General features: G+C 41.2%; 2 protein-coding genes across 4 annotated transcripts in view; one reads left to right on the top strand and one right to left on the bottom strand.

The window, feature by feature from the left end:
* Positions 1-926: 926 nt before the first annotated feature.
* LOC120559502 (MORN repeat-containing protein 4-like) lies at positions 927-30,422 on the bottom strand. Of its 3 annotated transcripts, none has more exons than XM_039801224.1 (6): positions 30,265-30,422; positions 26,257-26,331; positions 13,228-13,342; positions 9,816-9,925; positions 7,087-7,279; positions 927-1,262 (listed from the first exon to the last, which is right to left on the bottom strand). In XM_039801224.1, exons 2-5 carry the CDS (start codon positions 26,321-26,323, stop codon positions 7,140-7,142), a joined length of 432 nt encoding a protein of 143 aa, XP_039657158.1. In that variant the 5' UTR covers positions 26,324-26,331; positions 30,265-30,422; the 3' UTR covers positions 927-1,262; positions 7,087-7,139. The 3 variants fall into 3 exon arrangements, with proteins under 3 accessions (XP_039657158.1, XP_039657165.1, XP_039657170.1); XM_039801231.1 differs by having other exon boundaries at positions 26,257-26,328; XM_039801236.1 differs by lacking the exon at positions 927-1,262 and adding an exon at positions 4,210-4,749.
* Positions 30,423-33,955: 3,533 nt separating this feature from the next.
* lcor (ligand dependent nuclear receptor corepressor) overlaps positions 33,956-60,948 on the top strand; it is an 80,918-nt gene continuing 53,925 nt past the window's right edge. The window contains exon 1 of the mRNA XM_039800886.1: positions 33,956-34,128. Coding sequence (XP_039656820.1) covers positions 34,032-34,128 — 97 coding nt within the window. The 5' untranslated portion in view covers positions 33,956-34,031. The remainder of the gene's footprint in view (positions 34,129-60,948) is intronic.

Genomic DNA, 60,948 nt, shown 5'->3' with positions numbered 1-60,948 from the left:
TGTTGTCAGACACTTAGTTATTATTAATCTGAGCCTGTCAGCGGCAAAACGAGCACTTTTTGTGAAGGTAAATACAAGCTGGACAACTGCCCTATTAACTTACATTGTAGCTTGTTTTGCCGCTGCCGACTGCAGCGATCTCGCTTAATACTTAATACCGATGTCAGAGATTGTTGTTCCCATCAGTCACTTAGACACAAAAACATAGGAACATAGGGTCCAGGTTGAAAGAAACTGTAGTTAACCTTTAAGTAACGTCTTATTTTAACCCAAACCTTGACCTTTTTCTAATCATAACTACGTTTTTGTGCCGAAATGTAACCAAACTGCGACGGTTCACAGTGTTAAAGGTGCACTATGAGTTCCTGCATGACATCACTTCGGTAGACGTTACAAGTAAATACAAAACTAAACAGAGCAAGCTCGCCCCTCCCCCCATGTTTCCGTAACTGTCATGACTAACTGACTAACTGTCACTAATCCCCCACCCCCCTCCCCCAACCATCTTGTCGGTGATTGGCTGGAACGTGGTTTGTTGTATTTTGGTGCACAGCCTGTGCCCCTAGTGTTTGTTTGATGTTTATGACCCCTGTTTTGTCTCCCGAGACCGGGCTTTTTCACGGTGTGTTCAGGGGGCAGGCAGCTAGCGGATCAAGGAGAAGGTGCCTACAATTTGAGACAAAAATTAAATTGTGCTGAAACCATGCAGGAACTCATAGTGCACCTTTAACCACGTGTTTAAAACCACGACAGCGCTGGTTTATTAAACGCTCCTGTGGGTTGTATTAGGGTATAGGGACAAACAACCTATATATCGTCAAACGCTTCGGAGGACTTGTTGTCATCAGGCTATAAGTGTGATAACATTCTGATCAACCACTGTCCTCAATCCCGCCCCCCCCCCCACACTGCCTTTCTTACTTCATCTAGCAGAGAAAAGACAAATAGCTTTAAAAAAAAAAAAAAAAAAACACAAAAAGAACATTGACACTTAAGAAGAAAAAATTGTTAAAACAGTCAGGCAGTATTCAAAGTATCCAAAGCACAGTAGAAGGTTTTTTTGTTCAGGCACTTGTTAAACTCCCTCTGTGTCGTTCATGACTTTTGTTTCCGTTCACGTGTTAAACAACAATTACAGAGACATGGAATGCTCTTTCCTCATTTTCTCATTATAGTGGTGATTACGGTAATGGGTTTGGTTCCGTTTAGTGCCAGACATCAGGCCGGCACGGGCTGAAGTGTGAGTGTGTGAGAGGTGAACACTGTGGAACAAATGGAAATAACAACACTGATTACATCTCCCGCTCTTCATGTGTGTGTAGAATAGGTAAACATTTTCTCTTGGCCTCTTAAAAAAACACGGGAGAAAACACATGTAATGTTACATTCAACTTAAGATTGTTAAAGAAAGAAGAACAACAACAACAACAACAGAGTCCTGGTGTAAAATGGACAGTCATATAGCCTCACTGAAGATGAAAAATCAAGCCATGTTTTTGTTCAGATAACCTGTTTAAAAGGCATCAAGTCTCCTCCGATTGTTTGAAATCACTTCTAAAACAGAATAGTCACAGAAAGTTTCATTGTTGTTTTTAAATAGTTGTGTTTGATGATCAAAATAGGCTGGAACCACAGACTGTAAATATTATTATTCATATTAACAGTCTATGGTTGGAACCTACTGTATTTATAATATACACTACCTTAGTTTAAACTTGAAGGAACAGTCTGATGTTTTAGAAAGACACTTTAGTGTTGTCTTACCCAGAGTCAGATGAGAAGATTGGTACCAATTAATGATATACTCTAAGTTAGGGGTCGTCAGCGTTTTTTAAGGCCAAGGACCCCTTAACTTAAAGAGAGACGGAGCAGGGACCCCCTACTGCATATACTGTATAAAATGAAGTTGCATATTAAACTGGGGCTACAATAACGTGTAGGGCGGCCTAAAGCCTTTATACATACCATTTTTTGCATAAAATACTAAGCTATTAAAAAAATATTTTTTTCGGCATGATTTTATTAATCATGTTTTAATATTGAACATACATGCGGCAGAGTGAATCCTTAGGATGAACTGTATCTGTGGATGGTAGGGGTGTGACGGGACACTGGGTTCGCGAGAACGAGACGAGATTTTAACACTATTTTAGAGAAAACTTCAATTAAGATTAAGAATTAAGTAACCACGGTTACAATGTAACGAAGCGCTTCATTGCAGCAGTAAACAAGGAAGTAGGCTGCTCTTGTATTAATTTATGACCATTATGACCATACCACGCTGCAGTCCGTGTGTGTGTGTGTGTGTGTGTGTGTGTGTGTGTGTGTGTGTGTGTGTGTCGGGCACGAGTGTGAGAGAGAGAGAGAGAGTGGCCGTACCCTCTAACGCAGGGGTCGTCTAGAATACTAAGCTATTAAAATAGTCGGCATGATTTTATAAATCATCTTTTAATGTTTAACATAAATGTGGCAGAGTGAATCCTTAGGATGAACTGTATCTGTGGATGGCCTTAGTGACTACTTACCTATAGGCCAGTAAGCCTATCATCAGTGGGGATTTATATATGCTAATAATATGTTGGATTCATGTTAAGACATTTTAGTTTTTGAAAAAACGTTCAAAAAATTAACAATCATTAGGAAGGGGTCCCCGACCCCCTGTTGAAGAGCTCTGCTCTAAGTCCAAGAGGTGTTTAGCTTAGCTTAGCTTAGCCTAGCACAAAGCTTTAAAAACAGGATTAAAGGGCAAGCATTATGTAGCTCAGGCGAATGTTGAAAAAAATTTCACCTTTCCAACAAGATCAAATTGATATTCGGGTTTTCATCTGATGTTGGGTAAGACAACAAACAATGGGCTCATGAAACAAAATGGAGAAAAAACCAACAACAATTGATTGATTTAAGAGTTGGGAGAATTCCAGTCGACCAAGAGTTTCTTTGGTTGACTACAGCCCCCCTCCTACATGAGTGGTAACGCTAAGCGTGTTTCCCAAAAATTTGGAACTGTTCCTTTAAGCAAACAGTGGACGAGTTGAGGACTTTTATTTAGCAACAAACAAGTCATATGTTATTCCAATGATCTTTGATAATATCAGCGCAATTTGTTGTGTCCCCCCTCCTTAAAAAGACAGCCCCGGTCTGTCGTGTACCATTGCTGAGACACTTTGGATTATAAATTCATACGGTTCCTGGTTGATAAAGTGTCTCAGTGTTGAGCTTGGCGGCTCCGTTTTGACCAACTGTCTAGGAGGTGGACAGGAAACGAGTGAGTCCTTGTTTTAGGGTGGGTTTCATCACGGAGACTCATCACAGTGGAACATGAAATCAGACAGCGTGACTCATGACGGCGGCGGCGGCTGCGGTTGAGCGGAAAAAAACCTTTTAATGTTAATATCAAACGGCAACTTTTCAAGTTGAGATTTTAAGGTGTGTGTTTTAAAGGGTTTCGTGATCCCTACACTGAGGGAACACTCGGTCGTTGAGTTCAATAACAGAACGACATATTTAAAAAGAAAAAAAAAAACAATCACTATCACAGAGTCACAAGGCTTTTGCCTGGTAATAACACAGTGTCAAAGACTTACCGCAGGTCAAAAACCACCTCAGCTAAAGGCAACAGTCAGCTCCATTTAACAGTGTCATTGTTCCGATCTCCCAGAGCCAATTAAAAGGTGTGAGATGCCTCCATCGGTTCAGTTTTTTCTGATGTCGCTGTCAAATGGGTCAGCCCCCCCCCGAACCACATCCTAAATTAATCGCACTCGGAGATAATCACATAACAGACAATTAACTCCATTTCCCATGTAATACCCCGCCCACCCACCAACCCACAGCAGGACTTTATACACACACACACACACACAGACAGACAGACACACACAAAGACAGACGCACACACACACACACACACACACACACACACTAGTGTCTACACACCGGTCTTACTACACAGACAGACGCTGATCCCCAGCAGGCATTAAATATGTGTTAGTTGGAGCTTATCACAAGCTTTGTTAAGTTGAGTGAAGTTTACACCTTCTTTCTTTTTTTCTCCTCTGAGGTGGGTATTCGGGGTATTTTTGGTGATTTATACACAACACTAAACATTGAAAGTGACATCATTAATTAGGGTTGTGATGAGAAGGGGGGGAGGGGTGGGGGGGAAGCTGCATAAAGCATGCAAGGGCGTTTTTGTTTTTTTTCTTCTTCTTCTTTTTCCTCCCTGGCAAGAGTTTTAATTTCAAAACCACTGGAGAAAGCATCCGAAATAATGATAAGGTCTGTTTTGGTACATCCTGACATTAAGATAAAGCACACTGTGTACTCCTGATAACAAATTACAAATGGTTTTAGACTTTTTGCCTACAAGATGTCTATTTTACGTTTATAAAATAAAAAAATAAATAAAAAAAAAAAAGGTCCTTTGCATGTATTTCTGGAATTAAACCCTTCCAGTTCGGAGCCTCTCTTTGACCCCCAAAGCCTCTCTTGTAGACAAGGCAGCCAGCGTCTCATCTCCAGATAGTAAAATCCGCTGGAAGGGGGATCTTGCCTTAAAGGCAGAAATTGCACATTATTATTAGATTGCACCTCCAAAAAAAAGACAGAAATTGCACTCAGTAACTGCAGTCAGCGACGCCTCCATCACCCTCCACTGATTGTGGATCAGCTGCAGCCTGTTGGCACTGTGTGGTTGGCACTGAGGAGGATGTTCCCGCTGATTTGGGATCAGACTGAGCTGTAACGGCACTGAGTGAAAGAAAACAACAAAAAGATACCGCTCACGTTTACTTAAGCCGAGATCTACACCTTTCTGACATTTCACTAACTGACGACTAAAATTTAGATATTAGAGCAACAATAAGGTCAGATGTCAGAACGACAGGAAGGCGGGAAACCCAGTAAGCACTGATTTGGCATTTTACATTTTAAAGTCCGAGTTTAAAGTGGGCTGAATTTAGTCCCCACAACAAATCAAAAAAAGGTCCAGTGTGTAACGTGTGTAGTTGTATCAAAATCTGTGTTGCCCGTTCACCAACTCGTCCTTTTTCATGAATATTTACCTCCACCATCAATTCCAAGTATTCCTTTTGGCTTGAAATTTTACATTTGCGTTTGCATGACCTGGGGTAGACGCTCCATATTCACGCGCCATCTTGACATACGTTAGCCGGTAAGGGACATACAGGACATACTGCTCCGCCTTTCGCGTTTTCTCTGTCACATGATAAACTCACAGCTGCTGCTAATGCTGCTAACGGGTATCGTAGCTTCCCGGCCCCCGGCAAGTTTGAAGAAGGAAACACGGAGGACCACACGTATTCAAAATCCAAATTTCAGGAAGAGGAGTCTTCTTCTTCGCCCAGAAAAAGAAAGAGAATATTGAAAAGAGCAAGAGACCGGCTTTTTGAAGCGTGAAGGCTACCGTAGCTGGAATACGTATTTTGAACTGTGTGGCGCGAGAGAGTTGATTGCGATATACGATCTCAACGCTAGATGGGAGAAATTTCCACACATTGGACCTTTAACCTTAGTATTAATTCCCCTATTTATTTTTCTATTTTTTTCCATTTCTTTTTTTTCTTTAAACTTCTTTAAATTTATTAAATTTAAATTTATTTTTGCATTTATTAAAAAAAAAATGTATCAATGAATTAATGCCTACATGTATTTATTCATATTTTTGGTACTTTTAATGGCATATTCATTTATTTTTTATTATGGCCATTTTCCGTCCTCCATACTTTTAATGCAAATTATATCAGTTACTTTAAGCTTATTTACTTTATTGCAGGAAGTAGCTTGTTAATGTTAAGGTGTGCAGGAAACCCAGAACGCACTGATTTGGTCATTCAAAGGTTAACATAGGATTGATTGTCTGAGTTTGAAATGGGCTGAATTTAGTCTCTACAACAAATCTTTGTTTTTGTCTTTTATTTACCTTGTGTATTAATTCCCGTATCTATTTACTTAAATTTTCCCATTTATTTATTTATTTTTATTGACTTTTAAATGTATTTATTTTTTGCATTTTTTTTTATCAATTAATGAATGCCTACATGTATTTTTTTTTTTTTTACATTTCTGGTACATTTAATAACATATTAATTTATTCATCAAAGCATTTTTTTATTGTTTTATTTTGGCAGACTCTGTACTCTATCATTTTATGCGGGGTTATTATATCAGTGCTTTAAGCTTACGTTTTGAATTGGTGACCTCCACAAGCTACGTAAGCTACAGCTGTCAACATGTCAGACACTTTTAGTCTATTATAAATAATATTTTCTATGCTCATCTCATTTTCCGGTTGTACCTTCAGGTTGTAAACATTAATTACGCTGCCACAAATAGAAATCTTTCTTTCTCAGGCAACAAAAGATAATTACACGTCTGAATTAACTCTTGGAGTTGTAGTTATTTTTTTATTTTTATTTAAATTGCTTTAATGTTTGCGTGGGTCCAGACCTTTGAGTCCGCCCACTCCACCGAGCTGACCGATTGGTCTTGCATCGTGACATGACATCGCTGCAGTCTCGATAAGCCGTCTAAATATCGGCCAACGTCGTATCCTTTGTTTTTACTTCGCTCCGCTCCACTTTTAAACCCCAGCAAAACCAGCGAGTTGGCTTGGCTACGCATCGGTGTCGACATGAGATGACGTTAGATTCAGACGCATAGGATGGTCTCTAGTGATTGGTTAAGGAAAATCGAAATGTATTCTCATTTAACCCCCCAAAAAAACCACCAAATCAATGTTTACTGGAACTTCCATATGCACTTTTGAATCCAGAGTTGTGTTTTGTCAGATGAGCTGAGCCTGAGGCAGGGTTAGCACCATTGTGTTGACTGAGCAGTTAATCTGGGGTTGGCCTCAGCTGATCCTGAATCAGTGGCTTTCTAATTGGACGCGAAAAAAGGAGAATTGGAGAACTGAAACTGGAGCCATTGATTTCTACTCCAGATAATACTGGATGTTACAGGAAAGAGAAATAAAATATATGTAAAAGAGCTAAATCGTACTGACGTGAGAAGGAAAATAATATAACAAATCTCTCCATAAATAACATAATCAGCCCTTCTAACCGAGAGGAGGGGGGGATCCTGGAAGTGGGGCACTGTGGGTGATGTAGTCCGGGTCACATGGCCAGAGCTCGGGCCTTGGCGGCTGCTGCCTGCGCTCTCTGCACGGCCCCCTGGCTGTTCTCCCTCCTCATCAGCTGGTTGGTCTCAAACAGGCCCTCCTGGCCGCCGCCACCGCCCGAAAACGTCAGCACTCCTGGACCAGACAGATCTCTTGTGACATATTTCATCAAAGCAAACAGGACACAGCGAAGACTCTGACATAACAAAGGTTCAGGGTTTCTCCCAGAAAAGTTGGACGAAATCGCAAATTTTAAAATTTAAAAAAGCTGTAAGACAGATTCCATAGGGCCCTTACATTAAGTCAGTCCTAAAAGCTAACTGGACATTTGAAAATATGACCGAGCCATAAAAAAAAAAAACTGTAGTTTTTAAAAACATCTTAAAATACATTATAAAAATACAGTAATTCCCAGTGGCTTAGGCATGGTGGGGGATAGTCTCGCTTTGCACAAATCTTTGCATTTATTTTTCAGCTCCTACTACTACTCTCCTACTCTCTGTGCGTAACGTTTCTGCGTGTCTCTATGTCGTGTAACGTTAGACAGCCAATCACCAACATTATTAGATTTTGGTAGAAGCATGCTGCGTGCTTATTGGCTCACTGACGCTGATCAGATTTACTACTTAGGTATCGAAACTGGATATTGAATGCCGAGGCATTTTTCAATAATCGTTATTTTGTTTAGAGGCAATAAGAGCCTAAAAAGTACTGAATTTGATACCCAGCCCTACACCTGACTTCTTCCTTCTTTCAAATAATGGGTTATGGTTAACTGTTACCTGAACTTGGGTTAATGTTCGACTAAAAACTCCATAAAAACATTTAGGAATGAAGCCCTTCCTTTAAAAAAAAAAACACTGCTCGCCCCGCCTCCTGATTTCAGGTTGTTAGATCTCTCAACCCAAAGGAATCTTTATGTTCCATCTCTATTTTTACAAGCACGAAAATGAACTAGTTGTCATGGTGACATGAATAAAAACGTGTTGATTACCTCAGAGACTCAAAAGCCTAGACACACACACGGGGGACTCCAGTCCAGACAATTAACACGTTTCACTGTTTAGTATAATTAAAAAAGTATTTAAAACATTTGGTATCAGAACAAAGAAGGGAGAGAGAGAGAGAGAGAGAGACCAGATGTATAGCAACGTGTGAGATTAAAAATTAAATACATATTATTCCCTAAATGTGTGAGAAGTGACACAAACTTTTAATTATGAGAATCAGAAAAACTGAACAAAACATTAAAGTGAAGCAGTTAAAGGTGCCAAATTGAGATATTGAAATTAACCTTAAGAAACGTTCTTGTCTGATGCTTCATCCTCCTGTTACAGTATTAAATGTTTACTTTCGGTGACGATTATCTGCATCACTGCACTCAAACATTGGAAGAAGTACTCAGATAGGTTACTTAACTAAAGTGTAGAAATACTCCGACACAAGTTAAAATCCTGCATTTAGTAAAAAGTACAGTAAGTGCAAGTACATTTTACTTAAGTAAAAATACTAAAGTAGTAAGCATTAAAATGGAGTTAAAGTACCAACAGTAAAATGACTCATTATGCAGAATGGCCCATGGTCCATGGTGTTTTAAGCCCCCAACGTCTCCTTCCAGACAGCGCTGCGACCATTGACTTCAAGGCACCTAACCTTAACCTTAACCCTAACCCTACCCCCCTAACCCTAACCCTAACCCTAACCATTGCCTAATCCTAGTGCCTTCCAGGCAGCGCTGCCTGGATGGAGACGTTGGTGGCTTAAAACACTGATTAACATGGCCCATTTCAGAATAATATACTGTATATTATATTATTAGATTCTAATTATTGATGAATTCATATACTTTAAAAATTCGAACCCTCTTTATCAGCGGAAACATTATACCAGAGACAGTTTAGAACTGAGACGGCCCAACTCCTGTTTCTGTGTCAAGCTCCTGAGTGTCTCGATTCCAATAAGAGAAGTCAACGTGAACACAGATTATGAGCGATTCTTTCGCCCCATAGTCACCAAAATAAATACTTGGACCTATTCATTACAAGCCACATATGTCCTGTACACTGGTACATTAGAATAGCATTCTTCAGACGGATGAATCAGGAGAAAATTTAACAGTCGCGAACGCCACAGATGTATTCTTAATGCTAAATATGGCTTTCATCTGTGTAAGTATCAAATGTTAGCAACAGAAAATATAAATACACTATGCAAATATAACTTTTCATATGATGTGATACACTTTGAAACGAGGCCACGCCCACTTAGGAGATAGGAAGTGCGTACCGTTCGTAAATATACAGTAGCTCCCTATAGAGAATTTTTGATTATACTTAACTTTATATGCTGCTGGGTAGCTTGTGATTTCCCCCGGGATCAATAAAGTTGTATGTTAATCTATAATAGCACATCATAATTTATCTGATGATTGTAACTTGTATTTTTAAATAATGATCTGAATCTCCAAAGTAACTGAAGTTCTCAGATAAATGCAGTGCAATAAAAAGGAGAATATTTGCCTCTGAATTGTGAAGTAGAAGATTAAAGTGGCATAAAATGGAAATACGTAAGTAAAGCACAAGTACCTCAGAGTTGTGCTCAAAGTACACTACTTTAGTAAATGTACTATATTAACCCCTTTGTGAGGAGGAGTTGAGTAGTGTAGTCTTACCGTAGCCGTCCACGCATCCGCCTTTAAACTCGCCCTCAAACCTCATCCCGTCGAAGCGAGTGAAGACGCCGGCGCCTTGAAATTTGCCCTGCACAAATTCACCTTCATACCTAAAAAGAAAAATTCACATGAACACCCATTTTCACAAAGAAAAACAACTTAAATTCCAGTTATTTGGACTCATCTAAGGATGAAGGAAAAGAGCCGTGACAACGGCGAGGAAGGACATTTTTTAAAGGCAAAAGGAAGGTCTTTATAGTGACATGAGTGATAATTGAGGTTTTGGTCTCCATTGTAGCAATATTGGTCTTGAACGTTTGGAACTTTAGGTATGAGAGTGACAAATGGCAATGAAGTATTAGTCAACTAACAACACAACAGATGGCCCTGAACAGGCACGGACACTTGAACATCCTCAGCTGTACTTGAACATTGAACTAAACAAAGAATAAAAAACTCCAAAAGTAGCACAAATCTGAAGTGGGGAGGAATGTTTTTCAGGCGAGGTCACAGTGTAATGTAGTGAAAATGAATTGAAGAAAAGTATAGCTCTGAAATGATATTAGAGCAAGAGATAACTTCTTCAAAAAACGTTCAAAATTCAAAGGGCTTTACATAAAATGTTGAGAGATTATCAAACACTTCTGAGTTTTTTTTTTTATCCACATAATGTTTGAGTTTCTTACCTTCTGTTTTTTTTTTTTTTAACACTCAAAACTTTTCTGAAGCTGATAAACTAAGTTCTTCATATTCTGAACCAGTTTGTTTTATTATATATAGGTCTTGAGGCTGTAAGCAGTCCAAAAAAGTGCTGCCGCGAGGGACTAAACACTGGGACGTGAAAAAAACACCCAGGCCCAGTTCCAATGATTTCTTCTTCCACGCGTAAAATACGACTAGTACTGCAGTTACCGAACTTAAAGTTACTTTGTGATGCGAATAAGTGGGTGAGTGCGGTCAACAGAAAGTGTTCGCTCCCAGGCTCACCCCCCTCTCTCTCAAAGCCCAAAAACCTGGTGAAGCAAATACATATATCACTTCCGCCCTAGTCTACATCCACGACGTTCCACTTCCGGGATTGCTCCGGTGCCCCAGGAAATTCCACCGGATGTATGTGTTTTCGCCGATATCCATTTCCTTCCTCTTTCTTTGTTTTGGCGTTCTAAACTCCGGTGAATTCGTGAGGACTATGGTTAACTGCTCCTCAGATCTCTGCAGGGTAAATCCAGACAGCTAGCTAGACTATCTGTCCAATCAGAGTTTTCTCTCGCACGACTAAAACAACTTTTGAACGTATACACGTTCCACCAAAACAAGTTCCTTCCCGAGGCTGTTTTGCAGCTGCTCTGTGCGCCGCCCATGACGATTGTGATTGGTTTAAAGAAATGCCGATAAACCATGGCACGTTTCTTTCCAATCCCAGAACGCTGTGTGGACTCGCCAGACCCTCCTCCGCAGCGCTGTGGAGGAAGGTCTGGCAAAGCGAGACTACTTCCACTCAAACCCGTGACACGCAGCGAAAGGCCGCAGGTCGGAACCAAACCTGCGGCCACTGCGTCAAGGACTGAGCCTCAGTGTATGGGCGCGTACTCTACCAGGTGAGCTTCCCAGGCGCCCCATTTAGATGTTTTCAAACGCCTCAATTTTACAGACTGAACAATTCATTGATTAATCATGAAAAATATTCAATAGACTAACCGATAATTAAAATAGCTGCAGTTCTACACTACAACATCTTACTAAGTTTTTCAAACTAATGCTAAGTGCAAGAAGAGGGAGCCTTTTATGGAAAACTAACACACACTATGAGAGCTGAAACAATGAATCGATTAATTGATGAGATGATCGGCAGAAAAATCATCAAGGTCGGCAACTATTTTGATAAGCAGTTGATCGTTTCTGTAATTTTTTAAGGGGGGGCACCAAATAATTGTTAATTTTTTAAAGTTTTTTCTTAAAAACAAAAATGTTTTAACATGAATCCAATATATTATTAGCATATATATAAATCAGCCTATTTGTGAAAAACAAACACTAATGATAGACTAACTGGCCTATAGGTAGAGCTGGGCAATATATCGATATATCGATATCGTGATATGAGACTAGATATCGTCTTAGATTTTGGATATCGTAATATAACATAAGTGTCTTTTCCTGGTTTTAAAGGCTGCATTACAGTAAAGTGATGTCATTTTCTGAACTTACCAGACTGTTGTAACTGTTCTATTATTTGCCTTTACCCACTTAGTCATTATGTCCACATTACTGATGATTATTTATCAAAAATCTCATTGTGTAAATATTTTGTAAAAGCACAAATTGTCAACACTACAATATCGTTGCAGTATCGATATCGAGGTATTTGGGCAAAAATATCGTGATATTTGATTTTCTCTGTATCGCCCAGCCCTACCTAATAGGTAAGCTAGTCACTAAGGTAGCCAGCCACAGATACAAATTATCCTAAAAATTAACTCTGCCACATTTATGTTTAACATTAAAATATGATTCATAAAAACATGGCAACAATTATTTAATAGCTTAGTATTCTGTACACTAAAAAGGTAAGTATAAAGGCTTTAGGCCGCTCTATGTTATTGTAGGCCCAGTTTAATATGCAACTTAATTTTATAAAATATATGCAGTAGGGGGTCCCTGCTCCGTCTCTCTTTAAGTTAAGGGGTCCTTGGCTTAAAAAACGTTGAAGACCCCACCGACAAAACGATCCATTGATTCAACAAAAATAGATTAGAGCCTATATTAAATGATAATGAAAAAAATTCACAAAAATAGTATCCCCCCCCCTCCCCATGACTGCAGCAGACACCTGACAACAAGCAGAAGGTTAGCCAAAAAAATTAATTCATAAAAATTTTTGGGAAACTTTCTGGCTAAAAATTTGTTACGTTTAGGGAAATGGCGGACCCAGAAATGCAGAGACAGCAGGGCAGTGGTGAGCTTGAGGATTTAATAAAATAAAAAAAGCGATACAACAAAAGCAGTCCTGAAGACAGCAGGCAAAAATAGTTCCAAAACGTAGAGGAAGCCAAAAGAGCAGGAAGAACAACAAAAACTGGAACACCGAGACAAAGGGGGGTAGACTGACACACACTCACACACAATACAAGATCTGACAACAGAGGAAACAAGGGTGAAACAAGGGACAGGTGACACGAGGGCTCAGGAACAGGTGAAACACATCAGGGTGGGGCAGACGATCACAAAGGTGAGATAAAACAGGAAACTGAAGCATAAAACATACACAACCATGACAAAATTAAGGTAGAAAAAAAACAAACAGATGAAGCAGAAGAGGTATTGAATTGGCTACTGTAATATTAGTTTCGAGCTTGCAGATCATTTTTCTAAAAAGGCCAAGGGTGCGGTGAGCAGGAAGTGAAGCACAGACCTGGAGCTGTCGGGGAAGACCAGCACCCCGCAGCCGTTGAAGAGGCCGTTCTCAAACTGTCCGGTGTAGCACGTCCCGTCGCTGAAGGTTAGCTGTCCCAGGCCATGACGCAGACCTGCAACACCAAACACACACAGCTGAGCTCGCTCCTTCAAATCAACTCTTTATTTAAAACAATACAAATAAAAAAAGATTTGGCTTGAAGCTCCACAGGTGATATATGGAAGCCCCAAGAGGCTCATAAAAATCTCAAAATGTTGCCAGAAATATATAACAACCAGTAACAGGAAACCAAAACAACAAGGCACGATAAGAATGGGCAGAAAAACAAACTGGGCGTGACGATGATAATTACGACACTGTCAAAAAGTACTCAGGGTTTTGCCGAATTCAGCTCATTTGGCAACGGCTTGAATGTAACGGACGTTCATTAATATCAAAAAGTTACGCACAAAAGCTTTTATCTACTGTTAAGACGTTTTTTTTAAAGTACATTTAGCCTATAGAGGGCGGCTCAGTTGGAAACATACTTTTAAATCTCCAGTTAGCTTTTAGCGCTGGCTTAATGTAGGATAATGTATGGCATCTCTCTCATCGCTTTTTCAAATTCTTAATTTCGCGATTTCTTTTCTTTTCTTTGGATGATTATGTTATCACAGAAACTATTGGGCTCTACGTTACTGCTGCCATCAGTCTGGGACTGTCTTCAGCCGGGCCCTCGACGACGAAAAAGACACCTGCCATGGGGCCTAACAACTTTTCTGGAGGAAACCCTGGTACTAAACCAAAAGATAGAGTGGGCGATCGTCCTGTGTGAAGACATGATGCCCGTCATTAGATTTAAGGCAAATGTTTCAATGAAACTGACCGTAAATAAAAATATATTTATCACAGAAAAATACACAACTATTCTATTTAACCGGGAATGTATGCAGCTATAACTCAGCTGAATCTCACAGCATTACAGATTTTAACCCAGCAGTAAAGTCGGCATTGTAAATTGTTAGCTGCGACCAGCAGCTCTATGGCTCGCTCTGTCGGTTGGTCGGTCGATTTTTTTTTTTTCTGTATGTGTTTATGTATATTTAGGGTGTTTAATTAGCCACACATCGATCTCAGTGGTCATATTTTCCCCATGTGTGTTGAATGGAGCTCAGTGTAACCTCCAAGACGACAATAATCAGTCATGAAGTAAAATAACTGAATGATTCCAAATGGGGGAAAAAAACTAAACTTTGATTTCGCCTTCTAAGATCTTCCAATTTATTTATGAATAGATGACATTGAAAATATCCCGTTTCTATAGTACAGACAAAGCTTCAGACCATGTTTTATAAAGGACACGGGGCATATCCACCACAGCCATGTTTGAGTCCCACACTTAAACCAGAACAGACAATGAAACTGCAAACCAAAACCATCTCGTGAGAGGTCACAGTCTCATTTGGAATAAAATGTTTACGGAAATCCATCAATATTTCAAAAAGAACATTTGATTCTATGCTTGAACGTTTCTCGTGCCATCAGCTGTATCCCAAATGTGCTCATTTCATCTGGGCAATTATTTCTGAGCAAAAACTTGGCATGAATCTTTGTACAAACAAACCGTGTTGAAGCCAAAACATAACCGTGAACTTCTCCCAAAATTTCCCCCAAAACAAGGAGATACAGTTCTGCTGTGTGTTGATTAAAAGGATATGGGGTTTATTCGGCAGGACTTATGTCTGGTCATGAATGTCTTCTTACTTCCAAAATCTTTGTAGATAAAAACATTTACAAGTGGTCGGGATTGATACACACAGATTATGATGTTTTCAGTTCGGTTTCTTTGTCAGCAGGATTACGGAAAAACTCCTGACCCAATTTTCATGAAACTTGGTGGGAGGGTGTAGCATGGGCCAACGAAGAACCCGTTAAATTCAGGAGCGGATCCGAAAAACAAGGCGGATACACACGGAGTATTTTTCACTTTCACTAACATTGCGAGATGGGGCATTAGGCCTCGGCAGAGGTCTGTGCTCTCCGAGTGCCCTTCTAGTTATGGTTTGTGGTGACTTCTAGGCTATAGACAGGAAAATAGCAGATATACAATATTCAAGCACAGTCAGAACTTTTAAACACTTTTCATCATGTATCAAAAATTGTTTGTCCTAGCGCGGTACAAAGAAAGTAATCAGTCATGTGCTCAATGTTATTAGACGATGGAACGTGACATTAACTATTTTTGTGCACTCGTAAAACCACGTGCTTCCCAGCACAAATGTCATTTCAGTGGCTAACTACCCGACCGTGAAGCCTGAGATCTGCAGTGGGACTTACCCAGCGGATCCACTGGTTTTGGGCATTTCTTAACGGGACTGCCTGGAAAGTCCAATTAAAGCACAATCCTTATTCGCAAAGATTATTCACATGGGTAGGATCAAATCAGTGGTCTGTGCCCGTTTTCACGAATCAGATGTAGAATTATTTTTCAGTTTTAGAAACAAATTAGAGAAAAACATTAGTGAACGAGGCCAGAAAACATTTGTGAATGAGGCCAGATGTTTTGAGAAATCCAAAAGTGCATTACCCCCTTGTGTGTGTCTGATTTGACGTTTTTGATGCCTTTTTCTACATTTTTAATACTTTTATCCATGTTTTTGTTGCCTTTTTTTGACATTTTAGTTTCTTTTCTCGCCTTTTTCAACGTTATTGTCCCTTTTTAATACATTTCCCCCTAGTGCTTGTCTAAATAACAGCTGTACAGTCTGTAGTCCATCAATAAATGATGGGTTGGGACAAGTAAAAAGGCCTTTTGCAGTAATCAATGCACAGAGATAAAAGAATGTAGAATGGTCTCTGTGTCTCTTTAAGTAAGTAAAAAATAGATCATATTTTTGAAATACTTTTTGATGATAAAAAAAACCATAATTGAACAAGCTTTGTGGTATGATGCTCAAAGCTCAAATTGTGGTCAAACCAAACAATTATTAACTTCTTATGAACATAATGAAGCTAATAATGGGAGTGTAAATGCGGAAGCATGTCAGCTTGATTGACAGGTTTTCTCAGCCAATCCGAGTCAGCTTGTGGTGTTCAATGCTGGCTCAGCTTCAGCCTGCTGTACAAATGTTCTCCCTTGAGATGTTTTAACTAACAGTAAACCCAAACCACAAGTTTCAAAATGTCCCTTCAGAAATAATAATAATATAATAATACATTTTATTTGGAGGCGCCTTTCAAAACACCCGAGGTCACCTTACATTAGATAAATATATGGGTAATATCACACACGCTACGCCCGTGTTTTTCTACAGCTTGTCCCATACTTGGTTGGTGTGACGATACATAATGAGCACAAAAAAGCAAGTAAAAAATCCAGTAAGCTTCAGACAAGTAAAGGGTTTAATCTCAGCATGAATACCACATCAAAGAAGTTCAGACGCTTACTGAAAGGTGTGTGGAGATTTTCTGGGGAAAAACATTCGAGAAGGCAGGTACAGTATTATTCTAACGCAAATGTTTGAGCTAGCAGTTCAGGAGAATCCAAATTGGTGCTTAAAGCCTTCTCTCTTTCATTTTTTGCCTCTTCAAATGTTCCCACAGAGGTAAGACCTAATTTCCCCCCCTCTAATTCTGCGACTAAATTCCAGGAGGAGGAGGAGAAAGGGAAGGAAAGAAGTGAACATTTCTCCATGCCAACATCTATTAGCGGGCCCAGCGGGACATAGCGGGAGAAGAACTGGATGTGAGGCACGATTGGAAACGGGCGGAGGAGGTCCCGGGTTTCCTCGTAGCAGCCGCAGGCGAGGAAAAGGATTTACTGTGAGCTCGCCAAGTGGCATGAGGAGAGAAGGGAGAAAGAAAGATCTGGGGTGTGTGTGTGTCTGTGTGTGTGTGTGTGTGTGTGTGTGTGTGCGTATGTCTCTGCGCGCGTGTGTCTCTGTGTGTGTGTGTGTGTGTGTCTGTGTGTGTGTCTCTGTCTGTGTGTGTGTGTATCTCTGTCTGTGTGTGTGTGTGTGTTAGTGTGTGTGTGTGTGCATATGTGTCTGTGTGTGTCTCTGTGTGCGTGTGTCTCTGTGTGTGTGTGTGTCTCTGTCTTGTGTGTGTGTGTGTGTGTGTGTGTGTGAGAGTGTGTGTCTCTGTGTGTGTGTGTGTGTGTGTGTGTGTGTCTGTGTGTGTGTGTGTGTGTGTGTGTGTGTGTGTGTGTGTGTGTGTGTGTGTGTGTGTGTGTGTGTGTGTGTGTGAGAGTGTGTGTCTCTGTGTGTGTGTGTGTGTGTGTGTGTGTGTGTGTGTGTGTGTGTGTGTGTGTGTGTGTGTGTGTGTGTGTGTGTGTGTATGTGTGTGAATGTGGATCGGGATCCCTAAAGGCCCTGACACACCAAGCCGACGGTCGGCCGTCGTTCCTCGTTGGGGACCTAGTCTGTGGGGATCTAGTCTGTGGGGACCTAGTGTGTGGGGACCTAGTGTGTGGGGACCTAGTGTGTGGGGACCTAGTGTGTGCTGAACAGCCAATCAGGTGAATTGGCTGTTCAGCACACACTAGGTCCCCACACACTAGGTCCCCACACACTAGGAAACAAGAGTGAGGAAAACAAACAAACGATTGTGACAGGCAAACCCAACCCAAGGCTCCTTTAATTTCTTATCTCATCTAATCAATCCAATAAACATAGAGCGGTAAAAACTGGTCAAAAACTATGTTCACATGTTCCGTCTAAAAACACACAGGTTTTTATACTATTGGAATGACTTTTTTTTTCACATTCTGTCCATAAGATGGCAAACGTAACCTACAACGAGATTTACATAACTACTTGTTTAGGCATATTTATTCCAACAATAACATGTCTTTTAAAAGCTCTCTACATACCTACACAATACAAAATAAACTAACGTTAATAAACTAATATCCTACACCGTGATATTTAATATGAAGACCGTAATAGACCTCTCTCTGCGCCCTCTGCACCGCTAAACACTTAGCCCCCTAGCAAGCAAGCAAGCTAGCTTACCAGCCAGCCGGCCAGTCTCTAAATTAGTAAAATGTAAGAACTTAATGTTTAATTTACACACTCTTGTCAAATCTGAGGAAAGCACATTGTTATCGCCGGATGAGTGACATGTTTGTCTTGGCAAATTTTACGGTAACCAGTGTATGATGAAGGCATGTTGGGTGGAGGGAAATTAGCAAGCTAACGTTAGCTAAAAAGCCAGTGACGGGCCATTCGGTCGCTCCGCTCCCACCGTAGGGAGACTTCTTTGCCGAGAGATCGGCTGACAGCCCGGGAGAGGCATAGTTCAGTTAGCCATCGCCGCTGCTAGCGCAAACGCTGTCTGTTGTGGTCATCATAGCATAGGTATCCGGTTTCCCTTGTTAAATGATTACAGCCGCCTGCTGGCATCGGGAGGTATTTCCTTGCACGCATGCGCAAAACGTACGTGGTACTTGGCCGTCGGCTGTAGTCGGTGCGGTGTGCTCCAGTGAAAATGTTTGGCCCAGACGAAGGCGACGATGGCCGACGAGAGGCGACGCCACAGGTGGCGGCCGTTGGCCGCCGTCGTCGGCCTGGTGTGCCAGGGCCTTAACAGCGGATAGGGATTTACAGGAGGTGGGAGGCAGGGGGTGAGGCAAGGGTGAGCTTAGAGAGTGTTGTCCCTTGCTCCCAGCTAATGGCAAAGTAAATTAGGCAGTCCATCTGTCGGGGCTGCTTAATGTGCTGCTCTCTGCCTAATCTCAGCAGGGTTTTCACAGGAGATTTGGAGAAGGCAGAAGCTAAATCTGGAGCTCTGCATTCCATTTCCAGAGTCCTCTGAAACATCCTGCATCCATATGTGCAGATATGTGTACGTTTGTGTGTGTGTGTGTGTGTGTGTGTGTGTGTGTGTGTGTGTGTGTGTGTGTGGTGGTAGGTATATATGGGTAAAAAGGGGGCCAACAGGGACTTAAATCCAACTCCTGAGGCTTTGGGAGCCTTGACTAGGGACTAAGAGCCCGAGGCGGAAAATTTCACAGAATAACTGCTAAAATATGACTGATCTGTGGAGTGTCAAAGAGGCCGCAGCCGTCAAACACCAAGAGCAGTAGGGGTTGGGGGATGGGGGGGGGGGGAATCGATTCACGTTATGTATTGTGATTTTTTTTTTTTGCAACGATTTTTAAAATCAATCCGTTCCCTAGAATCAATTTCTTCTTTTTTTTTGCCAACGATTCGCCTAAATATTTTATGTATACGGCACCGCCCACGGCGACTACATCATATCCGTTTCCAGCGAAAAAGCAGAAAATGCAGAAAATCCATGTTATGCTCTTCTTCACAAATGAAATAAATGTCAGACCGACTGACGTGTGATTTATCATTGGGATTTAGAAGTCTCATGACATATTGTCTCTAGAAGTGTATTATTCAAGTTTTTGTTTTTGTAAAAGAAGGAAAAGAAAATCGCATCAACCAATACTGTCGAATCGCAATACTCCTAGAATCGCAATACAAATCCAATCGGCACCTGTGTATCGTGAAAGAATCCAATCGGGACCAAAGCATATCATCCCAGCCCTAAAGAGCAGCGTCTTCCATCAAGCATTAGAGGAGTATCAAAGTATGAATGCTGCTCTTTGAATATATATAATATATAATATATAGATATATAATCGAGTGGCAAAAGTGAAAGCGTTTCACATGCCGCTGTAACAGTTTACTCGTCACCGAAGGGACAGATTATCAGTGGACCGCTGCAGCAAGGAACATTCATTTCCTCTTCGGGTTTGATCCCTCCAGACAGACTCTAATCTGTCACTCAGCTCCTTCGTAACGCCCTCCCCTCAATCTCGTGTCGGGTCACGGTCTCCGGCTAATTACAGTTTAGCAGAATTTGTCCGGCTTTTATGTCAATCGATAGCGGTAATGCATAGATGTTAAATGACTGCATGGGTGAAGTACATGAGTAAATGGCTTCTGGCTGTACCCTGGCTGTTGTGCATGTACCCAGGCTACTTCCTGTAACCCGATAGCCTCTGGGCCTGTCTTCACCCATTGCTCCGCTGAATTATTCATGTGACACCCTAGACCTCTGTCCAACACACCACTACATGTTTGTGTGCAAACAATGACTTTGCGTGCATGGACGCAGAGACGCCACCACACACACACATCAATCTGTGCTCATGGCAACACCTCCCAAACACACACACACACACACACACACACACACACACACACACAGTTCCATATTACAGAGCAAAGTCAGCAGTGTTATTTGAGCTTGTAGTGTTAAAGTCAACACATTGTCTACACACACATTTTGAAAATGCCAGAAAACAATTGTGTTTTAGGAAAAGGTATGTTAAGTGCTACAAAATACATTCCCAGGAGTACTTTAGCTCTGTTTAGACATGGAATTATACAAGGTGTCTTAACTTACGAATCGGCCCATACCGATGCCAGTGCGTAAAAAGAAATATATAAGAAATAGCCTATTGTAAAACATGAACCTACATATACAGCCTATTGTAAAACATGAACAAATACATACAGAGAATGAATGCCACAGAACTTTCTTTCAGTTTGACAATTGGTCATAGTGGAAAAAGAACATAAAGAAACTACTTTAAAGTGGAGTTATTCAACAAAAACGACTTTACACTGCACCAGAAAAGAAAGGATAGGTTCCCCAAATCATATACGTGCAACACTGGATACTGACTGAAAAAATAAACTCAGAAATGGCAAAAAAAAGATATAAAACTATGCCTGGGCGTAGGCTTCAGAGGGTTAAAAGGTCCAGAACAGCAACTACACAAAGCTCTTGAGATTTTTTCCCTCGACTGCTGTTTCCAGTGTTAAAAAGGAACTTTCAACCTCAGCTTTTAATAATTATAATGTAAACTTTATTAATCCCTCAAGGGGAAATTCATTTTTTTCACTCTGTTATACATATATATATATATATATTCACACAAATGCACAAACAGGACCAATACACATGCAATATGCTTGTGTAGAGATGCAAAGGTGGGGTGCCTTACAGGGTGTTGCTCCAAGCAGTTGAGAGTTCAATGCCTTGCACCTAGACAGTGCACAGGAGGTGCCTGCACTCCGTACTTGATCTATGCGGGGACTTGAACCAGTGACCCTCCGGTTCCCAAGCCAAATTTCACCAGATGTCCCTCATTTTCCGCTTTCTCAGTGTTTACATTAAACTCCGGTTGGATCGAGCCACATTAACCGGAACCTCTGAGCAACGCTACACGCTGAAAATGGCCCGTTTTGAAGAAGAAAATTTGAATTGTGCAACATAGCAGGCCTGCTTGGTTCTTTCGGGCAATGATTGTAAAGATTTACAAAGAACATGTTTACAGCATTTCCTCTCTAACTGGGACGTTTTGGGACCGATTGGTGGGGATTGCTGTGGACGAAGTACACACGGCGATACACTGGTAATTTTTTTCACTCTGTTATATATATATATATATATATATATATATATATATATATATATATATTCACACACAAATGCACAAGTAGAGAAAAAATAATGGGACAAAAAGAAATCAAGGGACATTTAGAATAGATAAAAATGTGCGATTAATTGCGAGTTAACAATGACATTAATGCGATTAATCGTGATTCAATATTTGAATCGTTTGACAGCACTACTTTATACACTTGAACAGTATGTGGCGTTTTCTTTTGCTTCTTCATCTTGAATATGTAGTATGTTTTTCTTGAACTAAAAATAAAAAAGTCACACAATGGCAAGAAATCCTGGCAGTTCCAAACAGCCTACACAGATCTGCATCAGCTCTATTTGTGGACTCATTTCTCCAGTCGTAACTTAGAAACGTCTGTGCTAAAAAAAACAAAAACAAGAAAAAAACACTGAGCTGCACTCAAACCTGAGCATATCAGAGCATCAGAGTCAAACCTGTTTAGCAGTTTTTTTTTGCTAACAGTGCAGAGACCATATGCTTCTCCCCGCGTTTCACGCTCGCTTTGGTGCCAAACTTTTGTGCTTCATTATACCTCGCCCTAAAGCTTGTCGCAGTGTTTTTGTCAAACTGCAAATACTGGTTTAGATGTGATTTCCTATCTCAGAGGGCTCAATGACCAGATGCTCTGTGTGTGTACATTCTCCTATAGTTACTGACTTCAGTTTGATGCAATCTATGCGAGTGCAGGTACATTTAAAAGCCAACTAGTTCACCCGCGTAGCCACGGATGTGCCCGGATGTGCCTGTGCCATCTAAATCTCGAGCTGGCACACTCATCTTAATAATAATAATAATAAAAATGGCTATGAGTTAGCCGCAAATTTAAAAAAAGAAATCGTTATATTATTTCTTAGACGCCCGGTATCGTCCGTCCCGCCCGTGGATGTTTAATGGGATCGCCCATCACCAGCTCATTTGAACTCCTTGCCAAGTTTCCTGTCGCTGGTGGCGGCCCCTCCAACAACAAACTGCCCAGGATCAACACAAGCAACAGGCCAATTACGCTCACAGACCGACTCAACAGGTGATCTATTCTTTCATTTGAGAAGGAGCTGACAGACACTTTGGATTATGATGAAATGATTTCATTGTTCAAGGCTCCGCTGTCTTGCACTGTGATGCTGTGGTATGTAGCTTGCATTGCTCCTTCAGTTTGCTGTCATACTATCAAACTCAAACTGTGATTTTTATTGTTTTCTTGGCTGAGGGATTACGAATGTAATGAGAATCTCACAACTTTGCTATATTGATGGATACATGATGCTTACTTAAAAGGTACACTGTGTAGTGGTTTAAGTAGGCCTATTTTATTAGCTAAAATCAATGTCTTCATTCATAAATATGTCCTCATTGGTGTAAAATGACAATGATCTGACTTCTCCTCGTAAGTGAAGAATTTCTTATCTGTATTTACATTGGACGGGAAAGTCCAACTAGGCTTCCATGTCGTTCCGCCATTTTGAAAAACTATAATCGCTGAGAGGGACGCAAAATTACGAATCCGACTGTGTGGTTGATTGGTTGGGGTTAGGCATTTGACCTTGAGTAGTTAAGGTTAGGATAGCCGATTGGTCAGGGGATAGGACCTGAACAAATCAGGTTACGTTACCTTACGTAAGTATGGGTGCCTGGCCAATAGTAGCTATTGAAGGGCGGGTCTTGGCATGGCCATAGTGGGGAAAAAAATAGCGCGAGAGGGACATAAAGCACTAGCCTACCTGTCTAGCTAATCCACAAAGCGTTTTCGTTCAGAGCCAGCGTCACGTGACTGAAACCAGCTGAAACGGAGAAGGAGATCAGTGAGAGGGGCTTGTCACCGCCCCGGCAAATGTGAAAGCCTGCACTGCCCTTTAGTTCATAATGGAGGATCAGACTTATGCCGAGCCGCAAAAAAAGTGAAAATTGGAAGACACGTTGTCATAGCTTCTTGGTACGCATTTGAAAAAGCAAGGCACTATTTGTTTGAATGCAAAATACAATTTCACCGCTAGATGGGAGAAATTCCTACACAGTGTACCTTGTAAGCGATGTTAATCCAATATACTTTTGGTCAAATTCAGCGAATATCTCCTCACGGTCACCTAGCTCTCTATTTTCTGTGTGCGCTGAAAGAAATCTGGTGTTCCTACACAGCCCTGGCACTGTAAATTGAAAACAGACAGAAAGGTGATGGGGGCAGGGGGGTGAATGTGAATGTGCACTCCGGGCCAGGAGTAATCACCAAGAAGAGTTGGAAGAGAAACAGCAAAAGAGGAAAAGGACTGAAGAATAGAAAATAAAAAAGAAGTTGCATGACCGTGAAATGAGGAAGAGCCTTGTTAACATCGCTGAGGCATTTCAACGCTGCAGACACCTCCGTGATTTCAACGGAATGAAAACTGATGCGGGGCTCTCGTCGTTACAGATAAGTGGGTAATAACGTTAGCTTCGTTGTTTCACTGTTTGCGGTTTTCAATCGGTCAGTTTAACCTCATCCGTTTGCTATTGTTTGCGATGGCTGCTCCTCCCAACTGGCTGGTTTACAGCAGTAGCAACAGATTGCTAATCCACAAGCTAACATGAACTAATATCGACTCTGCCATATTTCATTTAGTCAGCAGTAGTCTATAGCCACGACGTTCCACTTCCGGGATAGCTCCGGTGCTGCAGGAAATTCAGGATGCATGTATTTTTGTCGATGTCCATTTCCTTCCACTTTCTTTGGGGTGTATTTGTTTGGCAGTTGAGTTCAAATATCAACAATCTTTGCACAGCCTCGCGTACTGCACCTTTAATTTACTGTATGTAAGTGGCACGCTTTCAGTTTGTTTTTGCCATTTAGTGGCATTGTGCAAATAGCTTACGGTTGTGTGGTTACCCTTGATATTCGAAAAATCTGATGTGATGTAGTTGCACGTAATGTTGTAACTGTTCAGTGAGTAGACCTTTGCGGTCGCAAGGTTTTACATTGCTTTCATGCAACCGCTGTGCTATAATGTTATTGGGGAAATCATTGCAGCATTAAATAAAGAAAAAATTGTATTGCAGCTCACCTCCGCCACCTTTATTTCTCTAGAACGCTGCTCAGCAACAGTAAACAAAACCAGCAGCCTGCTATCGATAAAATAGTAGGTAGGGATGTTACAATAAGAATTGACAATAATTTGACCGATGAGTACTATATCAGTTAAAAACAATATTAAAACAAAAATAAAAAAAGTTATTTAAAAACTTTTTGCATGATAAAATAAAAAATAGGCGATACAATCTATTTCCCTAACTGCTAGTTAACTAGTTTGGTGCAAACTTTGCACTAGCAAGTTGCGTTTTAAGCTGCTCTTTCTTTCCGCTCCTGGCTCTCTGCTGGACGGTGCTCACAGCGGAGAGCTGCGTGACATACGGCACGACATCAGTGAGGCCCGGCGGGCTAAATCGGCCGTCCTCCACACAGAGTACGCCAGACACTAACAGCTGACCACCTCGCAGGTGGGTGCGGCGGAGACAGACTATGACACACAAGCTATGGACCGCTGAGTACTTATTTCGGTCGATATTTGTCAGAAAAAAAACCTCTAAATTGGCATCCCTAGCAGTAAGCAAATATCTTAAATAATGGTTAAATGAGATCCCAAAATAAGTTATAACAGTAAGTATTTATTTTAGTTATTCAATGGATCCAAATGTGTTGAAATGGCCGTGCGACAGTGCTTGCACACACCAAAAACCTTTAAGATATCCATGCTTTGCAGCATTTGTCTCCATGGTCTTTATAATAGAAACAGTTTTATACTGACTTCCTTCCCCCCCCTCCGTCCGTACAGTGAGCCGAGCACATACTCAAAGAAACCTATGAGCGAGAAATGCCATTAAGCTGCAAACAGGTGGCAAACTAAGTCTAAGTACTCCATGTACTGTATGTTACTGTGATTATGCTCACTTCCCTCAAGAGCATCATTACATGAATCAAAGACAAGTGTGGTTATTTACACGGGCGCTGCTTTGCGTGCATTATCGTCTTGATCCCATTCAGGGGCGTAGCTGTAATTTCCAAAGTGGGGGGGACAAATTGTTCAGGAGGAGTACTCTACCATTTGTCTCACCAAATTGGGGATTCCAAGTCGCCTACATTTCATTTATGATTGAAGGAAACACAGACGTTTGTGGGTAGTGTAATTTTTGGCCGTAAAAGCCCAAATTTGGCGGCCTCTGGCACATTCTAATGCCACTAATCCATCATATACACTGATCTTACACTGAGTTTTCCTCCCTATATTTTTTGTATATATTTTTACAATACAGTATATTATTTTCTTATTGTCTATACTGTATCTATATGAGTCTATCAATCAACTGACGCAACCCGAGTACCGTGCACACTCGCCTACTTATGGTGCGTTCAAATCAACTAAGACGTGTTGTAAGTGTGGGGGACGGATGGCACCGACATTGAAAGAGCCGGGGACATGTGCCCCCAGTGATCCCCACGCCCCATAATCCTATCATAACAATACTTCTGCTGTGCATGCAAATGCAGCCAGTGATGGAGGATGGACGGGTGAGAGTGAACGGGTCGGCCTTGCCTTCTTTCCATTCGCCGTGGTACTCCTCGCCATTGGAGTAGCTGAAGGAACCTCGTGTCAGGGTCATGGGTCCTGCTGGCACACACGACAGCACACAAAAACATCATCAAGACATGGACCAAATAACCTGCAGCTCTGACATTCGGACACGCGCACGCACAGCTGAGAGTTCATCTAATGTGTCCACCTTTTAACCAACCGCGTATGGCGTCAGGATTACGTCATATCTCGCGAGTGCGATAAAACATGCTCACGAGCTAATTATATCATTTTACACAAGCAGATATCCCTCTTCAACAAAACATAGGGAGAGGGAAAGAATGGCACCTGCGCGTATAAAACTAAGCAGCACGCGCCCAGAGCAGCCGCCACGGAGCCCCCAGAGTAGGGCTGCACAATTAATCGAATTTTAATCACGATCACGATTTTGGCTTCCCACGATCAAATTTGCGTGATCGAGCGATATTTAAAATGCGTCATTCCGTTCATAGAACAGTTTTTGCAAAGCCAATCTAGCGCTCCATAAACCACTGTCTGATCACATGTCTCCATGAGCCAATCAGAGCTGTTCCCTGCCTGCACCGCGCAGCTTAGTTTCTAGATGTAGACAGTCACAGAGGACAGAGTAACGTGAGGAAAATTCCACAACAGGTAGCAGTCGGTCATCATAAGCCGGTCACAATGTTTACCAGTTTACCAGTAAACGCAACGTTTTGTCCCGGCTGTGTTGTTTTTCAGACAACAGCAGTGACCAGTGCTAGTTTGTGTCTTTTAGCTCATAGCTTTAGCAGCAGACTGTTGGACGTCCCGCTGTTGGAAACCTACAGTGAAATACAGATACACTACACTGTTTAGCAGTCAGCATTTTAGCCGTGTTTAATCCAGTTACTACTGTGGCTAACGGTAGGCTAACGTTAGCTGCTGTGTGACGTGTTATTAGTGTTTACTAGCGTGACATTCAGCGATGTTTATGTTGCCTCTAACGTGGGTTTCGGAGCATCAGAGCGCAACGCAGACATGTATGTGTCAGTGTAATGAGCCACAGAAATCCGTGTAGCTATTTCGTCTGGTAGATACCAGGCACCACATGCGCCGTTAACGTGAACAGAAAATTGCGTTGCCTGTATCTTTCACGGCAAACATGCATGTGTGGAAAGCGGTCGCACAACAGCTGAAATGGCATACTCCTTCACAGTATCCTTCAATAAAGGAGGAATGTAGCACAATATGGATGTATTAGTAGGAATGTAGCACAATATGGATGTTAAAGCAGTTATAATTATATAATTATGTGACAATAAAATTTTGTTTTGGCTAAAATCAACAAATAATCGTGATAATTAATCGTGATCTCAATATTGATCAAAATAATCGTGATTATCATTTTGGCCATAATCGTGCAGCCCTACCCCAGAGCGTCTGCTGTGCGAGTGCTGGAGGACATACAAGCTCTCGCAGGTAAACTCTGCTCGCGAAGTTGATTTCTGCTCGCCCGCATGAAACTGACTTTTGACATTTGGGGGGGCGGAAACCAAGGAGGCACTGGCCCTCCTATGGTTGGTCACTTTCACGGCGACATCAACCACGGACCTCCTTAGTTGACCTTGATTGACAGCTTTCATTCAAGAAGCTCGGAGTTGGTGTCCCGGGCCGAAGAACGTTTTTTCTGTCTTTGTTAACAATTTAGCGCAGGATAGCACCGTAAATAAAGGACTGTATGGGTCTCTCATCCGTTCTGATGTTGGTGCGCGAGGAGTGATATCTGCACGTGCGAAATGATATAATTTGCTCGTGGAGCATGATTTATCGCACTCATGAGATATGGTGCAGTGCTTTTTCTCTAGACGGCCGCATGCAGCAGCATACGCTCTCTTCATTGGTAACAATTAAAATAAAATAAAAGATGCTGGCGCTCAGAAAAAAAATCTATATTTACACTCCGCCTTAGTGAGGTCCAACATTGATGTTGGGCAAAAGGCCTGGCCGACATCTGAAGTTCCAAGTGGGACCGCAGAAGAGTAATCTCTCAATTGTTATTTTTTTCATTAATCAAATAATTGTTTAAGCCATAAAAAACATGCCCATCACAATTTCCTAGAGCCTAAAGTGACGTCTTCAAATGGCTTGTTTTGTTTGACCAAAAGTCCAAAACCCAAAGAGATTACATTTACTGTGATTACTAGAAAGTCCTCATATTTGAGAAGCTGGAAACAGCAAATGTATGAGATTTTGTTTTTTAATTTATGAAATGATTGAGTCTTAATTTTCTGCTGATTGATTTATCTGTTAATTGACTAATCGTTTCAGCATCAGTTCATCCCTAAGGTGTTGGATAGGGCTGGAGTCAGACTGAGGCTATTCTCGCATTGCCAGACCTTCCTCCACAGCGCCGCTGAGGAAGGTCTGGCTAGTCCACACAGCTCTGGTTTATTGGCATTTCTTTAAACCAATCGCAATCGTCTTGGGCGGCGCTAAGTGCCGGACGCAGCTAGGGCTGGGTGATATGGAGAAAATCAAATATCACGATATTTTTGACCAAATACCTCGATATCGATACCGCAACGATGTTGCAGTGTTGACTATTGGTGCTTTCACAAAATATTTACACAATGAGATTTTTGATAAATAATAATCAGTAATATGGATATAATGACTAAGTGGGTAAAGGCAAATAATAGAACAGCTACAACAGTCTGGTAAGTTCCGAAAATGACATCACTTTACTGTAATGCAGCCTTTAAAACCAGGAAAAGACTACACTTATGCCATATTACGATATCCAAAATCTAAGACGATATTTAGTCCCATATCACAATATTGATATAATATCAATATATTGCCCAGCTCCAGACGCAGCAACGGTGCCGCGGCAAAATAGCTCTGGGGAAGGATCTTGTTTTGGAGGAACATGTGCACGGTGGTAGGGCGAGCGCTGGAATTGAAATGGCAGTTGAGTGTGTGATGGGAATTTTACTCAAATGAAAAAGATGAACATAATTTGATTGTCGGTTCTAGCTCGGAGGATGTTTCCCAAATCGACCGGAGTTTAGAATGCCAACTCAAAGAAAGCGCAAAGTGAGGGATGTCCGGCCCAAAAATGAAGGACATCTGGCGGAAACCTCCAGCGACTAAATGAAAAGTCGTTGATATAGACTAGGCTGAGGCTGCCCAGCTCTCCTGCGCCCTGTGTGTCCACTTCCCTCTCTCTGCTCCATTTGGTCGAACCAATCCACTTGCTTTGAGTCTCTCCCAAATCCGAGAACAGGGACGTACAGGTGGCGGAGCAACATTTCTATCCCCATTGTTTGTTTGTTTTTGTTTTTTTTATTCAAGAGAAACTTACCATAAATTGGAGTTACAGCAGCATGAACCAGTCCAGATGCAAAAGCCTAATATACTATTAAAGTACTGCTTCACTTTGGGATCCCTCACCTGTTTGTGCCCCCTGGACATGTGCCCTACTATTAGCCTAGTAGCCTAGCCTACTCCAGCAGTGGCATGACAGCAACACACTGGCACAGCAGAGGTGTTTTTATTCATTTAGGCGTCTTATGTGTCTCCTGTCTGTGTTTTTTGGAGCTGTTTGACACTTTAAATATCCAGTTTTACTCAAATCCATTGTCGTTTGTCAGCCAGCTGTGTTTACTGTGGCTCCCTGAGGGGCTAACGTTATCTATCCGCTCCTCTCTCTATTGTCTCAAAATGATGTTTTAATAGACAAACTACCGCCGACAGGAGCATTAGAGAAACATTTAGGGTTCACAGTGAAGAAGAAAACACCTAAGGTCCGTTTATTAGGCTGAATAATTGCTCGAATGCCATCAGACACGATGTCCTATTAGACGGGAGGAGGAGGAAAGGTTCTATGGTGTATCCCTCCGTCTAATGTTGCCACAGTAACGGCGCCCTAATCCCTTTCATCCTGCCGGCATGACGCTGTCAGCCTCCGAAACAAACACACGCACACACGCTGGGCTGTCCTGCAGTAATTAAAAATAGACCGTTTACCTGTTTTATTAAAGAGCAACTCAGTCCTTTTTCTCTACATCACTGAAAACAACGCGGCAGTTGGAGGATTTCTGCTCCTCTCAGCGACAATTTCGCTTCTTTTTTTTTCTTCTCCCCACCGCTAGTTCCCTGGCAGCAGGAGCTGCCTCAGCGTCTCCGCAAGGTGCCGCGGTCTCATTGGCTGCCCTTCCTCAACCTCGATTCAAAGCGGCCTCCTATTGGCTTCTCTCCCCGCGGTCCAGCCCTCCGCGGGAGACATCTTTGTCGAGGGCAACGGGTTCAACGGCTTAATTAGCCGGAGTGCTCCTCCGTTAAAGCGTTTGCCCTTGCCTTTTTTTTTTTTTTTATGCGCTGCTCACCGTCTCTGTAGGATTATAAAACTGCCGCGAGGTTCCTCCTAATGATACTGTGTCATTTCATGTTTCAATTTGGTGATTAGACCTGCGTTTTGGCGGGTTTTATGTAACTTGATTTATTGTTCTCACAGGGCGCTGAACCAGCTGCACTAGGTGGCGAGGGGTTTGTTAAATGAGGTGATATGGATTCAAAGCCAATAAGGCTTTAATTCACTAAAAAGCTAAAGGGGGATGATGGGAATCAAGGTGACCCAAATGCAAAAAAAAAAACCTAATTTGGTTTCTCTGGGGAAAACTGGATTATTAAGCAATAGACTAACTAATAGCCTATAGGTCTAATTAACTATTTTTTAATTAATAAGACATGGCAAACATGTAGCTGTTGCTAGTTACCAGTGGTGGAATGTAACTAAGTACATTTAATCAAGTACAAATTTGAGCTACTTGTACTTTACCTGAGTCTTGTCTTTTCACGTGCACTTTCTACTTCTACTCCAATACATTTCAGAGAGAAATATTGTACTTTTTACTCCACTACATTGATCTGGCAGCTTTGGTTACTAGTTACTTATAAATAAGATGTTTGCACACAAAACACATGTAGTTTATGAAATGTGATGTTGTATTATAATTTAAACTATCCAACCATATAACGGCCTGCAAGTCCAGCTCCTACTGCTTCCTAGTCAAGCTTTTCAAGATGGTATAATGGTGTCATTAAAATTTGGGAGGAAGCCAATAAGATCTCAATCCGAAAAAAGGTGAATTGCCAAGTAAGTCCTTACAAGGAATTTGCCCTGGTGTTTGGTGCCAACATAAAAAAACAAACATATTGAACATGAATATGAAATAACTGCTGATCTTTGTTTGTTTCAGTTGGTTGGTTGATTTATAAAACGTATTTCAATAGATGCATAAAATACAAGGGATGCCAGGGATGGAACGATAAAGTCCTAGATTTCATTCCTATCATTTGTTTTCACAGTGCCACAACCTTTATTGAGATAGAGACAGTCATAAGAAAAGGCTATATTAAATACAGTCATGTGAAAAGATTAGGACACCCATGCTAAAGTTGACTAAAAAGAGGAATTAAAAAATCATCTTTTGGAAATTGATCTTAATGCCTTAATTAAAAAAATGAGGAAAATACAACCTTTAAGGACACCAATTTCCTTTGTGAATGAATAATGTATCGTAAATAAATAAATAAATAAATGTTCTAAAATACAGGGGGCATAAGTCAGTACACCCCTATGTTAAATTCCCATAGAGGCAGGCAGATTTTTATTTTTAAAGGATATTATTATTTCATGGATCCAGGATACTATGCATCCTGATAAAGTTCCCTTGGCCTTTGGAATTAAAATAGCCCCCCCACATCATCACATACCCTTCACCATACCCCCACATCATCACATACCCTTCACCATACCCCCCCCCCATCATCACATACCCTTCACCATACCCCCCATCATCACATACCCTTCACCATACCCCCATCATCACATACCCTTCACCACACCCCACATCATCACATACCCTTCACCACACACCCCCATCATCACATACCCTTCACCATACCCCCACATCATCACATACCCTTCACCATACCCCCATCATCACATACCCTTCACCATACCCCCACATCATCACATACCCTTCACCATACCCCCCATCATCACATACCCTTCACCATACCCCCACATCATCACATACCCTTCACCATACCCCCCCCATCATCACATACCCTTCACCATACCCCCACATCATCACATACCCTTCACCATACCCCCACATCATCACATACCCTTCACCATACCTAGAGATTGCCATGGTTTTATTTCAGTTAGCCTAATAGCTGGTTTGATTTGCATTGAGAGATGATTTTATGGAAAGTACCCCATGCCAATCTCTAGGTATGGTAAGCTCTTTTTTTTTTTTAAAGAAAGATTCTCATCACACACTCGACTGCTATTTCAATTCCAGAGCTCGCCTACCTACGTGCACATGGTCCTCCACTTTTGAGCAAAATTGAAATTTTGAGCATATCAAACACTTCATTTTCTGCATTCTGGTGTTTTTTCCTGCAACAATGTATGGTGCAAATGACTTTTTTTATGTAAAGGAATTATAATAGTTTTTTTGGGGTGGATTGCACCGGCCAGTTTGGATTATTGGGGAGGTTGTAAATTACGCCTATGCCTTGGGGAGTTTACAATATACATTTTTAGGGTGATTCCTTTACTGTTTTTTGACTTGGGCGAGGGTAGGCCTACTATATGATATGATATGATATTTTATTTACGTGTCATGCCACTATAAGCGACCCATGATCCCACACGAAATTACATGACACCAATACAAAAGTAATTTCAGCCACATCTTCGATCCAACAACATACTTTACTTACATTAAAAAAAACATATTACAGTAGCCACAACACAATGGTGTAACGCATAAATTGTCCAACTAGAACTAAACATCACTAGTGGTACTAGACTCATCACAGCAGTATTTCTAAAATCCTGGAAATAGAGTTTTGAAAAATGTCAGTTATGGAAAAATTTCATGTGGATGGCAGCCATGGAAAACACACTCGAGATGCAACGGATGGGTGGAAATAGCTGAATAGTTGAGCGTTTCGTTAATTTGATTAATACCACTTAGCAAGAAAATGTCACATAATCCCTTAAGAATTTATAGTAATCCTTTAATTAATTGGCTCGATGAGGATATTTGTTTACGTGAATATTAGTGATGTCACTGGTCGAATCGTCGGTTTCCTGGTCGATGCGAGCCTCGCAGGGTCATGAAGGGGATTTTTCGGACAGTGTGGTTTACAGTCACATCAAAGGGCTGCAGGCTCTTTTATTTTCATAAAATGATACTCGGGCCAATTTTTTTTAATTTTTTTTACAACAATACCTCTGTGTATACGCAGTCCACACACTCTAGGCTACAGTTTATTAACTACAGCGCCGAGAGGTGCACTGTAACATATCTGTGAATTTAAACAATGCAGTGTCTTTATGCGCATTCTAAATCCCCGGCACACCCGCGCCCTTTGACACATATAGCTTTAAGCCACGGCACATTTGGAGCACAGGCGCCATGTGCTCTGTGCCCTGCTACACAACATTAAAACAGACAAACATGTCTGTAAACGACCAATGACAGCACATCCTCGCGCAGAGATGCTGGGATTGGGGGGGTGGTGGGGGAAAGTAGAAGGAGGGAGGGCGCTTTTGGTGGGTGGGACAAAACGAGCGATATAGAAAAGGGGGATGCTGCAGCCCCGTCCCCCTCATATCTCACTCCACCCAGCCCTAGAATAAAAAACCACCGGTGACGTGCGCGCAGGGAAGCACCCAGCAGTATGTGCGCGCCCACGGGAGGGGCCGATAGAAAATGGCGAGTCTGTGCAAAAGGCAGCAATGCACGGTAGAGAGGCGCGGCTTTCGGCAGGAACTTGACTCTTGGAGGCACAAACTCATTCACTGTGTAGGTAAGCTCGCTTGGCATTGTGTGGGAGAGTGTGTGTGGCGCGGTCCGGGGCGGCCGGACGGTGCCGGTAACGGTTGTGTTTTGTTTTTCTTTTGAAGCAAGGGAGCCGCGGCTGTAAACGTCCACTGGAAAAAAAAAACCTATAGGCTCTACATGGAGCTGTCATTTCTTGTTACGCACGGCTGATGCCTGGCGCCGCCTGCCTCCCACCGGACATATCCCCCCCAAAAAAGATTCAGCTCTATAAGTTTTCGGGCTCATGTGTCCGAAACGTTGGCAGGTGTTCCACCTGCAGACTTTGTGTCTGTGAGCTGTTGCCGAGTGTTGTTTTATTCAGAGTCTCGGTGTTTTGGAGATTTTTATATTTTTTAAATACATTATTCCAGAGCTGTTTATTTATTGTAAAGCAGGGCAAAGTCACGTGTGCAGATGGAGCTGCGCCTCAGCCAATCGGCTTCCCCGCTATAGGCTTGCCTGTGCCCGCGTGCGCGCCGCCGGGGTTGAGATTTTGGTGGTGGTGGGGGGAGGGAGGGAGGGAAGGCGTTGCGCGCTCTCAATCTCAATCTCCAGACGTGACCCCCACCCCCCTCCTCCCTTCCACTTCCCTGGAAATCGGCTTTTGGGAGCGCGCATTGCTGCATTGGGGGAATAATTTTGTATTTTAGGCGGAAGGTATGGGGGGGGGGGGGTGTCGACAGGGAGAAATGCCTGAGCGCTCGTCTCTAAACCCGGATTGGTACTTGTTGAAACGGCCGGGGCTCCTGGTAGCTGTGGAGAACTCTGCGGTTGAGATTTGCCCGGCGCAGTTTGTATCAACACATATTTATGATTAAAAAATAATAATAAAAAAAATGTTTATGACAGTACAGCATCTTTTTGGCACTGCAGGGACAATTAACAGCAGCGGTCGTGGCATGTGTCAGGCTTTGTCTTGTTGAAAAAAAAAATAAAAAACTGATGGAAATCCAGTTCTTGACCTCTCCCTGCTTTTTCTCATTAGTTCATGTCGGCTTTTATTTTGGATTTTCTCATCCATACATCTCCCCCCTCCTCTCCTCCTCCTCCTCCTCCACCACCATCAATCCTCCGTTTCTGTTGTATTTCATTAGCTCCGTTTAATCCGGTTACATAGACCTATCCTGATGTTATGGCAAGATTATGATCCACTCTTAGCGTCGGATCTCTTAACCTCTCCTGGGTTTCCTCGGCTCTCTGCCCGGCTCTTAATCTGGCTTTTATCGGCGGCATGGAGGGTATTAGCACCACCGCAGTAGCACCAGAGTCAGGGGGTGTTGCGGCTGCACTTGTTTTTGGATGCACTTGGTGTGTCCAGATGTTGCGCGTTGAACTGTCACCCACTTATCCATCCGCGCGCTTTCTAATAACCCACATGGCCTGATTCCGACTATAGGCTAGCGGGGCTTTTTAGTAAGAATAACCTTTTAATGAGAGCACGTAGTGTCAAATGAAGAGGTTGGGTAATCTCTGACCTCCACCATAAAGCCATAAGGAATCACAGTAAGCAGCGTAAACAAAAAAGGCTTTCCCTTCCTCCACTTGTCTCACTCCAACAGTTTGGTCATTTCAAGTGAGATTATTACACAAGAATGTGTTTTTTTACTCAACAAAAGTAAGCTTTAGCCTATTTTCTAGCTTCACATAGGCCACTGCCTGCTTTGTGCCCTGCTTTTGCTTTCATTTGTAGTCTAATTAGTGCTGTTTTAAGGATTAAGTGGGTCACCGGGTGGTAGTTAAAAGCAGCAGATGATGATGATGATGTGTTGCTCCTTTTAAAAAAAAAAAAGGAAAAAAAAGTGTAACACATTTGAGGTGGCAGATGCCCTTTTAATAATGCTGCTCGGTTATGGAACAAAATCATAATCGCAATCATTACGGTCATCATTATTTAACACGGTAACTTATTGACTTTTGGAAAGACGTTGCATTTGTTGTTTATATAAAAACAGTCAAACCACCTTGAACCGTGACGTTTCCCTAAGTACTTTTCCCGTTGAACTTTTTGATTTCCCCCAAGACAAAATAAGAGTTTATTTGCAAAATTGAGTGTGCAAAAATGATCGTTTTTCTCGATCACTTTGTCATTGTGATTGTTGGAGTCGAGATTTGATTACTTGCACAGCATACCCTTTAATCAAAAAGAGCCGTATACCTGTAATAAACACCGTAAGGATGTTATTTACATATCTGAGTGAGACTTAAGTCCCAAGGAATACTATATAGATACTAACGAGATATCTATCATAAGCATGATAAACCTACTGTAAGATCACTATTGTGTGTGTGTGTGTGTGTGTGTGTGTGTGTGTGTGTGTGTTAGTTCGGCATATTTCTTCATATTTATGCTTGTTGACGTTGATTGGTTTGTTATGCGCGAGGACTTTTAGGGCCGAGTGCAGCAGCGGTTATCAGCAGTCAGATTGAAGTCTGCCATGTGTATTTGTTTGAAGGCTAATCGGCTCCGAAACCGTGAGAAACCGGAACATCATGAGACATGTTTGTCTTCTGACCAGCTGAAGAATTAGCTTTCAAAAGTGCTGTGTGAGTTTTGACATTGCTTGTAATCATTTTGGGCTATCTTCATGAGTTTTGGGCATTTATGTGAAATAACAGATATTCAGATGTTATTAGTGCTGCAAGTAGCAGTGATTCTCTCAATAGATCCATGAATCATTTGGACAAAAAATGCCACAATGTAGTGAAAAACAGTCCAGAACCCAAAAAATTAGAGTTGACTATCACTTAAGACAAAAAAAAGCAACATATCTTTATAATTGAGAAGCTGTAACCAGGGAATGTTTGGCATTTTTTGCTTGAAAAATGACTTAAAGGGTTATCAAAAATAGACTAATCCATTAATTGGCAAATAGTTGCAGCTTTTTGTCGATTGAAAAAAAAAGGCACAAAGTTTTTTTTTTTGAAACTCTTAATTTGAAAAGCCTTCAAACTCCAAAATAAGACTAAATTGTAAGAAAAAAAAAGGAATTTATGTTTTATTCGTACACAAAAATGTGTGTTTTTTTTGATTAAACAGTGTTATTAATAGTGATCCTTGTGTTTTAAGAAGGTCCGGTAACAAAGGTGGACATCTTCCAGTTCATTACAGTGTTTCGAAAGGATGAAGCTTGTCGACACCAGCGGCCTCATCACTTTACCCTGTGCTGTACTGATAATAAAGTAGGGCCTATATGCCATACAAAGGTTAACATTATTAGTTGGTAGCAATTATAGCCCAACTGCTGATTCCTTTTTGGCACACACTCTGGGTAGGAGAGTGCGGCTAATTTGATTGCCGAAAGGTTGTGGCCGTGCTGGAGACAGACAGACTGTGAGGAAGCGAGAGGTGTGAGTCTGAGTGGCAGATTGCTTTTTTTTTTACTTCCAACACTTCTCAGAGAGGAGAGCTTAATCCGAACACGGTAACGATGCCACCGGGTTGAGCTGAACGTCGGTTGGTTTTATGGTGTCTAAAGTTCCGGAAACGGTGGTTATCTGGTGATGTATTCCATCCGCTGGCAGGAGATTTGTAGGGTCCCTGTAGTGACCAGCAGTCCAAGGCTACATCTACACTACTACAGTAGGTTTTGGTTTAAAAAAAACAAACTAAACACGAATATCTTTTGCTTTGTTTACGCCTCGCGTCCACACTACTCTGGCGTTTCCGAGCCCCTAAAACGGAGACATTTGGAAACGCTGCTGCCCCTGTTTTGGTTTGAGCTGGAAGAGCACAAACGGAGACCTTTTGGGAACGGCGCTTTCATGGACTAGTAACGGGGTTCGCGGCCTTTTGTAATACGAAATACCATTTTAAAATGTTCTTGTAATTCAGCATGCCATATCTCCATTAAGCCTGCCATCATTTCCCGAGCCCGTTCAGGCAGTGTTATTTATATCCCTTTCGCGCCGCATTCTGTGAAGAAGGCAACGAGTACTAGCCAATCAGAGGTAGAGTAGGGCGGGTCTTTGCGGAATGCAGTTGGGGAGTCAATCGAACTATGGACACTAACCAATGGACACAACTTATTGCTAGTGCTCCAGTGCTTGAGCCTAAGGTTGCTGACCTCTGGACTAGCATGTTGTAGCATATATGCTAATAACTAGCTAGTTTGAACTTGGAAGCTCAGTAAGGCCGAATAGCTAACGGTGGCCTCGCTAGCTAGGTATGTTTCATGTTTTTTTTTTTTTTTGTCCATAAGCAAGCTTACTCTTTTATTATTCATCCGCACCGGCGACCGCCGTGGCATGAGGCATTACGTTTTTTCGGGTTGTTCGTCTGTACGTCCCGATATCTCAGGAAAATAAAAAAAAGCCTGGAGGGAATTTCTTAAAATTTGGCTCAAACTCAAGCATTTGATTAGCTTTTGGTGACACATTTTTGACCATAACTCAAGTGCAAGGCGCTAGTTCATTTGTATTAATCTTTATTTCACCAGGAAGTCTCTTGAGGTACATTAGAGAGACCTGGCCAAAATGGCAGTGCCATTAACTGAGGTTAAGCTGAAGTTTGACTCTGAGATTTAGTTTGCCTCCAAAGAAGCTGCCTCAGGAAAAAACGTCTCTACAAAATAAATCTGAAATCAGAAACACGCAACGACTCAAAACTAAAGTTGCCATCTTTTAACACGCCAAAAGTGGCCGTTGTTGTAAACGAAATGATGAGTTGCCTCGCCTTCAGTCACCACAGTGTATACAGGTCGACATGAAGGCTGCGTTGGTCCCTTGAGCTGTCTGTCTGACTGTCTGTCTGACTTTATCCCTTCATCGACCATTCCCCAATGTACTCAAAGTCAAATCCTCGTCTTATCAAGTCAACCGAATCCCTCCGTCCCCTTCCGCGACGCCTCCCTCTCAGAGCGAACGGCTTTTATTTCAGTAATGGACAGATGGACGCCCCGAGAGACCTGCCTGCCGCTTTCTCATCTTGCTAATTCTTTTCATGGGCTTTTTTTCAAAAGGAAAACAAAACATGGCACATTTATCTGGGAGCTGGTGGGCAGTCTGACTGGGTGCCAACGCTGTAAATCTCAGCGTACCCTCTTCATTACACATGCACCCCCCCACCCCCCCCCACATGCTTGCCAGTAATGTGTGTAAAAGTGTGTGTGTGTGTGCATGCAGCTATCTCGGGGGGCCGATCCATGCCAACCAAGAGCCCCGTGGGAGAGAGAGACTGCTCTCTTTGGGATGGGGAGGGGGGGTGGACGCAATCTGTGGAAAAGCAGAAAACACCACTGGCACTGAGCGAATGTCGACAGAAGGGGTGTGTGTGTGTGTGTGTGTGTGTGTGTGTGTGTGTGTGTGTGTGTGTGAGCTCTTTTCCAGCGACGTCCTGCCTTCCGTTCAAACACACGAACACACCTTTTATCTAAACTGCCAGAAAGATTCAAACTGCCGGCGTTCTGGTTACACACCTGGCTACTTTTCGTGCTCCGAGCCTGAATTTGTTTCTGAGGAGTACGCCCATTTTTTTTTTAAGATTTTTTTTGGGGGCATTTTGGCCTATAATTGATAAGACAGTTGTAGCGGGAAGGGGGGCGGGTCGGATTCGCACCCTGGGCCGCTGCGGTAAGGACTGAGCCTTGGTACAAGGCTGTTTATTCAAGCTGGTAAAGAAGCGGAGCGACAGCTTTAAAAGAACAAACTAGTTTAAAATCTCAGGAGAGGAGGGAGGCAGCTGACTTCTTAAAAAAAAAAAGGCCCTTTTTGTGGTTGTTGTTCGTTTTTTTTTTTTCATAATCTTTTATATAAAGCTTATTTAATGTTGCCAGTGTTATGCAGTTTTCCTCCCCAGGGACTTTTCTGGTGTATCTATGGGAAGCTTTTCATTATTGTTGTTAAGCGTTGGAGAATCTTTAAGGGAAATGTACGAGAGTCTTGAAACCAAGTTAAAGGCCGAAAAGTTTGTTGTTAAAGTTTAGATGAAAGTGGTGCCATTATCGGATTAATGACCGTGGTCAATAAACTGAAGTTTTTGACAAAGAAGCAACGCTTCAGCTTCCTGTCTGTCTGTCTGTCTGTCTGTCTGTCTGTCTGTCTGTCTGTCTGTCTCTCTCTCTCTCTCTCTGTTCTTTCCTTCAGTCTCACCAGGCAACACTCAAAAGTCCCTGACTAAACTTTGTACTCAGCTTCCCCGGCTCAAACCAAAATTTACGTAAGCATTCCATTGTGTGTGTGTGTGTGTGTGTGTGTGTGTGTGTGTGTGTGTGTGTGTGCGTGCGTGTGTGTCAGTTCCTTTTGTTATGTTTGTCATTGTATATACACAAACGCCACACCGTGCATGAGCCCGCATGGTGTTAGTGTCCAAAAAACTGTACCGAGGAGGTCAGGTAGCACACACACACACACACACACACACACACACACACACTCACTTAGAGCAGCTGGAATGTTTACTTGGTCCCGCCTTTTGTGAACTCCTTATTCTTCCATAATGGCTGCTTTTGTGTGGAAGGTCATATTTGAGAAATTTGCTTCCTCGAGTATTTGATCACGTGCATGGTGGAGCCTGTGTGTGTGTGTGTGTGTGTGTGTGTGTGTGTGTGTGTGTGTGTGTGTGTGTGTGTGTGTGTGTGTGTGTGCGTGGACACTTTTGGAAAGTGAGGAGACTTTGTTCAGCCTTCCCTTCTTCAAAGAGCTGTGTGAGACTCGTGGTTAGTCGTGCAGTTGTGACGATTAGGCTCAGGGAATGCCTTATTATTCTAATGAGGAAAGGCTCAAATCTCCCCGAGAGTTCAGTATTAATGGAATTAAAATAAAAGTGTGTGTCATTTCAGACCGCCGTTAACAACGCATTAATACTAAGTAGCACCTCGATATTCCTGAACAAGAGGAACCCCGGCTAATGAGATAATAATGGAGCCGAGCAGTCGGTTAAGCAGCGCTAAGCTGTCACGGTTCAGAGTTAAAGGGACAGTCTGTGGGCAAATGCAACCGTCTGCTCCCAATCATTTTCAGCATAGAAAAAACTGCCCAAAAAAAGGTCTGAAACAGTTGCAGAAAGGTTGAAAAAAGCATCTGCAAAAGTGACAAAAACTTAAACGGGCCAAACCTAAATTGATGTGCGGGCCGGATCAAAATCTGCGAGGGGCCGGGTTTGGCCCGCGGGCCTTGAGTTTGACACATGTGCTTCAGACAAAACAAGACGTTTTGAAGAGGTCCCCCTGGGGCTTGTGGTATTGTGATAGGCATTTCTTCTGATATTTTATAGACAATAAATAAGAAAATGATCGACACATTTAACAATAATGGAAATCATTTGCCAGTTGCAGCCCTATCACAGACACAACAATATAGTTAGTTTGGAATAATATTAAAAAGTAAAGAAAAAGAAGCCGCAGGCCACACATGTTCATGTCACTAAAATCAAGAAGGAGAAAAAATGCCAGGGGTCACATTAACTTTTAAGTTTAATCTAAAGGTATTAACTTTTCTGAAATTACTATGTTACATATAGTTTGTTGAGTTATGTATATCCCCTTTTCTGCCGGAAGCCAGTTCATAAATTGACTTTTTATCCATTTTTAAGCCACATTTTTACGATACACATTTGTAGATCTTGGCTGTTTTTAACTCTATATTTTAACCGGATGAAGAATTTTAGTCATTGGATGTCTGGAGTCAGTAGATAATTACATCACATATTGTTCCTTTTAAGGGTCTTTTGAAATGGGCTGGCACATATCTGCCAGGTATTAATAATAACTTTCCTTAGCTGATCTGGGATACACAAAATGGCCAATCCTGTCAAATATAAAGTTCATAAAGTAATACACGTTGTTCTCACGGTACAGTTAATGTCACATATGACTTAAATCAACAAAACTCTATGTGTAAAGTTCTTTCTCCGGGCACTGTTTAACATTTAGCTGAAATGCTGAAGTGCTTTAACAGTCTTTGTTTGTGTGTGTGAATCAATTGTTATGGCTGTTGAGCAGTGCTTTAAAGTTAAAGGTGTGTGTGTCTGTGTGTGTGTGTGTGTGTGTTTGTGTGTGTATGTATGTATGTGTATTCTTGTTTAACTATATTCGTGGGGTCCAAAAACCGGGAGTCCAGTATACTTGTGGGGTCCCGACAGCTTTGTGGGGCCAAAATGCTGGACCCCACAAGTTTAAAGGGCTGTTTAAGACTTGGTTTAAGGTTTATGGATAGAATTAGGTTATGGTTAGGGTGAGGGTAAGGGTTAAGGTTAGGGGGGTTAGGGGCTAGGGAATGCATTATGTCAATGACGGGTCCCCACAAAGATAGTGAGATGCACTATGTGTCTGTGTGTGTGTTTGTGTCGGGAAAGTGCCGCGGCCCACAGGTGCACCCTGGGAAACGTAGTTCTTCAAAAGAGGGAGACGGATTGGCGACTTAGAACGATAGAGAGAAACGGTGTGGCAGACAGAGGGTGAGAGGAGGGAGTGTTTAGGAAGGTATGTTGTTTTTATACATCAAGCCCTGCGAGGACACATGACGGATGAGCTTTGCACAACAAATGACACGGAAACAATGGGCAATTATTTGCAATTCAAAAGCCTGAATGGGATTTCATTAGGATTCGGCCTTGGACCTGAGATGGAGCACTGTGACGCAGGTAAACCCTCTGCTGCTGCTGCCTCTCAGACGGGAACACTGCTGTAGTTTATAGACACAACAATTAAAGCAACTGCTTTATTTTCAGTGGATGTACTTTCTGATATTGATTTTGGATCAGAAGAATTAAAGAAGGGGAAAAAAAAAAAGCTTTCGAGAAGTGACTTATTCCTCTTAACTCAAAATACAGATTTGTACTGGAAGGCTAGATGTTTTTCAACAACTACTATCTGATCAATTAGTATGTAAGTAAAGTTTATTTAAATGGCACTTTTCACAGATAAAAAAACAAAGTGCTTTACAATAAATTGGAATACGCTAAATTGAAGACATAAGAATACAACAGAAAACATAGGTTCATAAAGTCAGCCAGCCATAAAAGCCCTTGTCTAACTAAAAGCCTGTTTGAATAGCAAAGTCTTCAACTGCTTGTTATAGGAATCTACGAAGTTTGAACAATGTAAAGAGTGCGTGAGTAAAAAACGATTATTAATCGGACCAAACATTGGGTGCCTGCTTTCACAACTTGAACAATATTATATTAAATACTATGTGCTAAGTATGGATACAGCGGATCCAGGATTCGGATTCGGCCGAATATTGGGCTTTTTGACGAACCCTGGGAAAACCAACAAAAACACTGGAAAAAAACGTCCAAAACTTTGGAAAAAGTATCAAATACTTCACAAGAAAGCACCCAAGACATTGAAAAATGAATAAAAAGTGTCCAAAACTTTGAAAAAAGCGACCAAAACATCTTTCATGTTTGACAGGAAGACAACACAAGGGTTCATAACTTTAATCAAGATTTCATTTAAATCGCTTGAGTTTTTGACCTTTTTAAAAATGACTTACTAAAGAAACCCGAACAAACAGGCCTGGGAACTCCTCAGAGGAAGTAAATCTCGTATATATTAAACATATACAGCAAACGTTTTGCACCAGGGAACCTTCATCCACCTGTTTTAGACATCCCATAATCTGCTGGATGACCCTTTTTTAATTAACAACTCAGTCAGCAAACGTTGCCGTTAGAAGAATGTCTCCGGAGGGCTATTTCACAAAACCTAGATAGCGTATTAAGCCGGGATTTCCCAGTAATCCTGGCTCAATTTTAGCCTCGACTCGGCTTCCCAAAAGCAGAGGCACTTCAGTTACCATGGAGATTTCTTCTGTGCAGCTAGGCTGGTCCTGACCAGGCTAACAGCCAGGATTTATTCATCCTGGCTGCCTTTTCTGTTCACTCAGCGGTGCTTTTTATTCACTCATTATTATCAGCCCGCATTTAAAATACAACAGTTCATTTAAGCACTGTTAGTATTTAAAGTTGTGACCTTTTATGCAAAAATAATCATTTTTCATCGATTACGTTGTTTTTGTGATCGTTACGTGCCGAAATTGAAACCGCGATCCAAATTCGATTAATTGCACAGCCCTATCTCAAACTCCTCTGGGATCAGGAGGACATTAACTTTCAGTATATGCCCTGCGCCCCTTTATCTGCCTCCGTTAGCGTTTATCACTGCAAACGTGTTGTTATGGCGTGATTTGGTTGAACGCAGGGAGCAAAGGCCATAACAAATGATTCACACACACACACACACACACACACACACACACACACACACACACACACACACACACACACACACACACACACACACACACACACACAGACTTTCAAAGCACTTCAGCATTTCAGCTAACTGCTAAACAGTGGCCAGAGAAAGAACTGTAATATGTAAAATGTATTATTTTATAAATCTTTGTATTTGACAGGAAAGGCTATTTTGGGTATCCCAGATCCATAGGCGTAATGTACGCACGATATTGGGAAAATATCTCATTGCGATTATTTTGACTGATATTGCGATTGCGATGTGAGTCACGATATTGGAGGGAACGATCATTTTTGTATCACTCTCATTTTCATTGAAAAATATATTACAAAAAAAGTGTGATTTCTTTTTCTTTTCTTTTTTTTTTTTTTGTGATGATCTGTACCACACAAAGATGTTTTTCTTTAGTCTGTAGGATAGGATTTGTAGGTCGGGACGTCTCTGCAGCACCACAATACTTTATTTTAGAACGGTTTGACACACAGTATTTTGCCTTTAAACAAATATTGCGCCCCCCCTGCGATTTGTATATTGCACTAGTTCCTGTTGGGATTTCGATAAAATAGCGATTCATTGTGCAGCCCTAATGTATGGGGGGGATTTCATTGTCTGTTCATTTTATTTTTTTTGCCTCTTTCTCCGTCTGCGTAGTCTTCACTCTTTTCTCTCTGTGGTTAATTACCTTTCCAAATACACTTAACCAGGACGTTGTGAGCGAACCATTCGTCGTCGGAATGAGCTCGCTTTCAGAGCCGTCGCCGCCACATTCAACAGCCACAGAGAGGGGGGGGGGCGTCCTCAGCGATGTCAGCGCCGTTAAAAAAAAACAACCCACACAGCAGTCTTTGTCTGAGGAGCGGAACAGAGGATCGTCTCCTTCTGATGCTTCTCTGAAGCTGCGGGGCGAGTTGGGAGTCTGACTCACTCACACCGCCCGAAGAAGATTGACCTCCTTGTCATTCTTCCACACAGAACAACAGTGAGGGCAGAAGGCCCTCGTATACAGACCAACGTCTGTTTGGACCGAGACCTCTGGTGTCGTCAGGGAAATGGATGCAGCTTTCTCCAAGTTTGAGCAATATTTCCCTGCTGGCAACACAGTTTTAGATTAAGAAAACCAGCTGATGGCCCAGGAAATCTGGTGTATATGTTCATGGTTGTGACAGGATTATATCTTTATGATTGTCCCACAAGCCAGTGGTTCCCAAACTTTTTCACATCAAGGACTTCTTAACTGACACAAATTAGACCTGTACTCTTGTCTCTTTTATATAGTGGTCCCCTAATACTGTATCTGAAGTCTCTTTTATATAGACCTTAGTGGTCCCCTAATACTGTATCTGAAGTCTCTTTTATATAGGCCTTAGTGGTCCCCTAATACTGTATCTGAAGTCTCTTTTATATAGACCTTAGTGGTCCCCTAATACTGTATCTGAAGTCTCTTTTATATAGACCTTAGTGGTCCCCTAATACTGTATCTGAAGTCTCTTTTATATAGACCTTAGTGGTCCCCTAATACTGTATCTGAAGTCTTTTATATAGACCTTAGTGGTCCCCTAATACTGTATCTGAAGTCTTTTATATAGACCTTAGTGGTCCCCTAATACTGTATCTGAAGTCTCTTTTATATAGACCTTAGTGGTCCCCTAATACTGTATCTGAAGTCTTTTATATAGGCCTTAGTGGTCCCCTAATACTGTATCTGAAATCTCTTTTATATAGACCTTAGTGGTCCCCTAATACTGTATCTGAAGTCTCTTTCCCGAAATTCAGCCTTGGTGCAGAATTACAGCCACTAGAGCCAGTCCCACAATGAGCTTTCCTTAGGATGTGCTATTTCGGTGTCTGTAGTTACTGAGGACGAGAGAGGGGGGAGAGGGGGGAGGTGGAGGGGGGGGGGGGGGTGTGGTCTTGACCAACTGCCACTTTGCTCGTTTGAAAGCCATGATGTCTCTCTTTCTCATGGGTGGACCAAATTCTCTGGGCGGGCAAAGCAGAGAAAGGGAGGTAACCTTGCTCCTTATGACCTCATAAGGAGAAGATTCCTGATTGGCCCATCTGAGCTTTCATTTTCTCAAAGGCAGAGCAGGATACCCAGGGCTCGGTTTACACCTGTCACCATTTCTAGCCACTGGGGGACCATAGGCAGGCTGGGGGAACTCATGTTAAAAAAAATGTCATGCCATGGGACCTTTAAATTATTTCTTGGCCGACATATATCTGTGATAAGCTAAAACTTGTTTATGTATCAGCCAGGTTGTTCAAAGGAAATTTAAATTTAATGAACAAAAAGCAATGTAATTATTAATTTGAATGAATCCACAACTGTTACGAGAAACCTAACGTTTTAGCCCTGATGGACTCACTGTTAAAGATCTGAGGAAAGCGTTAGTATTTTGTTGTCTTGTAGCCTCAACAAGCAGCTAGTGGTGGATTTAGAGGTTTTTTCTTTTATGGTAATAAACCAGGAAAAGCATGAAACAGTAATAAAATATCAAGAATGAAAGAGTCACATGAAAGCTGACAGTTTGGTGGGGCAGCTTCAGGGCAAAAAGCCTTTTTAAAATTCATAAAACAACAAAGCAATTAAAAATAAACGGGCATAAATGCCCTTGACACTTAAAAAAAAGGGCTGTTTTGTTTTTCACCTTGCTCATATTTTATTAGTTGTGTCGACACACTTGAATGCAGCGATTGTCCCCAATGGGCCGCTGTAGGTGATTCATGGCAGCCAATGAGCGGTCGATTCTTTCTTGTGCCATTTGGGTTAAAAATAATAGAACAGCCTTTAATCAGAAAACCAACTTGTTTTACAGCCTGGAGGAGGAAACGACACCACGCAGCCAGAAGTAGACGAACAAACCAGAATAATGTAAATTATAAAATACTCAAAAGATGGAGGGGGTGTGAGATGTTTGACTTTTTGTACAAGAGGAGGAAGTTTCCAACTGTAGGACACTATAAATACTATAAATAAAATTGAATTGAAGTTAACTGGAGAATGCAATTTCTGAAGAAATTGCAGTTTGAATGCTGTATGTTGAAAGGCTGACGCTACACTGGATTGCTGGCTTGAATTGTGTAGGAAGAAGGTGAAGTAGTGAAAATAGTGGGAATGGGTTTAATTAGTATGCTAATACGGGATGGCCGGCTTTAATTTGGATGAACACACACACACACACACACACACACACACACACACACACACACACACACACACACACACACACACACACACACACACACACACACACACACACACACACACACACACACACACAGGACAGATGTTAAATATGTGTGCCCCAGATGGAGGAAAACAATTGAATTCAATATTTAAAGGTTAAGGCTGGTGTAATTCTATACTGTTATTTAGGGCCAATTTCCAATTCTAATTTGCCCTTAAAGGGATATGCCACCGTTTGTTGAAATAGGGCTTATCCCGGTCTCCCCTTGCTGTAGATAGGTGGGCCAACGCATTTTTTGTGCATGCATCGTTTTAGTCCGGTCAGCGCCGCCGCTAGTTAGCTTAGCGTAGTGAATGGAATCCTATGTTGCCGGTTAGCATGTTGTGAGTAAAAGTGAGCCAACAAAAGGCAAAAAAAACAACCTAATTACTTGCACTGAGACAAAAAATGCATTGGCCCACCTATCTACAGCCAGGGTAGACCGTGATAAACCCTATTTCAACAAACGGTGGCGTATCCCTTTAAATGACCAACACCAACAATGAGTTAAATATGCCCTAAATATTTCAAACAGCCCCAAGCCCAATGGTTCCTATATTAAATCTTTAAAAACCGATCACATATATAAACTTTTTCTTTATTTGAGGTTAGCCACAGTGATAGGGTTGGGTACCAAAACGAATGGGTTGTTCATGAAGGAACATGTCACCCAGTGCGACAGTGTGGCATTACAATAATGTAACACAATACTTGTTAGTAGATACATTCCCTGTTGTTGTTTTATGTGGGATTTGTTGATGAAAGAAATTAGAAAAATATCACCAGACTTATCCTTTAAAAGCAGAATTACCCCTTTGTGAAAAGTAGTAAAATGCATCTAAAATAAGAAATTAAGTTGAATGAAGCTGACAAAGACAGCTTTAGTTGAAAATGACATTAGATTCAGAAGTAAGCGACATCCTGTTGGCTTCAGTGTAGCCACGATGCAGATTTCTCTCCCAGACTTGAGACATTTCTTCAGCACCGCCTTCAGCCCACCTTAACTCCCACCTTACCAGCCATTTCTGTTTCTTTGTCTACAAAACCTGCATTCAAGTCTGTCATTCACCCGGTTTATTTTCTCCTGCAGACTGCCTGCTGTTCTCTTACTGTAGCTGCTCACATGTGTAGGTGTGCACAGTCACATACGTTTTGTGCCTCGTTTTGTTAGAGTTAGTGCTTCATTTGTTGCGTTCCATTTAGTTTTTGCGTTCGTACGTGGCTTTTTCTTTGTCTGCAAACGCAATCCGCAAAAGCAGCTGAGAAATGAAAGGAGTTTGGTGAAGTCGCGGAGAATGTTTTGCTGATCTTTTGTGTTGTCCAAGAGTTTTCACCTTGATGTAACGGAGAGACTGCAGCACACATAATGGCCCCCTTTCCTCACTTTGAGTGCTCCATTTGTGCATAAGATTAGACCTGTAGCATTTTCTCTGCTGGCTTAGTAGTGATCAATGTGTTCATGTTTAGTCCAACTACAAATATTCACATTTACAATGATATAAAATCGCGACAAACGGCAAATCCTCACATTTGAGAGGCTTGAACCGGAGAATGTTTCTGTCAATTGACTAATCGGAGAATCAACTGTAGGTGTTTCCCAAAAAGTTCAAGATGCTGTCCTCAAATGTCTCGTTTTGTCCCCAACTCAAATTAATTCAGTTTACTGTCCCAGAGGAGAGAATAAACTAGAAAACATTCCCATTTGAGAAGCTAGAATCAGAGAATTTTTTGTTAAAAAAAATGACTCGAAGCAATTAATCGATTGTCAAAGTTGTTGGCGATTAATTTATTGGTTGACAATAATATCGGTTAATCGATTGATTGTTGCAGCTCTAACCCAGTGGTTCCCAACCTGGGGTCCGGGCACCCCTCAGGGGGGGCGGCAAAGATCACAGGGGTCTTTATCTGGTTTGAGGTTGAGGTAAAAAAAATATATATATATGCACATGTTAAACAAATTATGATAATACACTAGAATATATAATTTATACAAAAGTCGGTATGAAAACTATATATTTTTGTTTTGGCTTAAAATTGTAGGCAGGCTGTTTAATAGGCCAAACCTGCGGGACCTCTTAACCTGGGACCCTTGCTGTCATCAGGTCAGCTGCTGGCTGTTAGCTGCTAACTGCTAACTGCTAGCTGCTAGCTGCTAGCTGCTGCTAGCTGTTAGCTGTAACTCCTCTGTATCAACAAAAAAGAAAGTAAGGCTCAGGGGGGGCCTCAGCTTTTCTTAGACATAAGTAGGGGGGGCGCCAAGGAAAAAAGGTTGGGAACCACTGCTCTAACCGGCTGATTGTTCCTAATTCGGATTTGATAAAACGATATTGAAGCCCAACCCTAACTACAAGTAAACCAAGCTACAATCCTGATGCTTCACACTTAACTACATCAAAGCTGTAACGCACCACGTCGGCCAGAAGCCTAAAGATGGCCGAAGATTTTCTTTTTTTCTTTTGTTTTTCATTTAACTCTATCCCCGAGCTCTGATTTATGTACGCTCAGAGTCGTTAGTATTGCACAAAACAAAGCTGGCATCCCTAGTGGATAATTTATGGTTTACATAGTGCAGTGGGACAGTAAAATAATTGAATGAATGCACCTTGACGCTCACAAGCTTCTGCGTCTGGCTTTTACTACCCAGCGCTGTACTGCACACACACACACACACACACACACACACACACACACACACACACACACACACACACACACACACACACACACACACACACACAGAGTTACTGTACAGGCAGTAGACTCAAGCAGGATAAGTAGAGGTGACAGGGCCAGCTGTGCTGTGTGAGGTCCGGGCTCGCTGCAGAGCTGGGGGCTCTCGGCTCTCCTCTGTGTGTGACCGTGTCACCCTCAGTTAGGTGTCAAGCCCACCAGGCTGCTACCCACACACACACACACACACACACACACACACACACACACACACACACACACACACACACACAGGGCAATAAAACTGAAGGTCAAGCAACAAACCTCGCTCTGCCGCCGCCGTCACTCCCCTCTCCGTCAGGAGAAATGTCACTTGTATTTGTATCTCCTCCTCTCTGCTGCATCCTTTCTCTCCTCTTTCTCCCTCCCCCTTTCCTTCTTCTCTTTCTTTTTTCGCTCTCTATTTTTATTTTAATTCACCTTCTCTTTTTCTGTATCTCTCTCCTCTCCCTTGTTCTTTTTTTCTCCTTCTCCTTAAACTCACACTTCTTTTCTGCCCACGTCTTCTTCTCTTATTAATCTTCTTCTCTTTTCTTCAGCCTTTCAATGTCCGCACTCATTTTTTTATTCTGGCAAAATTCTGCCTTTTTAACCCTCTGAGGTCCAAGGGCTTTTGTAGATATCTTCTTGAATTCCCCTTTTTAAGGGTTTTTGCATATATCATATCAAAATGTTGAGAACAAACTCAGCTTTCTGTATAGTGATGCCCAAAATTGTTCCAGAGCAATGTGTAAAGAGATAATTTGGCCCTAAAGCGGAGATATTTTTCAAATCTCTTGTGAAAACATACCTACGCTCAGTTGTTTTGGTGCTTGAAATGAGTTAACAAAAGTCTCGGGTACACCAAAGTATCCTAATACATGAATGAAATGTTAAATAGATGTCTAAAATGCATTTTGTAACATCGCTTTTTGAGTAGGAGTGTTGTCAAACATCGCTTAGATTCGCCGGCGTCTCTGGCCCGACTTTTTCGGAGGCAGAAATGAAGGATTCAGTCAACCACCCTGAGTCCGCTGCTCGCTGAAGTATCTCTTGAATTCTTTTTCATTTAATTTCTGCCAAGAGGCACTTATATTCAGACAGGTTTTTTTTTATATTCTGGTAGATTTTCCAGTGAGTGAGTGTATGTGTCTGTAGACACATACACTCACACAGGCAGAGTGTGTTTGGAGTGGCAGCTGTAGACATTTTCGTCTCCGACTTAATTGCGGCGTAGGCAGGTTGGGTTTTCTTTTCTTCCACATTTTCTCTCCTTTGATGTTTTTTTTTCTTCTTTTTCAAACGGTCCATTTTTATGATATACAGTAAAGTACATACTTTCCTTTCTTCTCACCAATATCCATACTTCTTACACACATAAGCAGATGTAATGCCACCGTGTTCAGATCATGTGAATGTCCTGATTTCGTTATTATAAATATACAGAGCCCTCGAACGGTTTGAGCAGCTACACGTGTGCACACACTTGAAACCCCACGTACAAGTAGGGGTGTAAGAAAAAAACTGATTCACTTGACTATGGCAATATTTTATTTAGCAATACTATATTGATTTTCAAAAACGTTGTTTATGTGCAAAAATCTTCATTTAAGACAGTGGTTCATGTTCATGTTGTGGTCAAACCCCCTACCGCTAGATGGCTATGCTGAGGCACATTTTCTGTGTACTGAATTGTTTACCTAAAGTAAACTTCTTTGACTTTTTTGCACATCATGTCTTTTTTGAAATATTAGTTTTTCTAAAATTGTGCTCTAAAAAAATCCCAATATATCGCCTCACGCACAGTATCGAAATATATTGCAATATATTGAATCGTGACCCATGTATTGTGATACGTATCGTATCGCCAGATTTTTGCCAATACACAGCCCTACGTACGAGCATGTGATTTCATTATTTAGGTGAGTAAAGCTGCAGAATACAGACACACACACAAAAACAAAAATCAAAGTGCAATCGCTGTGCATTAAATATTCCAACTGGGAGATGAATCGTAATCCGTGTGGAGCAAATGTTTTCAAAGTAATTGCTTTCTCAACGCTTCAATAAAAAGGTCCGGATGATGTTCAGGTTTTAGAATGTGTGGAAGATTTTTTTTTTTAATGTGACTCTAATTTGTAGTCATTTTGCATGCTTTGCTCAAAAAGCTGCATGAAACCCATTTCTCTCTGGTTAATTAATTAACGCGACAGGGCTCATGCATTTTTTTTTGGGAGATTTCAGAGGCAGGGGGGTTGCAGTTTTGACGATGAGACAATGAAAGCACTGTGGAGCCGAGACCCGTAGTAATGAATGTAAGGGGTCAAAACCAGAAGGACAAATTCCTTTTGAAATATCATGGAAGAGAGAAATGGTAGTAAAAGTGTGGAGACGGTGGGGGGAAGCATCAATAAGGCAGGGGGAAGAAGTGGGTGGAGTTATATTAAGCTGGAGGTAAAAGTCAGTGGAGGAGGTGACCGGCCCACTTGAGTTTGTCCAAAAACTGGAAGTGAAGCTCTCTCAGCAGAATCATCGTCATACATTGACACTTAGAAACTACGATGGAAATGTTCTGTTAATCAACACCCGAGGAAAGATGTGAACTACGACTCCCAAGGAAGAACTGCGGTGAGAAACATCCAATCACTGAGCTTGAAATTCTGTCAACTTAACTGTTCAGCTTCGAGAAAGTTGAGGCTGCAACTATAACTCGGCTCTTTTCGTTACCACTAATCTGACTATTATCTTTTCAATGAATCAATGAACTGTTTAGTTTAACCCTGGTGTTGTCTTCCCGTCGATCACGAAGCTGTTCTCCATTCCTTTTTTGGAGAGTTTTTTTTTCTCACTTTTTTTTAACTCATAGTCAACAACCCTAATCTATTAGCCTGACAAGCCAGACCCACATCCAGATGTTGGGTCTGGGAACTCACCATTGACAGGGCTCAATCCAAGGGGCGGGATAAACGGTTGTCTTTCAAATTCCCTCTGCACGTAATAGGATAGCGCTACAACCAGGCAGAGCAACGAAGAAGGTAGTGAAGCTAGTTGATAGATTAAACTTTTGTCGTATCCGGTCGGCAAAACTCCGAACACATCTTCCTTTTTTAAGAATGATTTCTGTGCCGTTCTTTGTTCTTTTCTCAAAAAAAAAGCTTAACTCCAAGTCTTCCAGAAGACCGGTGTTCCCAGCAGCAGCAGCCATAAGCCCGCCCACCGACTCTATACACGATGCGATTGGCCTGACTAGAGTTTGGTTTTTCCATCTCGCAAGCCAACGGAGAGTGCCTAGACCCCCCCTGGCTGCAAAATGAATTTGCTGCCACTAGGGTGCGTCTAGATTTCTAGGCTACTAATCTATATGACATCATAGCTCATTTTCTGAGTTTAAAAAAAGAACAGAAATTAGGAATTATTTTTGAGTTAAGATCAGAGGATGTTGAGTGGATCACACTTTATGTCAAAGTTTAGTCAGGATATACTGTTTAAAACCATTTACATTATTTTTCAAATGCTGTAACATTGAATAAAACCCAGAATTCAATGTACTGTAGGTAATCATCCCATGAATGCATCCAAGTTATTTTTGGGAAACCCATATTTGTGCTATAAAAAAAACCTGTGAAAACGGGTCAAATTTGACCCGAGGACAACACAAGGGTTAAGGGAAGGCAGAAACCACTCAGGGGAAATCTTAAAGTGCTTGTTTTGTAAAGGACCAGCACTCCGAAAGATATTACTTTTATTTAGATAGAAAACAGAAAAGCAGTAAATGCTGACATTTGAGAAACTAAAATCGAAGAATTGTTGACCTTTTTCTTAATAAATGACTTGAACGAATAATCAGTGAAACTATTTGCATCAATCTTTCTGAAAATCGACTAATCAATGTATTGAGAGTTATTTGTACTGTTGTGTTTTATTACTCAGGGGTTTTCCAGGCTCAGAATAGGTCTTTGGGGGGGGGGGGACTTTGCACAGCAGTAAGCATGATCGGTCCGCGTACAGTCAAGGCAAACTTGAGTAATCAGTAAATAAAACCCCAATTAACAGAACTGGTTAAAAAAAGTAATATTAATATTTAACCCTTGTCTTTCCTCGGGTCACATTTGACCCGTTTTCAAAGTTTTTTTTATATCAGAAATATGGGTTTCTTACAACCAAATTGCACAAACATAACTTGGATGCATGTACGTTGGATGGAACCTATACAACATTCTTTGCTGGTAAAATGAATGGTTGATTACTTCCATTGAATTATGGGTGTTTTATTTAATTTCATAGCAGTGTCCTGACTAAACTTTGACCTAAACCTGCCTGTAATTATCCATCAACATCCTCTGATCTTAACTATTAGACTAAATTATTTATCATTTCTGCTGTTTTTTTAAATTTATATTTTGTTACCTTTTTTAATTTTCCAGTTGCTGCTTTTTTAGTTTTTTTCTTTTGTCTGTTGTCTCTCCTGTGTTCAGACCCCGCTAGGAAGTGTCTTTTTAAGAGCAGATACAATAAAAAGGGGAGTATATATACATACAGTACAGTGTATATAGACAGTATATATCCGACTGCTTGAGTTTGTTGATGGAAAACCATGTGTAACATATGTAATATGTAAACCTGTAACATTTTCTCTGCTGGCTTAATAGTGATCAATGTGTTCATTTTTAGTCCAACTACAAATATTCACATTTACAATGATATAAAACCGAGAAAAACGGCAAATCCTCACATTTGAGAGGCTTGAACCGGAGAATGTTTCTGTCAATTGACTAATCGGAGAATCAACTGTAGGTGTTTCCCAAAAAGCCCAAGATGCTGTCCTCAAATGTCTCGTTTTGTCCCCAACTCAAATGAATTCAGTTTACTGTCCCAGAGGAGAGAATAAACTAGAAAACATTCACATTTGAGAAGCTAGAATCAGAGTATTTATCATAAAAAAATGACTCAAAGCGATTAATCAATTATCAAAGTTGTTGGCGATTAATTTACGCATCGTGATAGCGCATCGATTTGAATCGTTGACCGGATAATCGCAATCGAATTGTATCGTGAGACCAGTGAAGATTCCCACCCCTAGTGCCCATGGATGTTATTATTATACATCCATGGTCCTGCCCTGCCATTTTGATAAAGGCTACGCTAAGTTAGCTAGCCTGTCAGTTTGCGCATAGAGCAGCTTGGTTCAATGAATCGGGTTGTGGTGACAGATTGGTTGAAGTAGGGCTGGGCGATATGGAGAAAATCAAATGTCACAATATTTTTGACCAAATACCTCGATATCGATACCGCAATGATATTGTAGTGTTGACTATTGGTGCTTTCGCAAAATATTTACACAATGAGATTTTTGATAAATAATCATCAGTAATGTGGATATAATGACTAAGTGGGTAAAGGCAAATAATAGAACAGTTACAACAGTCTGGTTAGTTCAGAAAATGACATCACTTTACTGTAATGCAGCCTTTAAAACCAGGAAAAGACTACACTTATGCCATATAACGATATTACGATATCCAAAATCTAAGACGATATCTAGTCTCATATCACGATATCGATATATCGATATATCGATATATTGCCCAGCTCTAGGTTGAAGTTGTATGTAGTGTGTGGATTGTTTGTGTAGATTGTGTTTCATAGACGATCTGGCAACTTGGGTGATGTCAGACAAACATACAAAACGTATGGTTTTTGTTTGTGATGAATATTCATTATGAAGTTTTGAGGATCATGCAAATTACGGGGTTTTCAACAGAAAAACCTGAGGGGCGCCGGGAAATGCAAAATACTGGGAGGGGCGGGGGGGGGGGGGGGTGTCAAGTGCAGAGAGATCACATTTATTAAGGACTTGATTTTCCTCCTCGCCTTTTTGTAAAACAGAACATGAAACGTCAAAAATACATAAACGACATATCTAAATCTATTAGAGACTGTGGCCGGATGCGACTGTGGGGCAGACAAACATTATTAGACACTCATGAGGTCAACAACAGATTATGGTTGTATGATATAAGCAGCAAAGACATCACTGCTAAAGTGGATTTACTGCAGTATAGAGCATTATGTTTATGTATACCAGCTTTTTAAGTCAACCCCTCAAAATGCACCCGGCTAATGGAAGCCGAGAGACGCCGCTGGAGTTCAGAAGAGAGAAAATCACACTTTTGCATACTGCGTTTTAAACTTTGCATTGTATTTACGTATTTTTTTTTGCATGTTTTTTGGGGTTTGTGTGCTTTTTTTTACTTTGCCTCGTTTTTGTATTTGCAGCACGTTTCTGCTAATAGAAATGGGAAGTGTACGGGGCTGTTGTAGCGCGTTTGCTCTGGTTGGCCACCGTATGAAAAACACTGTTGTCTAAAGTACCGTTTTATGATCTAGATGTTTTGCTGTAGATTAGGATTTCCTTTTCATTGGAACTAAGAGGTGTGTAAACATTTTGGCCACATGATGTGCTTCCACAGCCAGTGGCTCGGCCTGGTTTCTTCTTCTTCAATATTGCAACTCGGGTATTAATGGGTCATCCGTGTGGAGCCAGTGGTTTCAAAGTAATTGTAATTTGACGTGTAAAAAAAGATTAGGGTTTTGACCGTGTGAATCAAATGGAAGATTTCTTCTGATGTGGGACGTTAACTTGAAGCTATTCAAAAGCTGCATGAAACACATTCTCTCCGGCTAATTATCACTGCGGGCTTTTGCAATTTGGACGTATTATCTGCCGGTAGTTCAGTGAGAAGGACTGAGGACTGAGGAGCCTAAGCTTGTATAAATCGGTGTAAGAGATCAGATACACAGGGACAAACTCATGTGAGTTATATTATTATAGAGAATACTAGAAGAATACTAGAAATGCATTATTAGAGGGGTCATATGTGTCCATCTGTCACTGTAAATTGACTTGTAACACACGTAGATCTGATTATAGCACGGTCACATGTTTCAGGAAAACCTCAAACATAGTTTTGGTAAACACATTAATCACTCTTTGAAATAATTTGCAGAACTGTAATGTTATGGCCGTACACTGTAAAACTTTTCACCGTAAATTTACTGTGATATACTGGCAGCAGCTTCACCAGTGACCTACTGTTCATTTACAGTAAGCATGCTTTTTTTAAACTTTAAGTTATTTTACTCTAAATAGACTACGGAAGAGGATTAGGGCCATATGTGAAAAAAATTATTTGAGTTCTGAGTTTAAAGTCAGAATTCTGAGAAAAAAATCAGAATTCAGACCTTTTTTTTTTTTAAGTCCTACAAAAAAAATTGTTTAAGACTTTTTTTAAAGTCGATTTGAAAAAAAGAAGTTTTAGTGCAACGTAGGAAAGCTTTTTGCACACCTCTTTTGTCAGGCAGGTGCGTAGGATGTGACCAAAGGTAGGTTTTTTTAAGTTAAAAAAAAGGTCAGAATTCTGAGATTAAAGTTTTCATTTTGGCCCTAATCCTCTTCCGTAATAGACATACAGTTTCTTACTGTATTATTTGAATTTACAGTAAAACACTGGCTGCAGTGGAGTTCCCGCCTTTTCCCTTATTTTCCCAAGATGCATTGCTATTAATAGTAAATACCTGTAAATCTGTAACGTTCGCAGATAGTGCTGTAATATTATGATTTTCTCCCAGAATGCATTGCCATTTAGAGTATGCTCCTGTATAGCATTAAAACAGTACGATACTGTGAGATTGTAGCTGTAAATAAACAACAAAGTTTTACAGTGTAGCCAGAGGGTAACGTCTTGGACGTAATGCAAAATAATTAAAATACTGTCCATATTTTTCCGTTTTTATTTCATTTTATATATGTTGTTGGACGGAATTCAGGGAACATTTGATGCAGTGGTTGATTCAGTTTTGTGAGACACTGCTCCATTATGATCGTTATGCAAGATTCTCAATATGTTTTTAGTGGCATGTGAATGCCGTACTAAACCAGGTTATGCATGCATTGCATTTGTGAATTAGCCAATAAAACTGCAGCATTACAGTTACACTTTATTAAACTTTTGTGCAAAACAGTTTCATGTTGCCAGCAAAATATATAAGGAAAACAGCAGAGTTCAGAATTCTATTTCAGTCATGACTCATGAGTGTAACTACACACAACAGCACAGAGCCGTTTTCTCCTTTCCATTCTTTATGCTAAGCTAAGCTAACCGGCTGATAGCTGTAGCTGCATTTTTATCGTACAGACATGTGAGTGGTGTCAATCCCCTCATCGAACTCTTGGCAAGATAATGAAAAAGCTTATTTCCATTATCTACGCCAAGGAGGTTAGGTTTTTTAGGATTTTTAGGAAACTTGGTGGAAGGGTGAAGCATGGGCCAAAGAAGAACCCATTCAACTTTGAAAGGTATCCGAATCAAGGGGCCGATACACAAATTATTTGTCACATTCGTTAACATTGCTAGATAGGGCGTTTTGTGCTGCATTCATCTTGCTTTTTAGTAATCTGAAAAGTGAGTTTCTGATTGAAAATTCACACTGCATTAGCGTTATGACAAAGGCATGGCCTGGCGGAGGTCTGCGCTCTCAGAGTGCCCTTCTTGTTTAACTGTTGTATTCATTGTTACCTAACCTACCTAACCTTATAAAACAAAACGCATGGCAGGCAGGAATTTTCTGCTTTTGGGTTTTCAAATCTGTGACTTTTGTTCTTAAACCAGGAAGTATTTGAGACTGTTTTTTCTGGTAATTTTTCAGTTCATGCAGCATGTTTTCACACTGTTGTCCCATTGTTTTGCAGCGTGTCAGTTTTGGATGTGGTTAATGAGTCGTGAACATTTTGTGAACTAAGGTGTGTCTGCAGCCTATCAGCGGCTCTTTGGACCGTCCACCTTTGGACTGTGAAGACAAATTGGGCAGGAGGTTCTTTAGGGAACAGTTCAAGGATACATAAAGATATTAACACAATCTGTGTGTGTGTGTTGTAGGCGGAGCTAACTAAGAGAACATTCCTCCATATTGGTGATAATAGCATCTAATATTAATGCAAGGAGGCTCCTTTGCTGCTGTGTCAATATTGAACTCCCGAGCTGCTCTTCCTGCCTCCCTCTCTCTCTCTAACACACACACACACACACACACACACACACACACACACACACACACACACACACACACACACACACACACACACACACACACACACACATACACACTCTCTCTCTCTCTCTCTCTCTCTCTCAGAGAGTACACCAGACCTTTTGATTTGCAAAAAGGGAAATATTTATGACCAGTTGTTAAAGCTCTCTTGGGTACAGTGCTACCCGGGTATGGAAGTATATTAATGACAATAGGTTAGAGGGAGCACAACACATTCTGAGCTGCAAGTCAACCTTTTGAGAGCGCACGTTTTCACAATCAGATTTGAGTGTGCAATCCTGATTGTGCGAGCGCTCGTAACTGAATCTGCTTTCTCGGTTTTCTCCGGCGGTTTGGCCTTCTGCCGAACTTGAGATTGCAAGAGGTCGCTTGCCAACCATTTTTGATCTGCAAGCAAGAATACATGCCCACATGGGGACGTGGGAGTCTTTTTAAAAGTCCACACAAGGAAAACAGTCGGTATATTGGCAACCACATGACTATTTAGGACAACTTGTTTTATGCCTATATGGCTTAACTTTTAGCCTGTTTAATTATTGTGGGCGCGTGTATCTAGCACTGTAACTTGAAGTTTAGCCAAATTCTGGTGACCCAACCCTCTCACTGCCGCTTTATATATTCATTTAATCTGTATAAAAAAAAAAAATGGTAAAGTAAATTGTTATTGTAACTGATGCACTTGATGTTTAAGACTCTTTGACTGCAGTCATCATCTTTTTGTCTTTTTGAAATACTACAAAAGAAAGTTGACTTATATCAAGTTGCAACTTTTATGTTAGTAATTTGACGAAACATTCTTAACATACCGGTTGTCTCTACCTACACATCGTTGCTGTCAGGCAGAAACCTCATACCTCCATGTTTCGTCATTTTAATTCATTTTTTTCATAAATCAATACTATACTCTCTTTTTACGTCTGTCTGTGGGTTTTTACAAATATTTAAACGGTGACGATGTGATTTCGTCTGACTTGGTCTTAGCTCAATAAAATGTATGAATCAGCCTCTTTTTTTTCCTGAAAAACTGTGATTTTGGAAATACAAGGTTTTCACCTGACAGCAAAGATATCCATCCAGCTGTTGAAAAATGCTAAATATTTCCTTTAACTTAGTTTAACCCTTGTGTTGTCTTCCCGTCGACCATGCAACTTCTTTTCTGGGTTGAAATTTCAACATTTTGTTGTTCTTTTTCTACATTTTTCTTGACGTTTTTGTCAATTTTATTCAATTTTTTTTAAATTATGTTTTTGTTAATTTAAAAAAAAAAGAATTTCACTTTTTTTTACATTTTTTTGTCACTTTTTTTAAAACAAGTTTTTGTTACCTTTGACAATGTTTTTGTTGGGGTTTTGTTTGTCACTTTTTTTTTTCTTTCTATTTTTTTCAGCATTTGAAAAAAACATTTTGTAGATTTTTTTATTTATTTTTTTCTGCGTTTTTGTAGCTTTTTCCAACATTTGTCTTTTTTTTCCAGCGTTCTTATGTCATAGTTCTGATACAGAAAGTTTTTTTAAACGGGTCAAATTTGACCTGAGGACAACAGGAGGGTTGAGTAACTCATAATGT

The sequence above is a fragment of the Perca fluviatilis genome, chromosome 1 (genome assembly GCF_010015445.1).
Source record: "Perca fluviatilis chromosome 1, GENO_Pfluv_1.0, whole genome shotgun sequence".
NCBI classification, from domain to species: domain Eukaryota; kingdom Metazoa; phylum Chordata; class Actinopteri; order Perciformes; family Percidae; genus Perca; species Perca fluviatilis.
The sequence above is the reverse complement of the archived record's forward strand: the minus strand, read 5'-3'. Positions and strand labels throughout refer to the sequence as shown.

Excerpts from the sequence above, each read along its gene's own strand:
- LOC120559502 (XM_039801224.1), bottom strand. The coding sequence starts at position 26,323 with ATGACCCTGACACGAGGTTCCTTCAGCTACTCCAATGGCGAGGAGTAC. Across the intron at positions 9,926-13,227 it reads GTCTTCCCCGACAGCTCCAG|GTATGAAGGTGAATTTGTGC; the intron begins GTCTGTGCTTCA and ends TTTTCTTTTTAG. Across the intron at positions 7,280-9,815 it reads CGGATGCGTGGACGGCTACG|GAGTGCTGACGTTTTCGGGC; the intron begins GTAAGACTACAC and ends TGTCTGGTCCAG.